Genomic DNA, 59,866 nt, shown 5'->3' on the forward strand with positions numbered 1-59,866 from the left:
TAATAAGGTGCATCAGATCTCGGATGTAGTTGCTGAGTCTGCGTCTCTGCTTTCTCTTGCCATCTGTATTGAGACCGAGAGCTGTTGTGTCGCAGGTATGGCCTGCCCCTTTAAGGAAAGTTTGTAGTGTGTGACGTAGTGCACCAGGGTATTGTGGGTAAAGACGCTAAAAGTGTGTGTATATTATAACGAGAAGAGACGGACCAACTGGAGGTGATGAGAGTGTTGCCCCTGCTGTATATCCGAGAAATAGAGTGGCCGCATTCCAAGTAAAGAAACATCCTCCTCCTTAAGCCTGAAACATGCTTCTGCGTTTTCACGGGCCCGTAAGCGCAAGAGCCCTTCCGGGTCCCTTACGTGCTTATGAAACCGGAAATGCAGCTCCAGAAGGGATGTAGAGCAGACCAATCACAGCCATGCGGGCTGAGTGAGCTTGCGGAGCTTTGCCGTAAATTTTAGAAAAGGGGGTCGACACCCGTCAGCACGTAAGGAGGGATACATAAGCACGTAAGGGACCCGGAAGGGCTCTTGCGCTTACGGGCCCGTGAAAACGCAGAAGCATGTTTCAGGCTTTACGTGCTGACGGGTGTCGACCCCCTTTTCTAAAATTTACGGCAAAGCTCCGCAAGCTCACTCAGCCCGCAAGGCTGTGATTGGTCTGCTCTACATCCCTTCTTTAGCTGCATTTTCGGTTTCATGCCCCATAATACCGGCAGAAATCACGGAAGATTTAGAAGAACGAATATGGACCAAATAGAAGAGCACTTGGCAGAAGAGATCCGATAGTATGATCACTTGTATAACCTGTCACTGACTGGCGGATTTGTCCGCCAGAAAAAGGCTACGAGGAGCCGCAGTGGCTATGTAAATAAACAATCGACGAAGAAGAAAGAAGGCGTCTCTAAGGTCGTCTCGACAAAAAGCATTACTCCGCCTAGTGTTCTGGCGCGGAATTGTTTTGTAAGACGCCCCTTATCCATTGCGCACATTCTGCGCAGAAGTCTATTGCGCAGAAATTGCGAGTGCAGTTTTTTTTTTTGTTTTTTTTTTTCAAATAAATGTTTTACCTTTTTTTATATTTAATTAAGTTAAATTTACATAGTGTAAGATATTTTTCAATTAATAAGTGATATCCCACCAATTTTGAGAGTTCAATATACTTCCAGCCTAAAGATGGGAAGGAGTAGGATTTGAACCCAGGTCCTTCTTGTTGGAGAACAGACGCATTACCAACTAGGCAACAATACCTGATGATTGCTGTGAAGAACTAAACACAACAAATTATCATGTGTGTGTGTCCGTGTCATGTTATGCTGCTTTTGATATACACTTCAGAGAAAATATTTTGTACTTTACAACATATATTTGACAGCCTAACTTAAAAGTTATTTTTAGATTTTTGTCTTTTAGATTACTTGATGATTGTTAGAGAATAACCCAGTACGTTTTCCAACCTTGTCTTTGAACGCCTTACAAGAATCACAGTCTGCTGTGATGTCCTGAGGCTGCCCCCTGCTGGCTGCTGGGTTCCTCTGCTGCTCTAGCTTGGTTTGTGCAGTTTGTGATTAACTAAAGTTGTCCATAAAAGAAAATCTTTAATATCCTTCAAGGGCAATTTGATGTACAACCAGCAATCAGTGCACGACAAAAATAAACAAATATAAACAATGTAAATAAAACACAATTTAAAAACCCTATAGACTAAGTAGCAGGGGAAAATTAGCTTTTAATAAATGAATTGATAAGTCGACCAACAGAAAATTACCCGTCAACTATGTAGATATTCTCGAAACATTTCATTCTACTTTTAATTTCCTGTTGTGTTTCTAATAATTATTAATGTTGGTGACATTTCCTTGATAAATGGGTTGAGGTTTTATTACCTCTGCTAATGTGGTTATGTTTTCATCTCTGATTTGTCAGTCAACAGGTTTATGTAATAAACTATTGGACCAATAACCACACAACTTGTTAGAAGGAAGCTGCATGGATCAGAGATGAACCTATACGGCTCTGTTGAGCTCTACTGAGTGCCAGTTTAGTGAATGAATCTGGAACCGCTATCTCAAAAAACATTTCCCCAGCCCCATAGGTTTTGTAGTGTGAAGCTAGTGAGGTGTTTTATAAAGATGTGATCGAAAACGTCAGAACAAGTGAATCCACTTTATTTCAGCATGAACAGAAAAAAAAGGAGTTTCATTTCACTTCACAACAGTTCCTCATAGCAGCATGATGCTACAAAGAGATGTATAAAAACCTACTCATTTTGGCAGCATAGTAGGGACATTATAGACTGCGGTTAGAGTCAAAGATGAATCAAACAAAGTGCACAATTCAGAAAGCACTGCAAAGTAGAGGAGGAGAAGAAAGAACAATATAGATGTAAGAACACCCCGATTGTGAACATCATTAATGTTTATTTGTGTCGACATGACATGATATGCTATCAGTACAGGACTCTTTTGATATATTTTATTAAATATTTGTATTGTTTTTTATAGCTTACAAATTTGTCTGCCTGTGTGTGCATCTGTTTACAGTTCAAAAGTTCTTGGGGATGCATGACAGTTTGCGTGTGTTTGTTGGGGGGGGCGCCAATTTTAAATCTCGCCTAGGGCGCAAACATTACCAGGGCTGGCCCTGACCAGTGAGCTGAGCTCCCAACTACGGTTCGGAGCCGAGACACTGGCCAGAGAAGAAAACACTTTTGCTTGATTGGTCTGCATATGTGTGCCATGAGTGATTGGTAATGTAGTGCGAAGTCGAGTTAGTTGGTTTCGGTCAGGCTAAATCGCGGACATTTTACGGGCACTGAGCAACGACATGGTGAAAGCATTCGATTTAGACAGCGTCTCTCCTGAGGAGAAAGTATTGAAATGTCCAAAGCGTTAGTGAACAGGTAGGGGTGGGGCACGTGACAATTCTAGGCCAATGGCTGTAGGGTTTTGTGGGATGGCAGGCTCTCATTGGCTGATGAGTTGGCGTATCAAGGGTGATCGAGGAAGGGGAGTGAGGAATACAGTGGTGGATGATAGGAGTGTCGGAGTTACGAACAAGAAGTGTGTCGTGTTCGCTGGACTTTAATAAAGTTACACAAAAGGGAGAAGTTTCCTGACGTCTATACGCGAGGACGCTACAATATGAACGTGTTCACCGTTCAAATGCATTATTTGTCATTGAGGTGCGTTCAGTTCATCGTTCTCATAAAGGTGAACGTGTTCAATGAACGCGTTCTTTTGCGTTCGTTCATGCACAACACTGCATTTGATTCCCTCACATTTCCCCAGTTTGCATCGTTTTTCATTGTAAACCTGTGTATTTGGTCAAGTGACGCCCTCGGGAATCAGTCTGACTACACATCTACATATGTTGTCTTTCTAATGTTCATCCTCTTCAAGCCCACAAATGTGTTCATTGTCCAGTATGTGCGGTGCAATGTGGATCCCAAAAAAGCCCCTGGCATGGCAGCGTGAGCAGAAGATGCTCCGACAAGGCACCCGAGAGGACAGGGCTCGCTGTAATGTGACACACACTGAAGGATCGCAGAAATCTACATAGTGACTGTGTTCCAGTTGGCTGGACTGAGCTGGGCCTGAGCCTCCCTGTGCTGCCACTGGCTCCCGTCCCGAAGCTGGCCTCAGCGTGCTCAGGGAGCTGGAGGGGGCCCGGTCAGAGAGTTCATTATGGCGAGCTGCCACCTCTCTCTACTCAGCCTACAGCACCGTAAACACTGACATGCTTACGCACTCGGCAGAGAAATTGGGGCCGTCCTCCCCGTGTGTCTTTCTATGTTTGCAGCCTCTTTAGTTGGACTTCTAGATTTAAATTCTCTGGGTTTCAGCAGTGAAAGAGGAGAGGGGTTTGCTTGTTTTTAGATTTTCTGCTAACACACCAGGTCACTGCTTTAATGTGAACATGTAGGCCATGGGTGACACAAAGGTCAATCAATAATTTGACCAGTCTGGTTGGTGTGTTAGACATGAGTTTGTTTCATAATAGATTAAAGTACAATAGTTCATTCTGAAGTTCATACCCACTGCTGTCTAATCCTCACATCACTGCATACAACTGCAATACTGGAGTCATTCTGTCCATGTAGGTTACTGAGAGGGAAATATTTAAGACTTTATTCAGACCTCTACAGAACAAACAAGGTCACATGAAAAAAACTTTATACGTTCGCAATTTAAAGAAATGTGATCATGGCCTGACGTGTCATTGTCAGTTGGAGAATCACATCCCTTCATCACATGATCACACGTGATCCCACATACAGTATGTTCTGTATTCATAAAATACAGTATTTAAAAATGAGATAATAAAATACAAGCGTTTTCTAAGAGATTATTCAAAGTTTTAAATGTTGCTATTTGATCCAACTGTTGGAAAATATGAAGAAAAAAACGATACGTCTAATAATGACTAGATGGAAATTTTCTTATGAAAGAGTCAGAAACACAGGGCAGAGCAGCAGCCTGAACTTTCTCAACAGGGACTTTAACAGTTTCCATGTTTTCCACAAAGTTCCATCATCTCCACATATTCACTTCACAAATTCAGGTCCTGTGTTGATCATGATGGGGAATAAAGTTTGAGTCGACTGTGTTTTTCTATGACAAAATATATACATCTTCCATCTAAAAGGTCCAAACACCAATTTTCCCTTTAATTCACATTATGTGCTGTTGGATCTGAAACCCCTCTTTCCAATAACACACTTTACACACTGTACCCCCCCCCCCCCCCCCCCCCCCATCTGTCATGGACGTCTCAGGATCCACTTTGATATGCAGTCACCATCTGTACCTCTGTAGCTGAGACAAGGAACTTCTCATTTACACACGTGTGGTGTCAGCAGGCACGTGCACAGACATTTTTCGGGGTCAGGTGCTAAAACCAAAAAAAGGGCACCCATCGACAAAATTATTTATGAAATTAAAAATAATAAATAAATAAAAAACACAGGATATATTCAACTTATATATTTATTTTTGTTAACAAACTAACTCAATTATCAATTTGAATAAATAAATGAGTAACACGCAAAAACAGACAAAACAATATTGAATAACCAAATAATATGTTATGGTTAGGGTTAGTGATGTGGCTCCTCTGGACCACGTAGGGTTACTGATTCTCCCTCATCTGTTTTACAAGTTGATGGCCTGATCCAAGATAAAAGAGAGCTGCTAGCCTGAGCTGCTTGCTGCAGTTCCCTGTCCTTCTGCTTTTGGAGTCTCTCTTTTCTTGGCATTATGCTGCAACTTTTGTAAATGAGATAAATCAATGTTGTGCATAATTATCAAGAGTGACTTACATAATCTCTATAAAGCTGACAACACAGTACACACACATTTTTTTTTTACAGTTTTCTGACAGAGTTGAAGCATAAGCAGCATTACATTAGTAATATACCACAATATACCACTGCCTGTCTGTCTGTCCATCTGTCTGTCCCTCTCTCTCTTCACTAAACATAACAAACGTCAGTAAACAGCTGGACAAGGCTTTGAAATCACAGAGTTTCTTGTTTGTTTATTTCTTAGGAAACGTCGGACCAGTTGCGACGTAATGTTTTCGGCGGCGCTAATGTTGTGGTTCATTTATCACCAAACAACGTCGGGGGATTGCACAAACACCGCCATTACCTGTTTGTCTGATGCCTCGGGCAGTGTTGTGCAAGTTCACACCTCTCATGAACTAGTTTATAGTTCAGTTCATGTCATAGTTTTAAGGTGGAAAGTGATGTACACTTTGCGTGTGTATGTTGGGGCGCGCAAATTTGAAATTTCGCCTAGGTGGCCAACATTGCCAGGCCAGACCAGTGAGCTGAGCTCCAAACTACGGTTCGGAGCCGAGACACTGGCCAGAGAAGAAAACACTTGGAAAACGTTGCTTGATTGGTCTGCATATGTGTGCCATGAGTGATGGGTAATGTAGTGCGAAGTCGAGTTAGTTGGTTTAGGTTAAGCTACATCGTGGACATTTTACGGGCACTGAGCAACGACATGGTGAAAGCATTCGATTTAGACAGCGTCTCTCCTGAGGAGAAAGTATTGAAATGTCCTGAGGGTCAGTGAACAGGTAGGGGTGGGGCATGTGACAGTTCTAGGCTAATGGCTGTATGGTTTTCTGGGATGCAGCCGTTTGGCGCTCAGCTGCATGAGCACGAAGTGGAGGAGGAGGGAGGGGCGCAGGGGGGGCTTGTGAGCGCCGCGGAGCATGTCGGGGCGACATTCTCACAAGAACTCAAATAAATGCCCTGTCAGATATCAAATCACATTTGGGGGGAAATGATGACAGAGAGAGTAATTTTTATTCTTAAATATCGATGAATGAAGAAAAAATTGGGCTCCAGAAGAAGGGCACTTTTCTCATCCAGGGCAAAAGGGCCAGTGCTTGAGCACCACTAGGGGTCTGTCTGTGCACGTGCCTGGGTGTCAGAGTCGTTGCTCTGCAGTTTCCAGTTTAATCTTAATTTCTCCAGTCTTAGCTTTTAACAATGAGCCGTCCACTTCACATTTACAATCCACATTCCACGACTGACTAAAGTTGTTCTTCTTTCATCATCTGGATCCCCACATGTTATTTTTTGCTGCCCCTCCTGTGTCCTGTCCTCCCTTGTTGTGGAGCCTGTGTCTCACCATCTCAGTGGATGATTCCACAGCTCAGCTGGTATTGACTCCCCTTCGCTGAAACAGCCAACTTTTTCATGAATGAGCTGTGGAGGTTACTCTTTTCCACTCATCCTCACATTCAATTTCCTGTCGTTACAGTTGCAATTGAACAATAGCCAGGCTCAGATATTGTCAAAAAGCAGCAGATTAGAAGGTTCTACTTGTCGGTTGTTGCATAAGCTTGTTTTGCATCAAACATATAATTACATTTAAACTGTTCGATTCAAGAGAATGGGAAAAACTATGTTAGTTTGAAAATGTGACTGTGACACCGATTTCTTAATTTAGGACTTTGATCAGTCCTGGACTATTGATCCAATTTCAGGTCTGACAACATCACACATGTTTGTTATCCCTCTTCCTCTCTTTGTGTGCGTAAATGTGGTTTTTGTAAGGGTTGTCGCGTTTATATATCAAAGGTCAGCTACATGTCAATATTGTCATAAGCTTGATAAGATCATGCTGAATTCAGTATTCATAACCACGCCTTTTTCTGATAAAAGATTATAAAAGTAATGTCTACTTAATTAAACATGTGTTATTAACTGATACCAAAGTCCAGGGAGTCAACTTTTGCTGAAGGGGGGGGGGGGGGGGGGGGGGGGGGGGGGCGGAGATACAAACACACTAACTCTTGTTAAATGTTTATTTTTCATAATTCATTTTAGCCACTGATTCTTAATAGGTTTCTCTGTATGCTCTTTGTTTTAAATGGGTTTTTGTATGTTTGTGTGTGAGAGTGTGTGTAATTTGTCCCTGCTTGTGTTTATATATGAAGTGTTTCCATTTCATTTCTTGCTAATCTTACCAGGACTCCCCCGAAGAGGTGATATTCTATATATATATATATGTATGTATAAATGTGTTTGTGTGTGTGTGTGTGAGAGAGATTTGTCCCTGCTTTTATCTATATATGAAACGGTTTCACTTCATCGCTGCTCATTTTACCAGGACTCCCCCGTAGCACTGATATTGTATATGTGGGTATGCGTGTACATGTGTGTGTGTGTGTTTGTGTGTGTGTGTGTGTCTGAGCTGTGGTTACGCCGTCACGCGTCGTGGGACGTGCGCTCGCTCGTGCTCACGCTCGCTGACATCACAGTCCCCCTGGTGACGTCTGCGTCTCCTCCGCTGCCACTGGCCCACTGCCATATTTATTCATGCCGGGCAAGATGGCGGCGATACGGACGAGGTGTTATTGCCAGTGGACATGAGAAAGAATTTTATTCACACCGTTAAACCGAGTCGGACACGTTTCTACACTCGGCCGCGTATTGCGTTCTCTCCAAGTAACCAGCGTCGACGTCGGTTTTTTTATTTCACGCCTTCCAACGTCTGGGTGCCACGAAATGTTCACGTTGTAGCTCGCTCGCTAACCGACCAGCTGGCTAACCGAGAGCAGCGCCTAGCTAGCTAGCCATCCATCACAGCCAAGCCGCCGTGAAGTGTAGAATGGGAGAAAAGCTGGAGCTCAAGCTCAAATCGCCGGTCGGAGCAGAACCCGCTGGCTACCCGTGGCCTTTACCAGTATATGTAAGTGTTACCCCTCCAGAACCCACCCGTAACCCACCCACATTTACTCTCTGTTTTGGTCTTTGTTAGCTAGCTCTTTGCTAATAGTTGCTAGCAGAGGGAGCCACGGCACGCTCGTCCGGGGAACCAGGTCATACTGGTCCAGGCGGTGACAGCCGCCGTGTTTCAGCCTGTTACACTGACATATTGAGCTCGTTTCCCAGACCAATAAGTCCCGGACATTGAAAACATACAGTGGTTGACTTATTGTATCTAAGCAAAGTAGCCACAAGTATAACAGAGCCAGACGTTAACACTCATTTACAACAAGGTGTGTTGTAACTGCAGCAACATAAACACACAACGTTCAACCCCCACCCCCCAGCCACCGTGTCCTTACATTACTTGTTCCGTATTGTGTCTCAGTTCTAAACCTTACTGTCTTTGCTGTGACACATGGTGTAAGGACACACAAGTTGTAACAATGCTGCGTTATACCGGTTTTCTATGCTTGGATCCACAACGTGATCATAGTAAACAATCGAACAACACAAAACCATATACAAATATGTACTGTTTATGTGTGTGTGTGTTCGTGTCCCTTGAAGTCAGTGCTGCACTTGTGTGGAGCATTATTGTATTCCTCGAGTGCCCTTTTTAGTTTTTTTTCTTTTTTTTTTATCTCTTGACATCTCTACGACTGAGACCAGCTGGGTATGTTTGGTAGTTTGAACTCTCAAACCTCCACCGAGCCCCTGATCGGTCTGTGCACGAGCCAGTTATAGTCACACTGGTCTAATTAGGGACTTATTTTCTCCTCTAGTTGTGTTTCCATGCAGCAGGCTGTCAGCTCCTCGGTGTCTGGTTGCAGTTGACTCATTGGAGATCAGCGGAAAAGGAAGCGGTGGCAGGCACTGTGGTGCTTTTTAGTCTAAACAGAGCTTCTCCTTTATAGTAATTGCGGTGAGACAGACAGCACAGACTGAATTTCTCAGAATGTTTGTGAGGTCTTTCATACATCTCCTCTCCACCCACGCAAACTTATCTGGTGGTGTAGTTACTTCATTTCCACCATCTAGTGTGTAAATCCCATTATTCCAGTAATGGTACCAGAATGGTTTCAAGTCATTGAGTCAGAGTTAGAAGTTCCTCTCCGCTTTGGCTAGCAGAGTTCACTCTCCCGGTACATCACGCCAGAGTGTGATATTTGTAGCCTCGCCCATTTCCTTATGTTATGGTTGCGTGAAGATAAACGTAAGAACAAATATGTGTGGAATTTAATAAACTTTTGACTTGCATGATCTCTTTTATACTGGGCCATGTGCTGAATTAGAAACAGCTGATGGGATTGCATGTGGAGCTCTGCAATATGGAGCTTATTTATGCCCAGCTCTCCTCCTGTTTTCAAAGGGGAAAGACTTCCTCTCTTCGTCCCTCCTCTCATGTCCATATGGTCAGCTCTACAGGGAGGAGGGTGGAAGTGACTGCTCCTTTTCAACAATGCTATAATAAAATAAAAATAATTCACAAACGCTTGCCAGAGGGTGGCCTTTAAGGGATAGTTCACCCAGAAATGATCTGTTATCTGAAGTGTTTGGGTCCACAAAACCCTTTTGGGGTTTCAGGGGTTAACAGTGTAGCTGACTAGTGACCTATCTTCAGATGTACTAAACAACAGAAAATACCCCAAAATGCCTCCATTCTGCCTCCATGACATTGTGATGTCATCCAAGTGTCCAGAAGCCGCAAGATTCCGATTCGACTCAAAACTAGCTCCTTTCTTTATTTACTTCTATCTGTAAATATGATTGTTCAATCATTTTATTCTTGAAAATTTATTTTTTTTACACATTATTCTAAGAGTGTTGTCCATTTAAACTGCTCGATTCAAGAGAATGGGAAAAACTATGTTAGTTTGAAGACGCAAGATTCTACTTGACTCAAAACTAGGTTATTTCCACCATGTTTCAAGCCTAAACGTCCACCAGAAGTGGCTAAGCTGGAGGACGTTAGCAATGCACCTCATCAGTAGTGATTAGCTAAAAATGTAGTTTCCTTCGAAATTGAAAGTCGTGGCGTCAGGACACTTAGTTGACTCCACAGGAGCAGTATGGAGGCTTGTTGTGGTTTTTCTGCTGTTTTATTACATCTGAATATGGAGGACTTGACTTCAATTGTTTTGGATTCTGCTCTAACAAAGTTTACCCACGAGACTCCAGAAGTGTTTTGTGGAGTCATATTTGTGAATTTCCATTTTTGGGGGGAACTATCTCTTTCAATGTGTTTTTCCAGTCATGTTTCATGATCAGTTGCTAGCCTCGTTGAACCGCCCCCTGGCAGCAACAGATCCCACTCCGTGTAGATTCATACTTCTCTCCCACAGAGTATTAAGATTGCTTATCTCACCAACAGAGCATGGACAATGTGCTGTCTGTGTTTTGACACACACACAACATGGATATTGTACCGGCTGTTGGAGAATAAGGCAGGCTGTCAGAACCCAGCCCATGCAAATAGGCTTTCTTTCTCTTTGGTTTTGTGTTTCGTCTGTTTCACCCCGTCTCACTAAGTGACCACATCTGTGCATCTATAAATGCTTCCATATGAAGTACACCTCTGGTGTGGTGCAGCCCTTTGTCCATTTGGTTGTGGGTGTGGGCATTAACCAGCCCTACATAGCATTTCAAACGCACACCACTGCTAGATAAGTGCTGCGGAGTGTGTTTGGGTTTGATCCTTACCTGTGGACATCACATATTATTTAAAGGCTGCACTTACTGTAGTAAAATCGGAGGCTTAACATGTATAATAACATTTAGTATGCTGTGGTTGCCGCACTGAAATGTGAAAAACCATAATAATGGCTGTCCTGTCAGTGTGGCTAGTGAAGTGATTTTATTGTACAGTGTTTCTAAAGGCCTAATTATAGTCCTGCGACTGCAACCTCGGAAGGCCACGCAGCTGCATCGACTGATCCGTTTTGGTTTATGCTTCCTAAACGTGTTGTGCGTGTTGCAACGCAATTCACCGCCAGAACACTAGGCGGAGTAACTTTTTTTTCGAAAACAAAACACACAAAGAAGAGACGTCTTCTTCTTCGTCGAATGTTTATTTACATCGCCACTCCGGCTCCTCATAGCCTATTTCTGGCGGACAAATCGGCCAGTCAGTGACGGGTTATATAAGTGGTCATACTTTCGGATCTCTTCTGCCAAGTGCTCTTCTATTTGGTCCATATTCGTTCTTCTAAATCTTCCGTGATTTCCGCGTATTGTGGGGCATGAAACCGGAAACTAGACTCCGGACAGGATGTAGTCAGCCGACCAATCACAAGCCTTGCGGGCTGCGTGAGGCTCGCGTCGTTTTGTCGTATAGTTAGAAAAATTGGCGGACGCACGCAAGCCACCAGAGGGCTCGAAAGGGGCGTGTTGCGTGTCTTGCGTGCATGCGTGCGTCCATGCAACACAAGTATAATTTGGCCTTAAGTTGGAGCCAGGCAGCCTGCCAATGTAGGTCAGCTGTGTTGCAGTCTCTGTGTCATCATCATGTGACCTGCTGTGCTCATCTGTCAAGTGACATCCCCCACGGAGCAATATGTTTGTGACCATCTGATGATGGACACAAAATAATTTTCCACATATCTTTGCTTAAAAGTCAGAAAGAAAAACAAGCCCAAGTAATTTGTTTCATATAGCGATTCACTGTGTGAGCTGTATTTCATGGTAGGAGTTGTACAAGTGTAGGAGTGGCACGCCTGCCTTAGTCATTTGTTCTCGAGGGCTGATGAGGTATACAGTACGTACTGGAGCAGTGCGTGGTGTAAAACCCCAGACAACCACGACACAGAGCACTGATGTAAGGAGGGACTGAATGTGGTTTCCATGGGAGGAGTCACAAGTGCATCAGTCGTACGCGTAGCAGGCAGAGAGGAGAGTCTCCAGTTTTTTGTGTGTGACGCTCTCTTTCAAATCGTGTTTATTTTTAGCAACAGCCCTGTGCTGGTGTTGCTGTGTGCCGTCTTTGTGCGAGCAGGTGACCCCCCCCCCCCTTCAACATCTCACTGTCTTCAATACACTCGCACACATCGAACACCTTCCCTCTCTAGTATGACAGTGTTTTAAATCTGTTGTGCCTGCTGTTTGTTCAAGAAGATTTGTAGCTCCTTCCGTTTATTAGCAGCACTGCTAGCTTTAGGCTTGATAATGAAGTTAGAACCGGAACTCTGTGCTGACTGAAATAGTACACGATTTCCTGTGTTGTCATACATCTTTGAGCGTGTGTGCGCATTCATGTTTGAGCTTTGGCGGAAGTTTGCAGAGTAGTGGCGGGCAGTGTTGAGCGGGAAGCTGCGAGGCTGTGAGCTCTGAGCCGTTAGCTGGGGCTGCTGTGCCAGTCCTCTAACAGCTGACAAATGCCAGACCCCCTCCCCCCCACCACCACCACTCTTTCCAGCTCTTCTCACTTTCACTTTCTTTCCTTTTACCCTCTTTTTCTTTTACCCTCTGATTTCTCCTCCTCCCTTTCATTTCCCCATTTCTTCCCCTCCACCAGAGGCTCTCCTTGGCACTGCACTGAGGAAGGAGACTGAAAGTGGGTCAGTGGGTCAGCTCCGGCAACAGGCTCAGGCTGGCTGCACTCTGGGTGTAACTTGAGCCCTATTACTGCCACAGAATTGTGCATTCCAGCTAATATTTGTAACTATAGGTTCCCTACTTGTGATCAATAAAATGTATATTATCTAATTTTATGAAGATTTATCTAGACTTTAGTGACTTTTAAACCAGTGTAACTTAAAATGGTTTCCTCAGAAAGGGTTTAAATTGGTATGGGTCTTGAATTTCACCTGCGCTACTCCAGGTGAAATTTAGTTTAATTAAGATTTACAAAGGTTTAACCTCAGATACATGGTGTCTGCATTGAAAACTACTGCAAAAAGTGATTTGGATTATGAGTTGCTCTATAATTTGTGTCCAAGGCAATTTTTTCAAAGAAAAAAATAAATATTATTTAACACTGCTTGAGCTCAAGTTTGCATTAATGGCAAAGGGAAGAAAGTATATACCACCCTTGTCTAAGCCCTCATACAGTTTTTGTACAATGTTTTTATATCTTTTAGCTTCTCTGTAAAAGGTCTGGGCCAAGTTGTCTGGACATTTTCTCGACTTTGTGTCTCATAAAGCCACTTTTAAACCATGCTGACTATTTTTGACAAAGCCATTAAATTAAGGCTAATCCGAATGACGTGACAACACTGAACATACATGCTTGTGTAATAGTGTGTTGTAATCGCTGACAGAGTTTCTGAGCAGTTGTGTGTGCAGTAGATATTATGTCTGTCAGATGTTGATGCAGTGAGAGGATGAACAGCTATTTGTGGGCGTTGCATTGTTGTAATGTGTAGCTTCAATTAAGTCATTTCAGTGTGCCTGTATATTTTTTTTTCTTCACCAGCCCGGGACCCTCCCATTTTTTATTTGATGATTGGTGATCAGTGTTTTATGAAAATTTACAATGAAACTGTTGCATGATAAGTTTAAGTCGGCAAACAAGGGAAACAAAAGAAATCTGGAGTCAGGAGTCTAGTCAGTGTCTTGCAAAAGAGTGTGAGCAAAAGACTTCACATCAATAATTGTTTATTTGCATGAAGATGGAAATGGGTTTGGAAGGGATTTCAAAGAGTTTGAATATTCATCAGTCAACAAACTCTATAAATGGACATGAATCCCAGCTAAGATGACTCTAAGGGCACAAAACAGAATGATCAGAAATGTAAAAATGGAGCCCAGAGTATCAGCTAAGGCTTAATGATTGCAGCTGGTTAATATCTCATGGTTATATAATGGTAAATCGTTGTTCGTGGTTTCATTAAGTAACGTGTCCATGGAAGGACATTACTGTGGAAGCTGCTTCTCTCCTAAAAACTGCACATGCATGCCTTAAGTTTGCCAAAGAAATTCCACAGTGCTCCCGCGAGAATGTTTTCCAGGCTGATGAAACTAAGGTTGAATTGTTTTGGAGGAGCACTCCGAACTACACATGTTGTAAACAGGCAACCGCATACCAGCGTGAAAACATCATTCCAGAGAGGAGATTGGGTGGAGATAGAATCATGATTAAGGGTTGCTCTGCTGCCTCCAGGCCTGAAGGACTCAACAACATGGAGGGGAATTCAATTCCCAGGTTTAGCAAGGTATTTTACAGGATAATGTCATAGTGGCAATTTGCCAGGTGACGCTTGGTAGAAGCTAGGTGACTGAAGTAAATAGAGAATGACTTGTGGAATTGACTGAGCTGAGGCAGTTCTTTTTGGACAATGGTCAGAATGTCTCCTCAAGAATATTCCATTCATATTCTCATTTACATGTAGAGGGCATCGTCTACATGTAAATGAGTCTAATCACGGCGTCAAGAAGTTGCTTACTGACATATATGTTACATATATGCTGTAAAACTCATAGGACTTTAATGCTATTTAAGACCTATACATGTCTACATAATGCGACTAAGATTGGAATACTCCACCTCTTAAGTTGATTATTACTTTAATCTGGTTAATATCTGAAGACTGGTGACTATGTTAAAAATATCCACTGTGCAATTAATACTCAGCCAATAGAAGCTTGTTAAAGTGTATTGCTGTTATTGAGATTCTGTGTTTTCTGTATTGTGCCACCTGGCCTGTAGATTTCTTTCGATAATTCAAGGGAATTGTTGAACAGACTGTTTTATGCTTTCTACACCCACCTGCTACTTTATTAAGTAAATTTTAAAGGTTCAATGTGTAGATTTTAGTGACATCTATTGGTGAAGTTGCATGCTGCAGATGAACGACCCACACCTCACCCTCTCCTCCCCTCCCAAACATGAAAGGGAACCTGTTATAGCCTTCAGTTGTCATAAAACTCAAAAGGTTTGTCCAGTTTGGGCTACTGTAAAAAAAACATGGCAGCCTCCATAGAGAAGACCCGCTCCACATGTTTGTTTTTTTAGATATTAAGTGTCCATTCTAGGTAAAGACACAACAGTTCATAGATAATAGATGTAACACACAAGTGAAAGATTATTTTATAATTAATTTCTGACAATAGATCCCTTTCACCTAAATCTTACACACTGAACTTGTAAACCAGTGCAGTAAAAAATCAAAATTCAATTTCAGCTTCTGGCAATGACCATAATTTGTAGTTGTTTTGAATTTGATGATAATGGTGTCCCTCTTTTCTGTTTTCAGGATAAACATCATGATGCTGCTCATGAAATCATTGAGACCATACGGTTAGTATATCTAGTCTCTGACTCATGTACTCTGTGCCCACATTCACATGTACTGTAAGTGAAAGTGACAAGTACATGATGAACTTATGGTATAATGTGTGTACTTTCTGTAGGTGGGTGTGTGAGGAGATCCCAGACCTCAAACTGGCAATGGAAAATTATGTTCTCATTGACTACGACACAAAATGGTGAGCCGCGGGTAACGTGACAATGACCATAATGCACTTTATATTATGATTAAATGTTTTTGTGAAATCACGCCTGAAAATATGTTGTATTGGCAAGTTAGATTTGATCTTATACAAAATGATTTCATTTAATTTTGTGTCTTATGATTTTCACAGCTTCGAGAGTATGCAGAGACTGTGCGACAAGTACAACAGGGCCATCGACAGCATTCATCAGCTAGTGAGTCTATTTGTGTGAAGGGTTTTCAGTGTTGTGTAGCTTATATGAAACTTAAAACACTAAAAGGGGAAAATACTATATCTGTCTACATTGAACTCTGGCCATTTGTGACTTAAATTTATGACACATGCCATCCTGTACAGTATGTATACAGGAATTTAGGGATTTAGGGTATAGTTGTTAATCAAGATTTTCATCAGAGCAGATGATCTCTGGTATATTGAAATAGGTGTCCAGACAAAACATTCATCGAATTTATCTTTTTTTTTTCAGAGAGCATCCTGTGTAAAGTTTTTCCTTTTATCTTCTCCAATAGTGGTTGAAATGAATGCTGATTTAGGCGTATGTTTGAAAGCCAATTGTATGTTAATGCATAAGCAAAATGCATCCATGACTTACTTGCAATGTTTTTGTTTGTGAATAAGTATAGTAATGAATGTGAATCCCTCCTTATAGTGGAAGGGGACCACCCAGCCCATGAAGCTGAACAAGCGTCCATCCAACGGACTGCTAAGACACATCTTACAGCAGGTGTACAACCACTCAGTGACTGACCCGGAGAAGCTGAACAACTATGAGCCTTTCTCCCCTGAGGTGTACGGAGAGACGTCTTTTGACCTGGTGGCTCAGATCATTGACGAGATGGAAATGATGGAAGATGACACCTTTGTTGACCTCGGAAGTGGTTAGTCTGCTGTTATTTTGGGACACCCAGGTTTCGGGAGAATACGGTTTCGTGGAGTGGATAAAAAAAGACACCACAAGGTGTTGATTCTTTAAAAAGACAAGATGGGTAAAGTTGCAAGAATTGGTCAGGATGTTGGTGTTGACAGGCTGGTTATATAACTTTAGTATAAGATAAGAATCTATAACTTTTAAATTGTTTCGTGTTTGCAGGAGTAGGACAGGTAGTGCTGCAGGTTGCAGCAGCAACTAACTGTAAACACTACTATGGAGTGGAGAAAGCAGACATTCCAGCCACCTATGCAGAGGTAACTACGTTTAAAACTCAAAGGACCAGATGGTATTGCAGAAAGGAAGCAGAGAACATGAGACTTAAGCTGAATTCATTCTAAAAACACCACTCTGACAAAAATACATTCCTTAGTCGTTGTAGTAGAAATGATGTGTTGACGCAGTGCAATTACATCTGCAGAAAGATTTGGCAAATTAACAGCATGGTCTGACAAATAGTCTTTCCACTGTGGGACATCTTTGTCTGCTCAGCCTTCGTACAGGTTTCAACCTTAGTTTTCTTTTAATTTCTTTTGGCAACACACCCATGCCACTTTGGAATAAACATGTCTAAGAAGAGCCCGGCTGCAAACTAGTACAAGGACCTCTCTTAGTCTAAATGTGTCTATGTGCAAGAAGTCTCACTTCAATTAAACTAAACGGCTGCAAATACAACTTAAAAGCTCAGCATTAGTTTTGATTGTAAAACCCTCTAAATCTCTGGATAAGTACATCGTCCTTCTCTCTTGCAATCACCTCTAGTACACACACAGCACTTTATTTTTTTATTACTTGTATTATCATATGTTAAATTCTTTCTTTTAGTCCATGGATAAAGAATTTAAAAAGTGGATGAAATGGTATGGGAAGAAACATGGGGAATACACAGTAAGTTGACTCAATGTCGCGTTTACACACTTATACTCACCAAATATTTCATAGTAGGTAAGAAGGTATTCAGCATCTTTACCATAAGTCTTTTTTTTCAGCTGGAGAGAGGGGATTTTCTCTCTGAGGAATGGAAAGAAAGAATTGCCAACACAAGGTGGTAATCCAATCTTTGTCACAGGAACGGTCTGATGGACACAATCTCCATACATTTCACACCATTAAACATTTAACTAAGTTTAGACTGATACATGGAATTAGGAAATGCTGTCCATGGTATGATTGGAAAACTTTTTAAACTAAAAAAGTTTGTTCAATGGCAAAAAGTATTTAGAATATTTTGATGTTTGGTATTAAGTCTCTAGCACCATGTTAAGTGAACAAGTTCAACTCGGGTCACCCAGATAAAGATCATTCTGTGCAGCACTCCCATTACAAATGTTTACAAGAAATGTAATTAACTTTTTTGTCCCATGGCGATGTGGCTACAACATCTTCCTCTTTCAAAATGTACTATTTGCTTGGTGAACAAATGTTTTACTGTTGACTGTAGATCTTTAACATATCCCTTTTGTCTGTTTTGCAGTATTATTTTTGTGAATAACTTTGCCTTTGGTCCAGAGGTAGATCACCAGCTGAAGGAGCGCTTTGCAAACATGAAGGAAGGTTAGTATTTTGAAGCTAAACACTGAATTATGATTGTGGTTACTCCTTGTGGATTATAGCCATGGGTTATTTAGATGAGCTTCAAAACAGCAGCATTATATCAAGTTCAAAGTTCGAGGAAAAAAAAAAAACTTTTCTTTTTAAGAAGTAACAATATTTGACTGCACAGTGTCAAAAATTTACTACAATGGAAATAAATCTTTATTTTTTTTTCTGCTTTTTATTTCGCAGGTGGAAAAATAGTTTCCTCCAAACCTTTTGCACCTTTAAATTTTAGAATAAACAGTCGAAACTTGAGTGGTAAGTATTGCGATCGGTTAAAAAAAATCAGATTTGATTGTTTAAGGCTTCTTTTGTATAGTATATAACGTGTATGCATTTCTGTCTGTATTGCAGATATTGGCACAATAATGCGTGTGGTGGAGCTTTCTCCACTGAGGGGCTCTGTGTCCTGGACTGGCAAACCAGTTTCCTATTACTTGCACACCATAGACCGCACCATAGTAAGTCCTAAAACTTTTTTTCATCACTGCTCGTGTAACTGGTGATTAGAGGTGGACACAAATGCAGAGACTAGAACTACTAGCAGAAAAAATGTTGTGTATAATAAAACACTACAATGCACCAATACATAATAGATTAGACACCAACAGTAACCTCAGCTCAAGAGGCAGGCTTCCGTAACAGCAGCTGTTATTTTCTTAATGAGTCAGTCTCAGGAGTTATCAATCTGAGGAGAGAACACAAAGGGTTATGCATGGTGAAACAAGCCAATATATAATACTGAAGTGTGTGTGTCACTCTGGCAGTAGGTTAAAGTAATACCCGGTAACCAGTGGGAAGCCCAGTGAGACAGCTGCAAGGCTGCCTAAAAGGTGCTTGTAACAAAACACATGTGTTGATGTGTTTTGTGTTACCACTTGACATAGACAGCTGTACAATCTGTACTCGCTCTTTATAATAGTGTCTGTGGTGGAACTTCTTGAAATGCAACTGAAGCAGTAACAGTGTCACAGTAGGGATGTGGCTGTACTTTTTGTCCCTCAGAGAATGGCATTTGCTCAAACTGAACATAGTTAGGCCACATGCAGACTTGCACAGACTGGTCTATCAGAATATGCAGCCCACTCATTCACTTCAATGAGGCCATTCTGGCAGTGCAGCAGGGTGGCCACAAAATGCAGCGTTATTCCAAGGAAAGTTCAACCACGTCACAACTTGAATGCCACAATGCAATGTTTTGTGGCAAGACCCTGTGGTAGCAGTTCAAATACACAGAAGCATTAATTTGTAGTGTTTTTGTTTGTTGCAAGAATCATCTTTACACTGTTTATCTTTATTTCCACAGTTTTATTGTCGAAGTAAAGGAGAAAATGGTTTGCACTGTGATAACCGTTTGTATTTCATGGGTCACCAGTACCTAAAGCAACACATCAGCGCAGCCTTTAAACACAAGGCTGAAATTGTCACCACCATTTTGATAAAATGTCACTTTTGAGTCTTTTGTGTTGTGTGGACAGTGAAAAAGCTGCCAAAATTTATTAAATTCAAAATCACGTCACAGGTAAATTGCATCCTTTAGTTTAAAAATAGTCCTGAATTAGTTTGACTTTACACATTCATTTTAAATTTAATGGGAGAGATATTAAGTAAAAGAATATAATATTTGTTTGCTTTGTGATTAAACAAAGATTATTGTAGTTAAAGGGACATTTGAAATCAGGTTCCAGACAAAAGAATAATCAGTATGTATAAGTGTTAACACCATGATTAGTTGAACTTGGGTGGAATAATCACTAAAAATAATATCTAAAAGTTTTCTATAATTATATCAATAGACATAACTAACCCTAACCCAAATATCTAATCTTCTTCTCGTTTTTTTCAGCTTGAAAACTATTTTCATACTCTCAAAAATCCTAAACTCAGGGTAAGTCTTGCTCTTCCTCCTCAGTTTAAACACAGTGTTCCTCAATGTATGTATTAAAATGAAAACAACTAAAATGGTTCATCTTGTATCAGGAGGAGCAAGAGGTTGCTCGGCGACGTCAGCAGAAAGACACAAAGGACAATAAAAGCAATAGTACCACGCCCACAAAACCGAAAGAACAAAACAAGGTAGGACATGATTTACACAACATGTTTTCAATTTTGCTCTATTATGAGTAATTTAACACCTCTGTCTGTTTAACTCTGCAAGGAGAGGTTCCTGTCCTCTTTGTGTAAATATGTGTGTGATTATACGTTCTACAGCAACAGGACTCCTGTGGGGAGGAAGAGCGTCCTAGCCTGGTGACAGTGGTCAAGCCCCCCGCCAAACCCAGGAGAACCCGGCTCTTGTCCAAAGGTCGAAAGTTGAACAACAAGAAGCGTGGCCGACCCAAGAAAGCTGCCCCGGCTGCCGAGAAGAAAAACAAGAAGAATCAGAGCGCGCTGGACTTGCTGCACGCCAAGACCCTTTCTGCAGCACCCCCCCAGGGTCAGAGCTCACACACATTCACACATAATGAGATATGCCTCTTATCACAGAAGAGACAAAAGTCCTCTTAACCACATCACTGTCTCATTTGACTTAAACTTCAACATGCTTACTGTGTGTGCAGATGCATACCGGCCACCTCAGAGTCCCTTCTATCAGCTACCTCCCAAGGTCCAGCACTATCCCTCTAGTCAACTGCTGCTGAGCCCGACTCCACCTGGTCTGCAACAACTGCTAGGTAAGCCTACGAATATGCACCAGACCTTGATCAACTCTATGTCAACTAAATGCAGTCTGTGAAATCCATTTGATTAACATTGAACCGTTAAAACAACTTGGAAAAGGGGATCTGTTTATGATAAGTTAACACAACAGTTTACAGTCTACTCGCTTACAAATGATTTCAGAGGTGAGTTACAAAGCCTAGTGAGATAAAACTCGTTACCTTGACTGAATCAAAAATACTTTAAGAATATGTACACAATAATCCATTTTTTATTAAAATATTCCCCATTGAAATGAATGTTTTAGGTGGGAATCAGAAAAAGTCATTTATGTACACTTGCACTTTCCTATGGGGATTGCAACAATAATCCATCCTTATACGTCCTGCACATGTTGGCAGTTGCAGTATTTTTTTAAATGCTAACAGCTGCTATCAAAGACAGCCAGGTCAGCAGTGTTTGTCATTCATTATCCATGTTGCATTCACTGTTGGTAGTCGAGGCTGATTCCTTTTGTTTCGTTCCTGAAAGGATCATAAAATAGTAGTGTTATGTATCAGGGAAAGATAAGGATTGACTGATAAGACCCATTCAGGAAGAAATCGTGGGTGTCTGCTTCACCTTCTCTAAAGGTGTCTGTTTCTGCCCCACCTGACTGAAAAACAATCCCAGAGTATTCATAAATAGTAGAGTGGATGTCAGCTGTAAATGTAGAAAACATTAGAAACATCACTCTAGATGTGGCTTTCTGTCTAACTAATGATGTATTTGTGTTTTCTCGTTTCTCCCCATGTGTCTTGAATCCTTTTCGCAGATAACATCAAAGTTCAGTACATCCAGTTTATGGCCTACATGAAGACTCCTCAGTACCGCACCAACCTGCAGCAGCTTTTAGAACAGGAGAAGGTATTAAGATTTGTCATTACATACGCTACAGATTGGCTACTCCTGCAATTTTTATTAAATATATTCTAGGTTTCATGTAGTCAAGAACATTTTATATATCTGCAAGAGTAAAATTGCTGATTGCTCTGCTTTGGTCCATCCACTTAACTGTATTCTTGTTTATGTCTCTGCAGCAAAAACACAGGGATCTATCGGGACAGGCAGAGCAACTCCACTCTGTCTGTCACTCTCACAAGGACAGAATCAAAGGTCTCTTTCAGACTAAACTAGATGAGGTAGGAACTACGACTGTGTTGTCCTTTTAACACAACATTCCTATAAACTATCTTATACCGACATCCAGGAATTTGCACTTGTTTTCTTTCTCCTGTCAAGTCCTTGATCCATCCTAACGTTCTTTTATTATAAAACAATTCCGTCCAATGATACACAGAAGCATTAATGCCCAAATTCTATCATTACATAATAATGACATTACTTTGGTTACAGTGATCATACCCTGAATACACTTAGCAGGCTGATAACAAAAGCATCAGCAAAGTTGTTGCTGTGTCGTCCCTATGTGAAAAGCAAATTGCGGGTGAAGTCTGTACCCAATTCTCTGGACCTTACGGGCAGGTCTTGTCTGAAAAAAGCTTATGTGTGTGTCTGTGCTGTGATTGTATGAGCAGCTGGGAGTGAAAGCCCTGACTGCGGAAGACCTGCTGCAGGCCCAGAAGGAGATATCGGCTCACAACCGTCAGCTGAAAGAGCAGACCAAACAGCTTGAGAGAGACATGGCCTTACTGAGAGACCACAGCCTGCTACTGGTGAGACCTCAGAGCCTTTTAGTGTTGTAACCCAAACCTAGTTGTTCCAGCATCATCTCCAGTAATTCAGACCTGAAACCATTCCTGCTCTAGGTTTTACGATTATGGCCGGCATTATTAATGATTACTTTTCCTTGAGTATTCTTGAAAAGCAAATAAATAACTGCAGATTTGTTTGTTTTTTCAGTTGAAATCTCGATGTGAGGAGCTGAATCTGGATTGGGGCTCTTTGTGTTTAGAGAGTCTGTTGAAGGAGAAGCAAGCACTGCGCAGACAAATATCTGAGAAACAGAGACACTGTCTGGAGCTGCAGGTACAAAGTCTACCTCCTGAGTCTGTCAGATCTCTTTCAAAATGCTTGAATTTCTCTTTTATTCTACTGTAATACTCCACATTTGCGGTTTTCTCTTTTATCCCCTCCCTCCTTCAACTGTCGCTCTGTCTCTTCAGAGATATTTATGGGCATTAAGCTTATCACCTGAGAGAGAAATGAATTGAAGATTTATTGAATCACTTTTTTTCCTAGACATGTCAAAATCATCACTGGATACCTGTTTTCCTGTGTAATGGCTCCCCCTGGTGTGTGTTTGTAGATCAGCATTGTGGAGCTTGAGAAAAGTCAGAGGCAACAGGAGCTGCTCCAGCTCAAGTCGTACAGCCCCTGTGATGGCTCCCCATACAGGAAGAGCCTGGAATCACGCTCTTCCACAGACTTGGACTCCTCAAAGCTCGGCCTGTCCTCTGGCCCAGCCCTCAATGGTGTCAGCCCAGAGCTTTCAATTAATGGCAGCAGCTCATGTTTCGACCGCGCCAGCTCAAAGGGAGAGCTTCTTTCGCGCTACCTGCCCATCTCTCCCGAACACGAGATCGTACCCGCTGCCCCTGACGCTCGGCAGAGGCAGCAAAGCTCCTTTCACACTCTTCCTGACTACACACGCTTCTCCCCGGCCAAGATTGCCTTGCGGCGGCACCTTAACCAGGACCCCACAGCCTCAATATACCTAAGAGGTCCGGGTCTGACCATGCACAGGTTGGTAGGCGCTAGAATCTCCCAGTTCTCAAAGGTCTTCAAGTTTCTCCCTAAAGAAACAAATTGCTAACTAGTGGAAGTAAAACTTACCCATTTGTGTATTGTTTGAATTTTTTCCAGGGAATTTGTTGGTGTTAACTCACCACTTGGAGCCAAACAGAACTGCCTCTCTCCCAATGCATTGGATACACAGAAGAGTTCAGACAGGGTAAACATTGATCTCTCTTTTACTGTCCGTTCAATTTCCTAACTTCCCTGTGATCTTCAGTTCTCTCACCGTCAACACATTTTCCCTTGGTCTCTTTTTAAAGGGTTGTAAAGAGAGGAGTCCATCTGTTCAGGTTGATAACAGCATCACAAGCCTTCCAATTAGCATCCCCCTGAGCACTGTCCACCCAAGTAAACTACCTGTCAGCATTCCACTGGCCAGCGTGGTGCTACCCAGCCGAGTTGAGAGACTGGTGAGTACCCTCACGACAGTTTCACCTTGGCACAGTCACCATTTTTTTGTTATCTCTATTAATTAATGAGCTTGAAAATGACTGAAAGTGTTCGTGTTCAATTTTTTTGTCGTGGGACAAAGGTTTTGACAGGACCCCCTCTCGTACCTTAGTTTTGGCCACTAACATTGGTGCCCTGCTGTAGGTATAATGATATGAAATTAGATTGATGTACACACATGGTTTGTACGAACAGCTATTTACTCACATTTTACATGGTTTTTACTTATGATTTCATGTCATAATCTATTTTTTGGGTCCATAATTTTTAGAGAAGCACTCCCAGTCCCGTCTCCCAGTCAGGCCAGACTAATGGTAAGGATTACCTCTTTACAACTCAATGTTTTCATACATTCACACTTGATAATAATGACTAAGATATTATTAATTCCTTCTGTTCTGCATTTGATAACTGCCTTTCTTCTCCCCCTGTGTATCTTAATCCATTTCTTAGGATATTCTTCCAGCTCAGGGATGATGAATGGAGTTCCCCACCCTGAGGACCATAATGGTGCTTCTTCATCACCTCTTCCACACAGCAATGCTTCTCTGACGGGATCCATAGGTCGAGGAGGTCCCATCCAAAGCCCCCCACTCAGTACTGGAGGGGTTCTCCAATATGCAGACGGACCACCAAGGATTCTTCCAGAAGACGGACAAGACCGCCAGGGAGGTGAATCTGACACTGAGCCCCAGGATAGTGAACTGCGGAGGAGAATCTTCTTCTCCTCGTCCTCCTCATCCACGTCTTCCACTTCGTCAGGCAGTGGAGGCAGCATGGCCGGAGGATCACGCCTCCATCATCACACTGGCAACTCAGCCAAGCAGGGATACCACAGTAACCATGGAAACCACCATCACCAGTCGCCTGGCACACAGTACACACAAAACCCAACACATATGCTGTCGTCACATTCCTCTCACGGCCTCGGCTCTCAGGAGGGACGCAAGCGTGGGAGACGAAAACGCAGCTCTGCGGGGCCTGTGACGGCCAGCGGATCCCCAAAGAGGAGGTCGTTCCCTGGTCTCAGCTCCAACAACCACTCCTCAGGATCACCACTCAATATTAACACCATGGTGAGTCACCAGAGGCATTTGAGATTGAAACCAGCAGGGAGCAATATGAAACTATTTGTGCCGATTTATATATTAGGATTCTATAAAGTTGTATAATGATGACAATAATACTATCAGTCATAGTCACTAATATAAGGCAGGTGGTTATTCTCAACCTATTTTCATCCATGAGTGTCATCTAGGTGTGATCATCATGTCCTCATCCCAACAGGTCAACAACATCAACCAGCCTCTGGAGATCTCTGCCATCTCCTCACCAGAACAATCAAGCCGTAGCCCCAGTGGGCCTGACATGGACCAGCCTCCCATCTTGAAGAGAGAGCGGCCCTTGGAGCTCAATGGCACAAGTCGTTACTCCTCGCCCCCCAGCTCAGATGACGATGACTCAGGATACCCAGCTGACAGCTCTAGTTCTCGGTAATAGTCATTGTGATAATAACAGTATACCTGCTGAGCTTGCCTTGTTGTGAGGTTTCATCTATAGCTGCAGGATATTTGCCTCTGCTCCAAAGTTTTATTAGTTGTTGTGTCATATCCAGATGCCAACTGCAACATGTCCCATTACTTTTATTGCAAATCGATTATCTAATTTGATGTTTTAATAAAATAATATGACTTTGTGTCATTTGATTGCATCAAATCTTGCAGTTTTTATTATGTTCACACACATTTTGAAGCCTCCTGTGACTGAGTTTGTCTTTGTCCTCCAGAATTGAAAGAAAAATTGCTACTATATCCTTGGAGAGCAGGGATGGACCAAGTAGATTAGGGGATAATGAAAGAGGTATGCTGATGAAAATGTTTGAATTCACGTTAAAATAAAAGCTTCTTGATGTCAACTGTTCTTTTTATCTTCCACCACCAGGCAGAAAATCTGGTAGCAGCAGTGGAAACAGCACAGGTAGTGATGGCTCCTCTTCATCCTCCTTGTCCTCTACCAGCAAATGGAAATCGACTTTTTCACCTATATCAGACCTAAAGCAACCCAACTCTGACCTTAGACAGGGGGGCTCCCCTTTCGGCATGGGGGGGTCAAGCCGGGGGACAGACTCAGATTCTGACCACAAACAACAACATCAGCAAGTGAGAAAAGGGAGTGACGGAGAGTCGTCCAGCTACATGACCCCCAATCCCTTCCTCAGTCAGGAGGCAGGGACCCGAAGTGGAGGCAGCGGAGCTCAAGGAGGTGGCAGCTCAGAACAGCGCCAGGCCATCCAGAAGCAGAAGACCCCCCGTGACTGGGATCTGAAGACGAGCAGCAGCAGCCCGGCCAGTCAGAACCTCTTCATCTCTGCAGCTGCTAACAGTGGAGGGGGAATTCTGAGTGGGAAGGTGGGCGGCAGCCCTGTAGCAGTTTCCTCAACCACGGGGTCGTCTGTGGGACAGTACCTGGGGTCTCAGTTCCCGCTTGGCGGGGCATCAGTGTTACAATCCTTGTTCGGGGCCCAGACTGGCGGGTCAACAGTGTCTGGGACCGCGCGGCTCATCAATGGACACTCTGCCATGGGAAGCTTCTCCAGTGCAGGGCTGGCAGGGGGAGCGGCTGGAGGTGAGCATCGCTGATTAAATTATAACGTATAGTTTTGTCTATGTATTGTTGATCAGTCAGAGTGAGGGTCAACTTTATTAACCAGGGGTCAACTTGATTAGTCTGAGGTCACAGACCTGGTAAGTGGAGGCCTACTGCTGCTGTCGTTATGTCGGACTCAGTCTGACAGTTTGATTGAGTCTGTGCTGCTTTGCTTTGACATGGACTGGCTGCTTGAGTGCTGCAATTGGAAACACCCATGGAAAATGTTGCACTTTGTCAAATTGAAGTTGAAATCTGTAATTGGCCATGAATCATAACATGTTTTACCCAAGTCATACTTTACTCCTTTGTCATTTTCTATGGGTGTTTCTCTAGGAGTTGTATGTCAGAGTCAGTTCACCTGTAAGTTAAAATATACCCAGAAAATCTACACTGTTGTGATTAAGTTTGATAAGATCCTTAATTGGCCCTCTGGATTTGGTTTTTCCGACCACAGCCCCAGTGGACTGACTCAGTTTGCTTTGTGTGTGCTTGTCTAAAGACTCACTTGGCGCTATGCACAACCTGGCTCAGCCCTGCTTCTCTCTTTGTCCCCCCCTCCTTCTCGCTCTCTTTGCTACTATTATCTGCCCCCCACTCCCCACTCCCCACTCTCCACTCTCTCGCCCTGCCTTCCCCCCTCCATTTTCTACTGTATGATTTGCAGGTATATTTCACCACGTGCTTCCAACAATGTCCTCCCATCAGTTTGGGGCAGCGCTGCCCGCTTCTGGAGGCCTCAGCTCTCTGCTCAGTCTCTCCTCCTCTTCCTCTACCTCCTCCCAAACCCAGCAGCACACCTCCCCCCAGCCACTCTCCACACGCCTGACATCCTTGTCTTCACCTCTCCCGCTCTCACAGGCTCAGCACGGCCGCACTCAGTCAGTGCTGCACAGCCCCTCTCCTCCCACGCTTTCCCTGCCCCCTCCACCGCCCCTGCACAGCGTCCCCTCCTCCTCAGCACCCATGCACTCTGATGCCCCACCATCGTCCCGGTCAGACCCCCTCTACTCCTCCCGTCTATCCCATTCTTCTCTCCATCACCAGAGATCACAGTCATCCCTCTCTCACTCCATCTCCTCCTCCACCTCTGCTTCTGTCTCTGCTGCCGCCGCCGCTGCCTCCCTCTCCTCTTCCTCCCTGTCCACCTCGTCCTCGTCTCGTCCATTCACAGTGCACTACTCCCCTCGGCTGCCCCCTCCACCGCCAGCCACAAGCTCAGGTGGTGGCGGAAGCATGTGGAGGACTCAGGGTATGCATGTAAACTACATCACCTCCCAGCTCCCCGGCTCCCGACCTAGATAGGGTTTTGGGGAGGGAAGGGGAGGTGGGAGAATGCAGAGGGGGGAGGGAAAGGGGCAAACAGAAGGTGGAGAGAGGCAGAGAAAGAGAGAGACTGGTAGGGAGTGAGAGACAGGATACCTGTTTTTCCCGTGATCCTACAAGCTGTTGTTCTGATTGAACAAGGTAAGACAGATCTAAGGTTTAAAAAATGTGTTGAACAATCAAAGAACAAAAGTTGGTAAACCACAAATGAAATATGTTAGTTCAAATTAAAATGAACAAGTTATATTAACCCAACTTATTATTATGAACAAATTAGGGATGCAAAGATGGAGAACTTCACCCAGTGGATAATAAACTTGTGTTGGATCAGTTTTCATAATGACATAAAAGGACTATTAGAAGTTTGAAGCTGTCAGTGTGAAGATTGAGCTCTGCCCCGCTTGCTCGTTTTAATTATCATTTAACTCAAAATGCTGATCATCCATGACAATAAAATCTCCTCTCATCATTCGATAAGACTCTGTCTAACTCCAGTATCAGACTCGATATTGATCATTTGTGACGTTAGCGCCACCACTGATACAAATAAATGAGCCAAAGTCTTGTGTCTATAAAAAGAAAATAAACTGTGTACAACCGACAACCACGGCAACTCTAGAACAAATTAAATACATTTTTCTAACACTGTTTTTATGTGTGTGCTGGGTGGTCCATTAGGATTTTGACAGTGTCATGATTTGGTTCTGTTGTAACTCATTTGTTTTTTTACTCTGCTCCACCAGGTAACTGATGAAAACTACCTCAACAAAAAATGAACTATGCAAATGTCCTTGTGCGGACCAAGGCACTCTCCTCACTCACTGGTGCTTCAAATTATCTGCACTACCCAACAGCCTGCAAGACCGGCCTCTTAAGTGGGATCTCTGATACACATTCTCACACACACACACACACACACTAACCACCACCACCACCACCACTATGGTTAGCTTGAGCAGAATTCATTGGTACTGGTCATGTAAATGTGAGTGTTGTTGGCAGATTATGGTGGTTTGAGCTCAGTACTGGCTGCTGCCCAGCACTGACTGACCTGAATGATTCATTTGTTTAACCTTAAAGCCCTCAACCTTATGATAGGTTGTCATTTATTTGTCCAAGTCACGACTATAGCAACTAGTGTTCGGCTAAATAATCAGTTCTGATCGATTTCATGTAACAATTAACAACCGATAAAAGCACACAGTCCAACTTTCTAGCGCTGAATCTAATCTGGTGTCATCCTCTGTCCAAATTTCAATTTGTGTGTGTGCACACATTAAAACAAACACAGGCCAGTTCACTGAACTCTGCTCACATGTCATGCAGCCTTTCCTCTCTGCATGCATGCTCTATTGCTTGTTTTCTTCCTTCAGTAAAATTCAGTGTTTGTTGAAGCATATTTGACGAACTGAGGAACTTTATATTTCGGTCTAACTTCACACTGGATGGTAAGATAGTTACTCGTGTAGCAAAAACACTCTGGCTGGATTATTGACACCCCATAAACTCTGATTATGTGAATGATTTTCTCTATTTTTTTTCTATTCACTTTAAGGTCTGCCAAACCATTTAATTCACATTGTTAGTAATGGAAACTGTTTCAGTGTTTTATCTTCTAACATCAGATATTTAACATATCAATGAAAGTTTCTCTAGTGACAATAATCAGGTGCATTTCACATTCTCTAACGGACACATGAAGAGTTTGAGGGAACATCTGTGTGTAAATGAACCTTTCACAGAAAATGATCTGACGTCAAACTCACTTTTGGTGAATTATTTCCAGGGGTGAAAACAACACTGAGTCGGTCTCATTACCACAGTACATTTTAATGCTTTTTTTAATAAGACCAATGGAATTTGATTTAATGAGATGGTGCTCTGTGTTTTTTGTGTATTGTCAGCCACACTTATGGAATCCCAGGTCAGGGGGGCGTGGCTGCAAGTAAAACTGAATCCAGGTGTAAAAGATAAAATAGTAAAACCACAGACGATTGAACTTATTGTATTTGTGAATATTTCCTCCTCTGGTCAGTTTGATAAGTCACACTAATCTGTGGAACCACAGCAGGAATTTTTTAACTTTTCTCATCCTAAACTTATTCATATTTATCTCTGCTGTCGCAGGTTTAAGCAAAATGTTGGTTTATACATTTTACAACACACAAAAGACAGATACACACTCGCGCAAGCAAACCCTCACACACTGGGAAACACATAACCACAACAAACTACTGGACTCTTTTCACACCTTTTTGTTTGTTTTTTATTGTGTAATTTGTTATTTTTGTAAACAATGTTTGTACTGTGAACGTGATACATGCTCCAGCTGTATAGTTGTGTATAATTTAGATGATTATATTTATGCCATCAGTCTCTTCTTTTGCCTTGGTATTTGTTTCTCTTTATTTTTTCTTTAATCCTGAATTGTGTCGACAGTGTAGAATGCAATAGTGTGTGTACTTGACTCAGTCTGAAAACCATGGTGCTAAATTTGGACTGTGCCTGATTTTATTTATTTTCTATTAATGAAAACATAAAAATAATTCGAACACTTGGTGCTGTACACAGGGACATTTATAAAAGCCTTTTTTTAGGCATTTCCTTTTCTCCTATTTAATGTGCTTTTGTCTTTGAACGCCTCGTGTACAAGTGTAGACGCCATCTTGAGATGGATACTGTGTAAACAGGGGCCTCTCTTCATGTTACTCACACAGCTGTTTTAACATGTGTCCGGCCAATTTCTCAATAGTAAGTCACATATCTGTAGGTTAACTAGACACACTGATTTTGTACATACGTTTTTCTTTTTTTTATCCCCTTGTTTGTCTCCAGCATAAAACAGAAAGCTATATAAGATAAGTCTCTATATACAGTCTATATGTATAAATGAGTAAATATATATATAAGTGAATAGGGGTATTTTGGTGCTGGCATTGCAACCCCTTAAATATAACCTGTTAAACAGGAGGCTTGAAGCCGGGGAAGAGCGAAGCTTTGCCATTGCACAACCTTAATGGAGGGCGTCTTAAAAACACACGCCAGAGAACTAGAAAATCACAAACTGTGTAATCAACACACAAAGGTGCTTTGACTGGAACATAACTAGATTCCAGCTCTAGAACTGTTATCTTGATTTTTACCAGAAGTTTTCATGTCTGTTTTTATTTCCTTTTTTATATATATATATATATATATATATATATACCAATCCAGATTCTGCAGGAAAAATGGTGCTTCTGTTTCCAGACAATGAAATCTTTACTGGTGCTTAAAGTGACTGTCTTACTGACAAGGCCCTCCCATATAGTGTAAGCATACTGTGAGACATGCTGATGTAAAACACTTGTGTTAGCGTGTGTGTGAGCAGCAAAGCTTCTTTTTCTGATAGTGGGATACACTTACGCTCATTGTGTGTGGTTTTCTGTTCCCACTTGATGGTGCATATCTAAGGGAGCTTAGACTAATAATAATCAAAGCTTTATAGTAAACTCCTGTCCTGTGCACTCACTGCGCGAGCACGAGCGTGTTTTCAGAGAGACGTTTTAGAACATAACTAGAGACAATAGAGTCCGTTTGTTACCAGCACTGAGAACTCATTTGTAATTATTGTCTGACGCTATGATTTTTCATATTCTTGATGTTTGATACGATTACAATTTCATGTTCTGCTTCTAACTGTGTCTTCAGATTCCTGTCGGTTTTTTAATACTACTTGTCAGAACAGACAGCACGGTGCTCTCCTTCACTTAAAACAAGGAAACTGCAGCTATTCATACGAAAACATTGCTCGTCCCCTGTTGTGCTGCAGGGTTTCATGGGTAACGATAGTCAACACGAGCTCGCCTGGCGGCTTTCTGGATAATACAGTCTAACCTAGAGACGTTTCTCTCACGTCGAGTGGGGGGGGTGGGTTGTGATGTGTGTGACGGTGAGAATAGTTCATGGACACACTTATTTTACACAGATTTGAACCCGCCTCTTGTATAATCACTGAAAGGGGTGAGGTGATGTGATCGAAGTCCTTTGGTGCATGAGCATGATTGGACCTTAAAGCCTAGATGCAGTTCTCCAGCTTCATCCCCCTCCTGGGACATGAACGCACGATAACCTTGGAGAGCTGTAGAGCCGAGGCTGTTTACTCTAAATCCTGCCAAAGGTCTGAAACTCAGGAACTTCCCAGGATGCTTGTAATGATTCAAAAGATTTAAACTACAGCACGCCACAAGCTTATTCACCATCTCGTGGCGTGATTAAGTCCCTCAGTACTCTTCCCCCAAACTCAGGACCAGGACAAGCTCCTCATTAAGTGTATGTCGGGGTAACAATTAAGTCAGGTCTCCTCAGATTTATTCTCACTGTCACAGACATGCAGCCTCTCCGCTGAAACGCAGCTTTAATTGGCTTTAGAGAGTCGTTCAGATCTGGAGAAACTGTGACTTTCAGCCACGACTTTCAGCATCTTCCTCATCTCACAAAGCCTCTGTCTGATATGTGTCTCTAAAGAAGGAGGTCCACCGTCCTCTGTTGAGTTGAACTGATGTTAAAAGAGCCGAGCGTGAACCGCAGTCTGTGTATCGTGAACCGCAGTCCGTGTATCGTGATCTCTGATTGGTGAAGCCAGGGCAGGTTTGAGGTGCAATAACGGCAAACCTATTTCCCAAAAGGCCCCGGGTTTTCATGGAAAACTTGTTACTGTTCGATGTCGGTGCTTTTATCCTAAGATGTTATATTGAAACAAATGGAATTAATGGGTTTTTTTCTGCGTTTTATGATTATTAATAAAAATGTTTCTTAAAATATTTGAATTCATTTTGTTGTGCTGTGGCTTTTATGTGTGATTCTGTTTTCCCTCATGTATGATGTGTTCACTTAGCAGTAATAGCACCACAATAGCATTAGACAATGGCAATAGACAAATAAACAAAAAAAATCTTTGCACATTCAAAACAATGTAATGTCACTTCCTCGCTGGTGTGTTTTGATTATCAACATCAAACTTAATTGAAACTCAGACCCTCAGCATATACCTCCACCAAGGTCCAGCAGTTGCCTTCTTAAAACACATTTAAATTCGCTTGCTCCTTATTTTTATATGGGTCTGCACCAAATTGCACATAACTCATAAAACATCAACAACAAAAATTTAAGAACCATGAATAATTCTCTAAGAAATCAAGGGACATTTTTGTAAAGACTTAAATAAACATTTTGCATTCGCCTACTGATCTGGATCCACACCAACATTTTGAAATGGGTTCTTTCCTGACCCGTACTGCAGCTTCCTACCAAGTTTCATGGTCATCTGCCGTGCAGTTGTTGTGTAATGCTGCCAGTTATCTGACCTACAAGGGTTATAAACATCTTGACTAGTTTCTGGTGTAGTGCTGCTGCATTTCTCCTTCACAAATACCCACAAATACCTCCCAGCTCCACAAGTCACAGAACATTGTACTTGTGTTTCATGACATGTCTGTAATGTCTCAGAGAAAACCTCCCAAAGAGTCTGGAGAGTGAATCTTCTCACCTGGACGCAGCAGTGGAGAGACAGATGGGGTCCAGATAGCCCAGCACAGTGTGTGCATGACTTCTTCATTCTCTGAGTCTGACCCATGTGGATTTTCGGACACAGAAACGTATATAAGGGAGTAAAAGCAAATGCTTTGTTTAGCCTGTAAAATAAGTGTTCATGGCAAACATCGCTAATATCGGTATATCTGTGAATGGCTCATATCGGCTGTCATCGGTCGAGCTCTGATTCTCATAAGTAGTGATTTGTAGAGACATTCATAGACATGCCACACTGTGGGAATCAAAGCAGGTATTCAAAAGCCTGTTCATCATTAGGACATGTCGTTATAATGATGGGGTACAGCTACAGAGAAACGATCCTTTGAAAACACGAAAGATTAATGACTGATTCTTGTCATTCCTCGCCGAAGATTTGTAACAAACAACACTGAACCTTGACTTTATCTCTCGAGACACGTGACCACAGATCAGCCCCGAGACCTTGAGAGGCTGCAAAACAAGGCTGCAGCTGTGAGACTGCCGATGGGAGTACCGGCTCTTTGAAACCTATCGCATAGCATGTGTCCATTCCTCCATTCCTCTCCGGCTGCAAAAACAACAGATACCGTTATACACCACCATCGAGTCCTGCTCTGAGTGATACGGTCACACGCGGCTCTATCATCAACTCACAATTTCTTTGACTTCACTCTAGTTCCTCTCCGACAAGAAGGATCTGATTGTTTAATGAAACTCAGCCACTGTCAGATGACCAATAACAAGTCAACAGTGACATCAGAACACACTCACACACACACACACCATGAACAATACACTGGTTCAACTGACCTATCACTGGGGACTGACTGGGAGATTTTTACCAAAGGAACAGGGAGCTTCTTTCCTCTCTTACTGAGGCATATATGAGAATATTAATACCACTCTTATATCTGTCTCCATTAAATATGAACCTACTTTACCAAACTAACCGATGGATGTATAGACCGGTATAGAGCAAGCAGTAGCCGTAAAGTAAATTATATAAGTATCAGTAGTCTTTCTTGACAATAACGTGTATATAATGTGTATTTCCTGAAACAGGCAACATTCCAGTACTTTCTGACAGAGGCATTGATGCAAGGGTCATTTCGAACTGTATTTTTTTAAAGCAATGTAAATCACACCACTCAAAACTCACCTGCGTCTGAGAATATTTGCTCTGCACCTATAAAGCATTCATTTCATACTCCTCCTTTTCCAGCCTGGGGGGGCTCATCAGAAAGTTTAAACTGGGAACCCTCCCTGATGTGTGTCCTCACACACCTCCTCCTCCTCCTCCTCCTCATTAACCAAGATTAAGTGTGTAAGAGCTTAACCTGCTTCCTGAAGGTGGTGAAAAAACACATCTCAAACACAACCCACACGTCTGAAATCACCAAGGACACACGATGTTCCTATTTTGACCGCGTGTTCCCCAGTTAGTGAGATAAAAAAGGGGGGAGTGCACACCTCCCATACTCCGGAGCTGGACCCATTCAGAAGAAAGAGTTGAAAAAAGGACCGACAGCACGGACACACCAACAGACAGTGAAGCATGCCAGTGGTGAACGTCTTCTGCTGTGGAGCCCTGGTGCTCTGCTGGACCTGTGCGGCACTGACAGGTCAGAACCCACGCAGTTCCAACTGTGATTTTATTCATGCGTTGTTTGTGAAATGCATTTACAGTTCGTGTTACGGTGCTGCAGGCTTACCAATGAGGGTGTTTGCATGGGGTTTATATTCTTGTCTTTTGAAGCTCTGATTCAGTGTCTCATGTAAATGGTTCCTTTCCCCCAAATCTCATTGGCCTCCGCAGTTTCTGATCCCACCCCTCGCCATGCACCGTGCTATGTGGAGGACATATTTGCGGCGCTGCGTGAAAGTGTGGGGGACGACGGTGAACTCATAAGCAGCAGTTTCCCTCTGTTCGGAGTCTGCCCAGTAACCAACAGTCCATCGGGATCCGTCTTACTGGACCTCGCCCAGGAAACGAGCAGAAACCAGAGAAGAGGATTGGAGGTTTTGCATCCAACTGGAGGTGAGGGGTCGTCATTTTAGTTGAAATGTTTTTTGTTCTTTTTTAAGTCTCAGGTCATGCATTGTTTTCTCCATCAGTGCTTGTGACTGAGGAAGAGGAAAGAGGAGCCCTGGAGTTGACCTTTGACCTCCCCCAGTCTCCTCTGCTCAGGCTGAGCCACGTGCTGCTCCTGGTGTTTCAAAGTCCACCTAAAGGGGAAGACCTGGAAGTGACCTTCTCTAGTGCGTCTTTGCAGCCTCACACGCAGGTAACAAAAGGTCACCGGGGAATAATGCACAAAGTCCACCCTATGACCTGTGTGGATTGTTTTAGGTATACTAGTGATGTGGCAGTGCAGAATATGGCAGATGATGTTGTTGATGAGCAGCACTTGCAAACATTTCCAACCCCAAATGTTTCTCTTTTGGTTTCCAGTCTGTGTGCATTTCAGCAGAAACAGAGTACACACTGTTGACAGGAAACACATCAGACGCCAGCTCTGGTCAGAAATGGAGGATTTCCGTCGAGGCCAAATCCCCTGATCAGAGTACGATCCCAGTTCCTTGTGTTTTCTCCTTTTCTGGTTTCACCTGAACTCTCCTCACATTTACTCACTCACTCTTGCAGAGCAGAACCTTAAAGACATCCTCATTGGTGAGAAATCAGGAAGTAGTATCAACATAACTCCACTTCTGCTTTTCTCTGGGGGAACTGAGACAAGGTTGTTTTAGCTTTCGTGTTCCATGTCAAAGTTTTTACCACAGTGACGTCAGGGCGGGGCCTCATGAACTTCTGTTTTTATCTGCTTCGATGTAGTCGTGTTTCAGGATCGACCCCGTCCCCGTCACAGACCTTCTCCTTCCTGTGTGAGCTGAGGCGCTTCCTGTGTGAGGTCCTGCCTCAGAACCGCCCCGAGTCCCCTCAGCTCCAGCTGGGCTCGCTACAGTCCGAGCCCTACCTGTCGCTGGGCTTGTCCTCCAGCGAGACCCTGCTGGCGGGGCTGATCAACTCCTCGTCCACCACCGTCTTCTCCTTCTCTCGATGGGGCTCCATGCATCAGGTGCATCACGGACAGTTGGCTCTGTCTCCTTCTCTGTTGGAGGAGCTCAGGCAGAGGGTGGAGCAGCTTGGGATGCAGATAACGGAGGTGATAGGAGGAAAGGAGGTGGGTAGCAGGGCCAAAGAGAGGCTGGGGAGGCTCAAAGAACTCAGTGCTTTACCAAAGACAGAACCAGGAGCAGGTGATGTAGTGTCTTATTGTCTTTAGCAGTGTCAGGCATCTCCTCCCAATCCTGTTGGATGCACTCATTTGACCGTTTTCTTCCTCTGCATGTACCAGGAGAGAACCAGTACCGCGCCTTTCTTCTCCTGAAGGCCCTGCAGACGGTGGCCCGTTCCCACGAGCTGCAGATAGGACAGCGGACCCCCAGAGCCGGCTCCACTAACCCGGCGAGGGGCAACGTCTGCAGCCTGAGGAGTCTCACCGTCTCCCTCGAGAAGCACCTCATGGGGCCCAACACGGCGGTCATCAACAACTGCCGAGGCTCGTGCGCGTTCCCCATGTTGAACACCAACAACCATGCCGTGCTGCTCAACTCCCACATCGAGAGCGGGAACGTGGAGGAGCGCGCCCCGTGCTGCGTGCCCGTGGCCTACGAGGCCCTGGAGGTGGTGGACCTGAATGAACACGGCACTTATCTCTCCATTAAACCAGATGTCGTGGCGAGGGAGTGTGGATGCCGCTGAAGCCGCGTTCAAGACACTGGAGAGATTTCACTTGTTCCATCGTCGCTGTAGCCTGTTAGATGAAGCAAGTGTTTTGTCATGCGCACTATTATTAATAATAATAATAATAATAATAATAATATAAATACACACATATTTATTCAGGGATGTATTCTTCGTACGTTGGCGTAAATGCAAACAACTAAATGTTCCCCCCATTCACAAATGTATTGAAAACAAAAATATACATGTTAAAAGATATTTGATGTTATAATTCATGTATCAGTATTATCATCACTGTTTGTTCATCCATCTGAGAAGTTCTCTGCATAATAAGAAGACATTTTATCTAATTAAAATGGACATTTAGTCTTTTAATGAATATTGTCATAATCTTTGAAAATATGTCCAATCATTATTCAAAAAGGGTGTGGAAATGTTGATTTAATATGATAAATATTTCTGAATAAAACTTTTATTGTCTAACATACAAAGATATTTTAAATGTAAAAGTTTTTTATTACTAAATTCAAAGTATAAGACTGTGGTGTCTTCTTTCAGCAGCTCGACATCCTTTATTCCTTCGTTTTGGGTTTCAGGATGGCTTTGTTGCCGATCGGCTTCTTTCTTCTTCTTATCGCTCCCACTTCTTCTGATCCCCACCACCACATGACACTGTCCCATAGGTTGATCTGGAGGAAGACAGCAGCAGATAACACACATAATATGGGGGCTGCTGTGGCCGAGGGTAGGATGGCTGTGATTGGGATGGCAGCTCGAATCCAAGCTGAAGTGTCCTTGGGCAAAATGCTGAACCCCGAACGGCCCCTAGATATCGAATGCACTAATAGGAAGTTGCTTTGGATAAAAGTTTAAGCTAAATTACATGTTATGTAACATACCACCACATAAAAATACTTTATAAATCCACCTAATCATTATGTTGTGTCTACAAGGGTCAGATTTGACAGGTTTCACTTGTATGGTGTAGTGTTGTTGTAGTTAATGTCAAATCCACCCTAAAGTGTGAATGATTGTGTGGTTTATCCTACTCAACGTTTCAGGTTTAATTTGTGAAAGCCGTCAAACATTTAACCGAACACAGACACGTCCTGTAACTGCTCCACAGGCCAACTTTCATTTCCATTTAAAGAGTCACTGGGAATACGCTGTTAAAGTGCTCAGACATCATCGTACAGTGCACTGGCAGCTCTGCTCAGGTAAAGACAGTATTTCACGTTTTACCCCGTTCAGCCTCATGCTCACATGCTACAATCAGTCTGCACTTTTATCAGCTGGGTAAAAGCATTCATTCAAGCATTTCAAAGTTCACAATAGCAGTAAAGTACTGGCTGTCCTTCAATACAAAAAATGCACACGTTAATCTGGACCTTAGCATTAGTGAGTGAATAGTTTTTAAACCATTTTTGCTTTTTGCCACATACATATCTACTGACCTGATGAGACCAATTATTTCATATTTCAGAATTCTACTAAAACTATGATTTAATATTTATATATAATTTACCCTCAAATTACATATAGAAACACAAATGAGGGCATATTCTGTGTTAACTACTCTGGATGAGTAAAAGAAAGCTCCTCAATCCAAGCATTGCTAGGACTCTGAACAGAACAAGTGGGACTTTGACAGACAGTGAATAATAACAGTGGGGACAGTACCTGAGGTATTGAACCATCCTGCAGACTTTCAATGAAAGACCGAATTCCTGTGTCCTCAACAAAAGAGTCCAAAGCATCTACGACCCGAAATAAAACAGAGGACACTGAAGAGAATGAATTTAGGATACACAGAAGCTAGCAGTCAACAAGTGTAGAATTGAAAAAGCTCAAATAAACGATTAAAGGAAAAGAAGGCAATGCGGTACATTGATCACCATGCATGCCGTATATTGTTGATAACAGTACTCACCGTGCACCTCACTCACCCCTGAGGTCACCAGCAGAACAACCAGGGCCAACACTAAGCAGCGGTTCATAGTGAGTCCTTTCCATGGATTTGGAACATCACTCAGATTTTCGATGGACAGAATCCGCTCATAAGACACTTTATAAAAAAACCAAACAGGTCAGATCCACGTACACGAGTTGCAGTAAAATTCTGTTTGTTGTTTGAAGTGGACTCATTTCTTACTTGTGTTGTTTTCAAATGATCCAACTCACTCCTTGAGGTTAAGGTTTTCGAATTGCATCCCAAATAAAACTGTAAATGAAGATGGAGAACAGCTTACGGATAATTCAAAATCACAGCTTTTCTTGTTCATGCACCTGCACTGAAACGTGCACAGTCTTTTTAGCTGCACTCTGTGTCATAGACTCACATACGGTAGCTTAAAATAGGCCCCCTGCAGCCAGTTGAACGAGGCAAACAACATTCGAGGGTTTGATTATTTATAAACTTCTAACGAGGGAAAAACAAACGTACCTGATTGGCCCGTTCGGTTGTGTCTCACTCCTGAAGTGAAGTCCCAGTCGTCGTGATGGTGATTTCTGAGCTGCTGGCACCGGAGTCTGCCTTATACAAACCCTGAACCATGTTCCCCCGCTCCTTGATTGACAGGCACAGATGAGGGTTGTTGAAAAAAGGAAAATGACATTGGTTGTTTGCGCTGATACTGTTGATACTGAAGTCTTAGAACAGTATCTGACACAAAGAAATATCAGATGCCAGGAGGAAATTCAACCTGTGACTAATTTACTGTTAAACTCGCCCGGTGAGAAAGTAGAAGAGAAAGTATTTATACTTGTTAAAAGTGTAATTTTGGACTGAGGGCCACTGAAATGTACCAGTTGAAGGTAAAGACTGCATTTTTGCTCACAAATACTTTACATATTCGCCTGTTGTGGGGGGGTTTTATGATGCAAAGTAACTTAGTAGAGTATATTTACCTCCACCAAGGAGTTAACGATTTCCTTGGTAATCATTTATGATCAGGCAGGTTGAGGGGACTGATATTTAGGAGTGTGTGCAATTTGGGGCAGATCTAAATTAAGATCCAGATCGATTAAATTTAAATGTGGTTTCATGAGGGGAGTGTTGGGCATTGGTGATGGTGTGTGCTCTACTGAGTCCCCTTCTAGTTGTACTTGTGGCTGGAAAGTATCCAAGCTTAGTACATAGAAACTTATGTCAGGTATCTTTCAGATACTGCACCAGATCTTAGTATATATTGACTGTTCTTGAAGCTCCAGTTACTAATTTACAATGACAAAATATTATGACTATCTGAGAGAATGACAAGCACCACGTCCAGCAGCTACAACAGAAAAATACTGCATACATCTGTTATAATAAGAGGGGTGGTGCAGTTTTTTAGATTTTGATCCTATTTTTCAGTGTATTTTTTGTCCAAGCTTTTACTTGTATTTGCATATGTATGTATATATGAGTGTGTAAAAATACCGTATAGTCTTATTTGTGTGCTTTAATCATGTGCATGTATAAAGATCTATTGAATCTGTATCAAACACACCGTTTTTAAACGTGCACAGAAGTACACAGTGTTGATATTAGACGTTGTACCTGTGCTGGATCCTGACTCGCTGCGGCTCCGGTGACAGCAGCGCGTCAGGACGGACGCGTCCCTCCCATCATGAGTACCTAAGCCCGCGGAGCCGCTCGCCCACAGTAGGAGACGAGGAGAGGGCAGAGCGAGTATCTGGAGCGGACGCTGGCCGGATGGTTAAATCTAACCTTCAGACGATTTTGAATAGCCATTGTTTTGTTAGAGAAAAAGAGAGACACTTAATCGAGATGCCTGTCAACGAGCAGTCCAGTAATAAAACTGAAAGCGAGAGGTATGTGATGTCGCAGTCTCAGTGGATTGGGACGCTAGCTAAGCTAAGCTACGTTTAAAAACCGTGGCCTAGCTTAGATATGCGGGCATTTCCTAGAGCGAACTCAGTGCCCCATATTGTTTTGTTTACATAACAAGCAATTTTATCCTGTTTGTTTTTTAAATCATATGGTCAGATTCTTGAGTTTACTCGATGCTCAATGCAGGTTTTCTAAAAGGACAATAAACGATTGAGCCTTATCTCGTCTCTACAGCATTTACTGAAAACTGGTTTTCAGCAAGTACACAAACTCATAGTTAGCCAGCTCTAGCTAGCGAAGCTAATGCTAACGCCGCAGAAATGTATCAGTAAAACCCCGAGGAGTTTGCTAGTCTGCTAACGTCGAACTGTCGAGGTAGTTCTCGATAACGACATTTAATCTAGTCCATGTCCCTTGTCATAGCACAACACGTATGAAGACTGGACAACTCTGTGGTTGAACGAGTCATTTATCGTGTGTTTGCTTTGCTTCACGCTAATGTCAACCTAGATGAATTGCTAATTGTTACAGCTAACGCTACATTAGCAGTATAACCAGTGTTTACATATATCAGGGGCAGCAGTGGAAATGATACATCCAGAGTGTGATCACGTGTTCTACCTTGACCTCACTGTGATCTTGTAAGAATACACGGATCAGTCAATATATTTATATAACGGTTATGTAAAAATGTGCATGTAGCGGACGAACCTAGTGGAATAATGGCTGAGTTGACCAATAGGGATTTCATTTTCCCCATTTTGATTCAGAGGTGAACAGTGAGGCATCCATGGACATCTCGATAGAGATCACATGGAAATGTTGTTTTTGTACGGATCAGTCATCAACCCTCCTTATAACACGATCTCTGCTGTGGGCTTTAATCAGACCCGGTGTTGTGTTAACCATTGTTGTGTTATAAGTCAGCGAGTTTGAATCCTGGAGATGTGTCTGACAGATTGAAACAAGTGAGCGATCGGTCGAGGTGTGTGTTGGTGTGTTTCTGAATCTTGGTCGTGTCCTGACAGGATTTTGGCCCGAGGCTTCTTCTGGTTCTTTATTACTGTGAAAGACTCGTCGGAAATTTCCACTGCACTGCGAAGGAGGGGGTGGTATAATGGGCATGTTTGAGTCAAGAGATGATACATAAACACACACCGAAATCTACTCCTTATCTTACACAATCCCTAAAATAATAAATGATCTATTACATCCAGCTTTTTCCCCCTGGTTCCCTCGTGACTTTTAGCATTTATGTTAACAGCATCGCAGCTGTTATGTAATAATCCAGTGACCAGGTCGTTGAAGATTATAAAACATGTAGTTCTCTCAATCACCAGTAGTTTTTTCTCGACACAGGCAGGTCCCCTTTTAACCCAGTGGCTCGCAACTACTGATCCTGTTCGATATTTTGACGAGAGGCTGGTGCAGCAGTGTGTCGTCCGTCTGACCGACACTTCCCTGTAACATGACACAACAACCTCCTAGAGATGAGTGCTCCTCTTTGTGATATTAATGCATGGCAGCGGCTCCAGAGAAGCGTTCCTTATGTGACCAGAGCAGCCGACTTTACCAGAGCGACCCTGGCTGGGAGTGTGTTGTGGCCGCCTGCAGTGAACAAGAGGATTTCAGAGGTTGCTGAATGGTGCAAATCGATTTGAACCCCCTGTGCTTCAGTTTACATGTTAGGAAAAAAAGAGGCATCGGAGGTTTTGTGTTCAGATACTAACTGGCTGTGTGAGCGTGGATCTCTTTTAGTTTGCATGATCGGGTAATAGGTTAGATACCACAGATTGACATGGTTAGACTGAGCCATTGACCACTGTTCTCAATTGGTTTTCACACATCTGCTCCACATATAGCACAACAGTGGCATTTGCGTAAGAGAACATCTGTGTGTGTGTGTGTGTGTGAGAGAGCGTTCTTGCTGTGCTGCAACAGTGCAGCTGCAGCAGCTAATGGGTTTGTTCCAGACCCGGTCTCTGAAAGTAGGCCCCCTCTTGACACTGCAAACGCAGCTACACACACACGGACTGCACAGGCAAGCTGAGACAATTCGGTCGAGCATTTGGATTAATGGCTGATCTCTCTGTGTGAGATGGTGCTTGTCCTTGTCTGTTGTAAACTGGAGCAATGCGGTTAGTGTTGGATGAAAGGAGGCTAGACAAACAGGGCCTGTTAATCTGGCCTTGTTCCCCTCAGAATCACGTGACTGGATTAGAATATTGTTCTGAGAAACCGAGGCACACAGCTCTGTTCATCTTAAGAAGTGATGTTTGACTCTTCTGTGTGAACAATGAATCAGGGAACGTGACAAGGATGATGTGGAAGAGATGTGCAGTGGTCAAATGTTCCTTATCAATAACCTCATATCAATATCTGTCTCTGAATCAGGGACAGTTACTGATTGAACTATGCCCACAGCTATCTGTTATGTGGCGAAAAACTCGCCCAGGTTTAGCGAATGTTTTACCACGTCTTAGTTGAATCATTCAACACTGAATTTGTTCCACGCCTGATGTTCATATTTAGAGTTTAGTTCGGATTTGTTAGCACAACCTCCGGTGAATATTCCTCTCTAAATGGCTCCATCTGCATTTGTTTCTCCCCCCAGTATCTCCAGTCCCAGGAGGTGCTCTCACTGCTGCAGTTACCCGTGTCCAGGGCCTCTGTGGTGCTCCTGATGCCCCTCTCCCACCCCTGAAGATCCCAGGTGGGCGAGGGAATGACCAGCGGGATCTCAATCTTTCAGCTAAGCTATTCTATTCCGTAAGTTCCACCTCATGTTGAAGTCTCTTCTTACACACAGGATGTTTATATTTTGGGCAGGGGGGGGTGGACCTGCCTTGTGGTAACAGGGCAGTTAGAGAAGTCTATCTACCAGCAGAGATGCAATCACAAAGTTGGTTGTTTTTGCAATTCAGCTCTTTGGAATCGTATCTGTCTTTACACTCAGTGAGCCTCATGCTGTCATTGTTTTGTTAAGATGCTGTGGCTCTGTTTCTGTAATATTTGAATTTATCTCAAAGGCATCATTTGTTGCTAAATATAAAATGTGTGATAATAATCAGGATATTCCAGATGAGGTCAAGATCTTTGGACGTAGAAACGTAATGTGCTGAGTGGGTTTACTGCAAAACCAGCCGTTGTGTTTGTGCCCCTGAGCTAAAGCTGGTTTTCTATTTCAGGGCACACAAACTGTGTCAGTGGTGATGAACTTGTTACACCTGCTTTATTTATCCTTCCACATTTTACATGTTCAGTCATTTTTTCAGGTGAAGTTGTATTAACTGTCAAATAGCCAGGGTGAAATTAAAGGCACAACATCACATTCTTATCATAATTGAAAGCACTTTTCCCTCCGCTCTCCTTTAGGATGCTCAGCTACTGGTTCTGGAAGAGCCCCCCCCTGCCAACGGCAGGGTGCGCTTCTTGCACTTCGAGCCACGCCGCTCGGAAGGGAAGCTCTGTGTCTGGAGGGCGGCGCTGAAAGGAGGGAACCTTTACGTTGAAATCCCCCCTGGAGTTTTGCCCGAGGGCAGCAAAGACAGGTCAGTAAGCCTTTTTTTCTAGTCTTCACACATTGTACAAAATGTCTAAACAATTCAGAAAGTCTAAACAGGCTTTTCTTTATGCATGGTGATTGAAAGGGCTTGGACTTTTTCATAGAAATGTACTTTTACAATCATGAATATTTATTTTCTTGTGAAATATATCAACATATTATCTATAGAACATTAACACTTTTGTTTGCTTGGACTTTTCACAGTTTCGCCCTCCTGCTGGAGTTTGCAGAAGAGCAGCTGCAGGCTGATTACGTCTTCATCTGCTTTCACAAGAGCCGTGATGATAGAGGTACGACTTATATTTGGTCTGCGTTTACTTATACAAAACTTTGATACAGTACCAGCACTATGAATAATTGAGCCTACAGTTAATCATATATGAAATATACAGTGAGTTAATTGAGTGCATGTAGTTTGTACCCTCTAGAGAAATTTGATGATTTCTTTCAAAGTTAATACGTTTGAACATCTGAGACGAGGGAGACTTTACAACAAAGAACAAACTTATTATTCGTAACAATTAGTTAAGTGTATGTTGTTTCACTATTTGTATATTTTCCCCAATTCCTCAGAACCTTCTTTCATAAATTCAGTCTTCATCAAAAATTGGTTTAAAACTAGAATGTAGAGCCGATACCTCTGCTTTGGCAAAACAGACCGCTTTCTTTTTGGTCATGTTTGTTTGGACATGGTTCTAAAACTATTTAGATTACATACTAATATAGTTTTAATAGGAATCTTGAATTAAATTATAAATGAGTCACCACACATGTTTTATGTATTTAAATTGAATCACATCATCTTGGAGATTTACACGTGTTTCCGTCTTGTCCCTCCTCAGCATCCCTCCTGCGTACATTCAGTTTCCTGGGCTTTGAGATTGTGAGACCGGGTCATCCCCTCGTCCCCCCCCGCCCTGACGCTTTCTTCATGGCTTACAGCATCGAACGAGACTCCTCCGATGATGACTAGAAAAACGCTGAGCAGTTACAAACGTTTGTTGTACTTCTTTTGGTCCCTACCCACACATCTTTATCATTTTTTGGGAGATGAAAATATTATTCCAGCTCAGTATGGTTGAGGTGTCCTGCTCCTCCGTGTTTGACCTATACCTCCCACATGCTGTGTTTCAATGATTTTGCACTAGGGTAAGATGTTAATATACCAGGAATGTAAAGCAAGCGCCCACACATAATATCAGGGCATTGTGTCCTCACCACTGTATGACCCTTTGTGACGTGTAGTTCTCATTCCCCTTCAGCACCCCTGCCCCCCCTCCTCAGAATAAACCCTGATCGTCTCCACAGTGTGATATTTATGATAAATTCAAATTTATCTTACTCATGTAAGTAGACATGTCTTCATAGCAAGTATCAGTTGATTCTCCAGTTTGTATTGATTTTTTTTTAATGTGTGCATGATTTTCATTTGTGATTTTAATTCACTTGATAGGAATCTGCATGTTGTAACTGTACTAAATAAAAGTGCTCACCTAGAAAGTGGCATCTGTGTTCCTGTGAGTTCATGCAGACGTGAAACATGTGAGAGCGCTGTGTTTTGAAGTGACAAAATCACACAGTGTCATTCGACCACATCGAAAGGAAGAAGGGTTAACGCCTTTCACCAATCATCATATTGAACAGCTGATCCATTCTGCTGCTGGAAATGGATTTTCCGATGCTGGTGGTTTGTGTGACGATCTTCTCCTTTGAAGCTTACTAAGGCTCTAAAATGTCACATTGCTTTAATCATATTATTGAGTTACGAAAGAAAAGTGTGGACAAACATAAGAACCGTATAGCAAGACTTTAGAAAGGCAAGTTTATCAAAGCCCTTATGTATTATTTATAAAACTGCCATAACAGTTCTTTTTTAGGGGTTTGGGACAATACATCTCTGTATTGGTAAAGCACTTCTCAAGAAACGAATGAAAAACTAGTAAAAGTATAAAAAATACAATAATCAAAACACTAAATGTATGAACATGACACTAGAGTTAGGTCAAATCAAGTAATGCAGTATCACAGAAGAACGTGTTAAGCTTTGATTTCAAAATGCCTCTGACTCAGCCTGTACGTGTATATCCTCAGGCAGTGTTGAACAGTCACATTCAAAATTAAATCATTGTGGGGATTTATTTTTCGAGAGTTCTTAATTTCCAGTCTTTGCAAACAGCACAAAAAAAATGCAGTTATCTTGTGAAATAACCAAAACTGATTGAAAGCAGAGAAAGACATTTCATTATTCATATTACAGTCCAGGCTAAAAAAGGGTTGTAACCCTATCTCTTAAGAGAGGCGGTGGTCTAGTGGCTAGACTTGGACTATGGGCAGAGAAGGTCTCTGGTTGGACTCCACGGAGAGACAACAAAAGATGAACCTGGATTGATCTTTCCAAAAATCCAAGAGTCTCCCTACCCTGTCTAGTGCCCCTGGGCAAGGCACCTTACTCCCCCAACATCTGCTCCCCAAGCGCCGTACATGGTCGCTCACTGCTCTGTGTGTCCTGCACCAGATGGGATTCCCTACCTGCATGAGTGTGCCTTTGCATGTCTGTAAATGTGTTTGGGACTAATATATGCATCCCATTTACTTCTTCTTTGTGTCATGGCCCGACCTTCCACAGAATTTCATGGAAATCTGATTTGTTCTTGAGAAATCTGGCCTCCTTGGTGGAGGTAAACATTCAAAGTGAAGCACTTTTCAATGAATATCGATAATGGAAGGAATTGGCTTTTCCTTTGGTAATATAGAAATAATACTCTCGAAAAAATTAAATAATACCCAGGAGTGATTTAAGGAACAATCTCATTTGAACATGGAGTGCCTGTACATGTCAGTCCATCGTCAAAGTGAGCCCCAGCTGACTGGTCACACTCACAACTGTCTCAGGGTCTGTGAATGACAGGTACTGCAGACACATGCACTCCTCCCAGTCCAGCGCGGACTGATCCTGGATCAACCCTCTCTCCGCCAGCCTCATCACCTGCAGCGCCCGTTTGATCGTCAGCCAGTTGTGTACAGCTCCTGCTGTGGTGGGGCCGCTGTGATTGAGGAGTGGGACCTGGGGCCCCCAGAGGAGCACCTGAAGCAGGGCCACCATGTCGGCTAGCTGAGGCCCGCTGGTCCCATTCTGGAGCAGAGAGGACAGATGAAGAAGAGCCCGTCTGTATGAGGACGTGGAGAGACTTGATGCCGAGTTCTCTTGTGAGGACAAGCAGAACTGCAACAGGGCACCAATCTGTGAGTTTATGGAGGAAACAGAGTGAGACACAGAGTGCGGGTTTAACACCACTCGAGGGGAACCTTGTCTCCTCCATAACATCTGGATCCTGCCCTTTTCCTCCAGGGTTTCCCACTCCCTCTCTTCTTTCAACCTGCTGGTCTTCAAACTTCTCTTGGCTTCGGAAGAACCATCGAGCTTGTTTTCTGTCTCGTCCCTCGCCCCGCAGGGCCACACCAGAAAGATCTCCTGGGGTCTGAGCTCGGCTGCCGTGGCCCCAATGTTGTAGAGATGCTTTGCACCTGTTATTATCTGCAGCAACAGGACACACACCTGTCTGTCATAGAGCAGACTCTCTGTGCTCTGCAGGCAGCGGCTCTCCTGGACAAAGTCCTCCAGAGTGACGTGTGGCAGATCCCTCTCAACGCTCACCGATTGTCCTCTCTGCAGGAAACACTGAACTGAGCCAACATTCATCATTATGGGATCTGTGGAATACTCAGTGCTGCCTCCGCCTGGTGTTTCAGCAGCAGTGCATTCTGATATAGAAGGAGTGGAGGGATCTTGAGGTTGTTGGGTGCTGGAGTCGTTCTTCAGGATGCTGCTGGGTGTGAAACGAGCGACCACACTCTGCACGTTGACATGTGACGGTTGCTGCTGGGTGGGTGCTGCGTGTGCGTGTTTGTGCACCTGCGGAGAAAGAGAGAAAACTCATGAAACAAAAGTTATAACCAGGAAATTCTTGCACTGCAAAAATATTTAGTGTTTGAAACAGAAAAGGAGATATGAGCTGTTTCAGTAGAGACACCTGATGACAGTTCAGAGGAAGTGTTCTAGCACCGCAAGTCATTTGCCAGTGGTGATAAAGATCATGTTTGCTGTGAGCAACATGCAAACCACTTATACAAATCCAAGACTATCATTACTGCAAGACATCATTTCAGAGTACGTGCAAAAACTCAACACAGAAAAATATATTTTGCATCAGAGTATATCAAAGTGAAACAAATAGCTGATACCTTTAAACCGAGCTCCCTCCCTGGAAACCTGGGGCTGTGCAGTCTGTAATAAACACACTCTCCTATCTGCTTTGGCTGGCTGTCCTCAACAAGCAGGAAATCCTGAGGCTGGTATGAGCTGACGTCCTTCTCTGAGGCCTCTACTCGCAGCAGGATGCCGGCCTCTACGCTCTGCGCCATGCTTCTCAGAAAGAGAAGATGGCGATGCAGGATCCCCTGAGAGACAACCCTCTGGTCATCAAGGCTGCTGTAGAGGTTTGGCAGATGTTCGTCCGGGGAGTCAAAGGACAGCTGGGAGAAGGAGAGCAAAGGAGCCACACTCCCTCTGACCTTTGTGACCTCCTCTGTCTCCTGATGGAAGTAGCGGAGAGGTGCGGGAGCCAGCATGTACAAGGGGTTGTCAAAGTTTTGAGGGTGTCTTTGCAGGGGAGACATAGGAGACCAGGGACACAGCGGGGTCGTGTTGGTTCCAGGGAGGGAGAGGGTGCGATTTAGCCTCTTCTTTGGAACAGGCGGGGGGTGGACGTCTGAGAAAAATCTCTCCTGGTGGCGAAAGGGATCTGAGCAGAGAGAGAGATTTCAGACGCGAACAGTGAGCAACAGAGATACGACATTTCGGACACAGTATTTGGAGAAACCTGCCTGTTTGGACTCCTGTGTTAACGCAATGGAGCTACTATAAAAACAATACAAATATTCCTTGTTTTCAGTGAGTGTTTCAATGTTTGTGGGCAGAGCTTTTTATAAACCGTCTATGGTGCAGAGTGAAGATAGAAAACTTTGAGTTCATCCTACTGGTTTATCTGCAGAGATGATTTTTTAGTCAATATATTTCATAAGGTGAAAATGAATTTGATTTATTACTGTTCATGTGTGTGGTTTATGTATAAGTTTGAAGGATTTACTCAGCTGCTGTTGTTTATCATACACTACATGTCGGCTTTTGCAGAGGTCTGTTAACCAACACAATGTTGCTTATTCACACCTTGACTGGTACCTGTCATGTGACAGGTACCAGTCAATCATCAGTGCTGCTTGCATTTCAACACGGAGCGGGTCACGCCAATTCTCCTCTCTCTTCATTGGCTGACAGTTCAACGTTGGATTGATTTTAATTGATTTTTTCATTGCTCAGCCCAGTCAGGGCCCCGGTTTCACTATGGAGCTACTAACTCCTGATGCGCCAATTCATAATCTGAGATCTTCCAACCAAGACTTGATGTAAATCAAGGTTGCTAATTCAAGGGGACCAGGCTTTTGACATTAGGACATCGAATCACTGGAGTTAGAGACGGATGTTTTTTGTTTTAAATATTTTACTTACCCTGATGTTATTTTCTTATTCTTGTTTTGTTCTGTGTAGTTAAACTATTTTTGTAAACAAGGGTCTGCGTAGACAGTGGAGTTACGCATTCAGAAAAAGTATTTTTTTGTTGAATACTCTGCAAATCATAGCAACCTCTCTAAGTATCACATGCATTTTAATGAAACTAATAGTTTCAAGATGGGTACTTCCTCTGTTTCAGTTCTCACATGCAGCCTGTGAGATGAACTGAGAGGGCTAAACCACAGGGTAACACGCTTTCTGTTCCCATCACACTTGGTTGTATAAGTTGATTCTTCCCAGACCTTGAGAACCAAACAACAGCAGGGGATGCACTAAGTTATCTGATCCTACCTGGTTCAGTTTTTACAGTTGCATTTACTCTATATTTTGTTTGCACTAAACCTCCACTGTGTCGTACCGTAGCGCTGGTGTATGGGGCACTGATCTGCATGACAGTCAGTGGGCTCGGAGAAGACCTCGTCGTAGTTCTGATGCTGCAGTCCCACGGGGCTGAAGAGGGAAGAGTCCGTGCTGGAGCGACTCCGACTCCTGTGGAGGGAACAGCACAGAATGAAAAAATCATGAATATAAACCCTGTGCAAGAGCAGAGTGCAACTGTTCGCATATCAAGAACTTTGTATCTGCATAAAGAATAACAAAGAATTCTGTCTGTGGTGCATCCACTTCATCAAATGAGCTGAAATCAACCTGTATCCCAGACATGTTTTTAAATAGGAATATGTGATCAGGATTAACCATAATTTAAAGCCAATGTAAACACAAAATTGGGATATGGTCGGTCCTACCTGTTCTGTTTGACAGGCAGAGCTGGTGGCAGCTCCTCGGCTCTGCCCCCTGAACTGTACGCCATCTGGACTCTGCAGAGTTCCAACAGCTTCAACCTCCACGTCCTCTGTCACTGAGCACTGTTCATGTGAGGCTCACAGGTGGCTAACTCACTTCTCACTCAGACTTCCTGTCTAACCTCGGCTACTCCCTCTCCCTCTGTGTCACTGCATGTGTTTAACTCAGCTTATTTAAACAGGTCTGCTCTGCTGCTCTGCTAATTTTGTTTGGCTCTTATCTTTCTTTTGGGCTCTGAGCTTGAGGTTGGCACCGGAAAACTCAAGTGTCTGCTCTCAGGGCAAAACGTTTGTGTAGCTAACCTCAACTTGACAGAACAGGGCAGAGCAGTTACAGCCGAGACACTCCATGTTGCAAACTTTCAACCCTCTCTCTCTCTCTCTCTCTCTCTCACTGTAGCTGACGCTGTCGATGTGCTTTTCGCCCCAGGAAACCTCAGCATGAACTTCTCTATCCTTGATGATGCAGTTTGAGCTTTTACATTTGCAACAGCTACTCCGGGGATTCACTGCTTCAACCCAGTAGCTTTGGCTTTCACTGACTGTAGATGAAAGGTGAAACATTCAAGCAGAAAAACACAGAGGTTGAGTTTTATTTTGTCCATATTGCTCAACTGAGATGTTTTGGAAAAATATCTTCATTGAGTGAAATATATACTAAATATAGCATGACCTACATAAACATGCAGAGAATAGTTCTGAGCTGTCAAATTTTAGCAAATGCCTTCCAAATCATTTTCTATCAGAAACAAGGTTTGCCCTAAAAATATCATGGATTGTTCCAAAAACTCAGTAAATGAAATGAACGACCACTACCTTCATTGAATTGTGGGCGTTTTATTCAAATGTATAGCATCTGTGGTCTCCCTGGGTCAAATTTGAAATAAGGCAATGTGCACAATGTTGTGGTTTTCAGCAGAGATAAATTTAGTCAATTTTGAACCTGGAAAACAACTTACATAACACATGTCTCCGCCAAAGCCCAACAGCCCCTTTTCAATCTGCACTAAGTTTCACATGCTCATCAGTTCCTTAAATATGTCTGATTTCTTTTCATCAACCTATGAAGGATTCTCTAGGATATGTTAAAGACAGTGAAAAAGAATCCTGCGTCCGCCCCCTCATCCGGATCCACACTGAACATTTTTTTCAGACCTATACCACAACCCTCCAACACGTATTGAGGAAATCCTCCAGTAGATTGTGTGTAATCTTGCCGACCTGAAGATTAAGATATCACCTCCTTGGTTGAGGTAATTGTGCAATATCCTGACTAAACAGGACCTTTACTAGTCTAGTTTACGACTTGATTAAATTTGATAACTGCGTCTAATAATTCGGACTAGAATAACCTCTGTCCATTTGTTTGGTTAGTTTCTTGTTGGTTTGAATAATTCATGTGTCTTGATTAAATAAAAGGTGACATGTTTAGGGAAAGGACATTTGTGTGTAGTGTGTGCAATATGGGGCAGATCCAAATAAACATTTGGAATATAGTGAATTTAAATGTAAGAAGTGCCATTCTGGTTGATGTTTTCTTCCTGCACATAAATAATTAGGATTTAACGGAACAAAGGCTGTTATGAAAGCAAGTAGCTGTGACTCATGTTTAGCTATATACAACTTAACATGACTAAGAACATTCTACAGAATTCTAGACCTCTGTCTGATGGTTGCATCATTAGAGGACAGTTCAGGGGAACTCAAGGATCATGAATCAGAAATGGTTTGTACAAGATTCTGATCATGTGTTTCATGGTTGTTGAGCTACAGCAAACAACCTGAAGCTGCCATTGGCTTTTGTGTTACAATAGGTTATACAAAGGGTCATGTTAGTGTAAGTGGGCCTAACAATAGGGAGGGATATTCATATTTATCATTAATAAACTAATCAGGGGCCTTTACATTACATTTCATTTAGCTAAGGCTTTTATGCAAAGCCACTTACAATAAGTGCATTCAAACATGAGGGTACAAACCCAGAACAACAAGAATCAAGAAATTAAAATTTTCTTCAAGAAAGCCAAACTACATAGACCTATAAGTAATTGCCAGATAAGTGCTACTAAATCGCAGTTGTTTTTTAAAATTGTTTAATTTGGTATTTGTATTCAATGTATAATCGGAAGAGGTGTGTTTTTAGTTTGCGGTGGAAGGTGTGTAGACTTTCTGCTGTCCTGATGTCGAAAGGGGAGCAAACTGTCATGGTTTTGTTGAGTGTTTAGCTCACAGGGATATAGATCAAGAGTGTAGGTAACCTACAAAAGAATTAACATCTCAATTCTGGAAATCCTGAATCTGTCATGTTTGTGACACACAAACACGTAGGACATGATATTCCTATATGTGATCGTTGTTATTATTTGTGCTGTTGTGCTGTCTGCAGCTGAAGTGCCCCCACCCCACAGTGACTCACTCGTCCGTTGTGTTAAAGGGCCATGGTCTCTTTTCCTTTAATGATCAGGTATGTGTTACATTTACACCATCACAGTCACCAAGGTACCGGTGGTTCTACTGTGTGAATGGCTGTTTGTCTCTATATGCTGCCCCTGTGATAAACTGGCAAACTCCACCTCTTCCCCAATGTAAACTGGGATTGGCTTCAGCACCTTCTGCAACCCTCAAAGGATGAGAGGTTCAGAAAACGGATGGATGGATATTCTGTATGACTGATATGTGCTGTTCATCTGCAGAATTCGAAGACACAGCTTCCTGTTTTGGAGGCCTCAGAATTTCCTCTTGGCTGTTTGCAGAAGTGGCTCTGTTGGTTTCATCAGACGGTGACCTTCAGTTTAAACAGAGACAGTTTGCAGCTCAGTGTGAAGAGATCGGGATGAGGGCTAGCACCTCCAGGTCAGAGGCTATGATTCTCTGTCGGAGAGGGGAGGGCAAATTTACCATTTAATCTCTGATACGACCCTCAACTGTGCTCATTAACTTCGGATGGTGACTGAAAAACCAGGATCACAGAAACAAGTGCATCTGTCAATCTTTGGCTTATGTTGAAACTGTTATCGAGTGTCATTGACTTAACTGTATGCTCACTGTGGTTGTAATTTGTGTGGCTGTTGAATTTGCTTGGGTAACACTCACAAGAGTTTCTAATGTTTCGTTCACCTCATTCATATCAGTGGGTAAATGTAACAGTATAACATGATGCAGCTAAAATCTGGGACAAATCAAAGACGCTGCTGCACTGTGAGTGAACTTAATGAAAAGCTGAAAGCCTTATTCGCCCTGAAGTGTTCATGTAAAACCAGTGACGTCATGCACATAAACAGACAACATGGAGAGTGATTTTTACATTTAGATTGCCTTAATCTATTCCTGTTTGCAGGGGCTCTTCTTGCATTTGTGTCGTCCTCCACTTCGAGTCGGAGCGCTCTGCGTCATAATGATATTTACCCGGTACATTTTCTGTGCGTGGGAGAGCTCAGGGCACACGGGCTGATGACAAATATAAATTAGGCAGCCATCACTAAGGGCCTCTCCACTGAACCTCTTCATATGCTAACTAAAGAGCAAGGAGGACGACTTGGGTTCTCTGTGTGGAGGACGCACCAACACAATTCAAGCTGCAGAAACTATAAACACATTCAACAGGAAGTGTAAATAGGCCTCCCTGAGAGGGGCTGACATTTTAGTTTGATGAAAGCGGCGGAGGAACTCATTAACCTTCACCACATGGCTGATGTACGGAACTCACTCTCCATGACCCTCAACAGAGGAGTTTGCTTGCCTGAAAAGAAAAGGGAACTGTGCAATAACATATGAAAGACTCAAACGTCATAAACACACAATAACTTTGGTAGTCGGTTTATGTTGTTTTATTTTGTTGAGGTCACAACTGATACATTTTTCATGTGTTTTTACAGCAAAGTCAGTTTTAACTGGTGACATGAGGCAATACTGGACTCAGAAGGACATTTACGTCAACCAGCGCATTTTTATAGAGAAGTAGATGCATAATGCAAACCAAGTTGAGTTCTGCTAAAACACTTCTGCAGTCCCGTATGTTTTCAATGTCGGGTGGTGAGGTGTTTCTTTATGACGTTGTAGAAGCGGTGTTTCAGTTTGCCGTCTGGGTGTCTGGCTGCAGAAGCTGTTGTGTTGGAGGAAGAGGCAGGAGAAGATTTCAACTCCGTGTTTACTGATTGTCCTTTTGTCCTTGAGTCAGTTGAGTCTTTGGAAAGTCTCTTTTTTGCTCCAGGAATGTGAGAGGAGTTGACTTTCATGTCTACTTTCTTTTTCTCTGGAGCTTTCCCCACACATCCTGGGGCCCCCTCATCCCTGGTTAGGCGGCGTGGCCCGGCTTGGCACAGAAGCGCCTCCTCGTTCGCCATCTGAGGGCTCTGGCTCAAGCTGATGAAGCCGTACGGTGTGGTGACCTTGGCCAGGTGTGGCAGGGAGAGGGCGGCTCTGCTGGCCGGGTCCAGGCTGTGCTGGGCCTCGGGCAATGGATAGGAGCCCTCCCTGAGGAGGAGAGACCTTCTCTGTATGAAAGGGTCTGAGATGCTGCGCTCAGCTTTGCGTACCGACAGAGCTGAACTGGAACCTGAAGAAGACGTGGTTGATGAGAGGCCGAAGGAGGAGGCAGAGACAGATTCACATGTCTCCCGCTCGGTCCCAGAACTTCCCACACCTTCTCCTGACTCGCCCTCTTCCTCCTTGTTCACAGATCTCAAGTCGCTCTGCACAGACAGACTCGGTATAGTGAACTGCGGGATGCTGCCAGGTGTGAGGATATTCGGAAAAATGTTCTCCCGGCTCGTCTGAGAGTCTGATCCCAGGGAACAACCGAAGGACTTTGCACTGCTGGTGGCCCACAGCAGTGCCCGGACCCCTGCGCTGCTGTGCCTGCGCTCTGTGAACAGATAATCTGAAGATTTGTTTCCACTGATAGCTCCAATGCTGAACGTCCGAGTGACTGTGTCCTTCTCCATGTCTGACTAGTCTACCGCCGTCCTCACACACAGGTTTGGAGAGTAGATATGGATGAGGGTTGATGAACGGCAGCTTTTATACTCCTCTTCCCACATCTTGTCCTCCAACAAATACATCAACAGATACGTAAATGTGACGAAGGCCAGAGCCGGAAGAGGTTTCCTTCTAGGGAGCTTGTCAAGTACTTCAGCATAAAGACTTGGCCTCATTATTAAACCTCTTCTCATGCTAAAGAGCAGACAGAGCAGCAGCAGCTCCCGGCCTCTCACAGCCTCTGGTACCTCTCCATGCAGACAGAGGATATTTTAAGATAAACCATAACATGGAAACTCATTTTAGGGAACTAATCGTGTGACTTCTCATCGTTAAATAGTTTCAGGATGTTTTTTATGTGCAGTATGAATGCAACCATTGAGCAATTCATTTCATTTCTGTTTTTTTTTTTACCTCATTGTTGTTTTTCTCATACTGTAATGTAATACTGCCAACGTTTAAGCCTTATAGGGCTTCACCTTTCGTTTATATTCAATTTTATTTTCTGCTTTTGTTTTGTCAAAATTTGATTGTGTTGCTTTTTATTTAAAGCACTTTGTGTTGAACTGCGCTTTATAATTAAAGTTTATTATTATCATGGTCAATGCATTTGAACGTTTCCCTCGTCTGAACAACCACTCAGGCCTACTTACATTTCACACCTGATCCATTTTCTTTGCTCTTTGTTATTATACAACATATTTAAGATTTGTGAATGTGTCAACAATCTAAACACATGAATACAACACATTTCATTCATAACAACAAAACACTGACGCACACTGAGCCCACACTGGTCACGTGATCACCATCCTCGGCCCTTTCCCGGTTAATTGATGGGAGTCTCTCATTGGTCCTTGCCGATTGCACCAGGTGTATGTGCTCACAGCGATTGGCTCCCCAGCAGTGACCTCGGGGTACATGACCCTCCCCCTCAGGCTGCTGTCAGTGCAACCCTCCATCTTGTCCTCGGTGCAACTCGGCAGCGCCACCAGGCTTCAGACCCGCAGCAGGATGACGACGAGTGAAGTCCGCAGAGACACCGTGGAGCAGGAGCAGGAGCAGGCCCAGGCCCAACACTCTGAGGTAAACATGGGCTCAATGTGTCTGAGGTGCTCCGGTCCTCTGAAGTCACCATGGAGTGAGTGAGTGAGTGTGTGTCTGTGTCGTGACCGGTGTCCTCTCTTCACCTGCAGGACAGAGTTGTGCGCAAAGACGGTGCGCTCCGCTCCATTCTGCGCGGTCTCTTCTGGCCCTTCGGCATCATGGTACGTGCGCTAGCTAATGTTAACATGACCCCTTTTATTGTTTGTCACATTTAATAAAAAAAAAAAAAAAAAAAAAATATATATATATATATATATATATCCTAACTTTAGCTCTGATTTCAAGGTGCGTGCGTACCGCGGGGTTTGGTGGGTGCTGGGCTTCCGGCAGCCACAGGAAGTGGCCATCGTCACCTCCGAGGCCCCCAGTCCCGCGCGCCAGAGCCTCGCCGGCCGCAAGCGCCTGCGCCGGGTCACACGGCTGCTGCTGTCCATCCTGCCCCGCATGGTGCAGGGCGCCCTGGGCTACCCGGTGTCCAGCAGCATCGGTCGCTCCCTCTCTCCAGGTGAGCTTCTTTCAGTCACTCTGCAGCACGGTGCTGTAGGTCATGGCCACTTCTTGGTTTGAGTCCTGCTGAAACGTGGTATACTAACTGTTTTGGAATGTGATCGGTGCAATTACTCGCTTTAATTTGACGCCGCTCGGCTGTGGCTCAGTAAAACTTAAATGTCATTTCCTTTTACTAGACAACTTGATGTAAATACTCAACTAGAATGGAAGTCTCCACGGGAACATAACTCAAATGCTTTGTCCTGCATGTTTCTCATATCAACTGAAGATTAATTCGATTTAGACTATTCTTAGCTTTAATTTCTGATAAATGGTTTTCCTCTTGTTAAAGCCTGATCCTCATGCAAGATAACAAAATGCTCACTGTCTGTTTTTCTCATCCTTATTTCCACACTAACTTTCACACTTCTAGATTAGTCTTGTACATATGCATCTTTTGCAATCGATATACATGACTTATTCAGTGGTAAGCCTAGAGTGTTATTTGGGAAAACCTTTCAGGATCTGAACCAAATTAACATCTTCTGCCCTCACTTATCCTTCAAAGTATTATCTCTATTCCTTATCTAACAAACTTCAAGAAGTGCGCTTTTGGAAACCTCAACTTCAGTCTTAAGTTGCACTTGAAACTCTAGATGGCCATGAAAGATATTTCTATACACTATCCTATTTTTCTTTCCCGACAGAAATCAGAGTCTCTCCTACTAAACCTTGTGGAAAGGGCAGCAAGAGAAAGCAGGATGAGTTGGACGAGGATGAGGAAGAAGAGCATCCGACCTGGGTGGAGGCGCTCAATCAGGAGCTCGCCGATGATGAGGACGCCGAGGAGGATCCAGACTATGAGGTTGGTGCAATAGCCCAAAACATCTCTTCCTAATTTAAGGGCAAGGTCACGCAAATGTACAAGTTGACTTCAAATTTGTGCATTTGATGAAGCGAATAAAACTTCTGCATTGACATTCTCACATAGCTGTGTCCTCAACCTGCTGTAGACTGAAAATGTTAAAAGAACACCGAACTCTTTAAATCCTTATCTGAAGTAATGGAGACTGCAGTGCCTTGAAGTATTGCAAGAACTGTTTTAGTGTCATTAATGGCTTGTTAAACTCCATACCTTCAAGCTCTGACCATTGTATAAAGTTGTCTTGGCTTCGAACAACGTGTATTGACACCGACCATTTTTCAGCCTACTACTGTCGACACGGAGAGTGAGGAATACTGCTCACACAACAATACAGAAAGTGACATTGAGGTTTCGGCGCATGGCGTGGTCATTGAGGACGTGAATGTGGTAAGATTATGTCTGAAATATGAATCGGCCAGTGATCAGATTGTGCACTAACACGATTTTGTGTTTACAGGATATTGATCCATCCTCTCCAGTCGCTTGTCCTGTTTAATGCATCATGTTGACTGTTTTCATCGTTTTTGTACATTTATTAATATCAATAAAACTTTGTCCTTTGCCTTGACATTGCTGTGTTCTCCCACTAGATGGCAATAGCAACATGTTTGTTCAACAGGGGATATGTGTTAAAATGCTCTTGGTACTTCACTTCAAGGTTCTCTAAATGTGGTTGCAATGTTCAGTTCTAAACTAGGTGTATATAAAGTAGCAGGGTTCAGGCTTTATCTGGTGATCACCTCCACTTTTATATTTACTTTGTTTGGATGATTTACTTCCAAGAGTAAAAAATTAAGAAATGGATGCTTTGAAAGATGAGGAAGCCCCTTATTAAGCAGCCTTAAATTAATTGGTGCTGATTTGCTAATATGACTAAAAAGCTGAAGTATCCAGAGCACTTGATCAATACTTGATGTGCTGCGCTTTAGACAAAGCTTGTGTCCTAAATAATCATAACCTGATTACAACTAAGGTAGTGTTAATGACTTCGAGAGGTTCTTATATTCCAAAGTCTCTGAATTGGCAAAGCTGAAGTAAAACTTCACTTAAATCAAAATGGTACAAAATTGTCTGTCATAAGCACTTTTTGTATTTTATTTAATTACTATGCATCATTTTAATATAAGAAGCCTTGTGACATTCAAGGACATGTTTTAAA

At 43.0% G+C, this 59,866-nt stretch overlaps 5 protein-coding genes across 6 annotated transcripts; 4 read left to right on the forward strand and 1 right to left on the reverse strand.

Moving 5' to 3' along the window:
- The first annotated feature begins 7,852 nt into the window (after positions 1–7,852).
- On the forward strand, positions 7,853–32,894 carry dot1l (DOT1-like histone H3K79 methyltransferase). 2 transcript variants are annotated; one of them, XM_062394798.1, is made up of 29 exons: positions 7,853–8,210; positions 15,421–15,464; positions 15,578–15,652; positions 15,809–15,872; positions 16,329–16,557; positions 16,770–16,864; positions 17,433–17,495; positions 17,597–17,652; positions 18,082–18,161; positions 18,393–18,461; positions 18,558–18,664; positions 20,050–20,091; positions 20,184–20,279; positions 20,415–20,640; positions 20,765–20,878; positions 21,679–21,770; positions 21,944–22,045; positions 22,442–22,579; positions 22,767–22,892; positions 23,173–23,609; positions 23,730–23,817; positions 23,921–24,070; positions 24,382–24,424; positions 24,564–25,186; positions 25,398–25,603; positions 25,897–25,970; positions 26,052–26,735; positions 27,424–28,223; positions 28,826–32,894. In XM_062394798.1, exons 1-28 carry the CDS (start codon positions 8,130–8,132, stop codon positions 28,059–28,061), a joined length of 4,842 nt encoding a protein of 1,613 aa, XP_062250782.1. In that variant the 5' UTR covers positions 7,853–8,129; the 3' UTR covers positions 28,062–28,223; positions 28,826–32,894. The 2 variants fall into 2 exon arrangements, with proteins under 2 accessions (XP_062250782.1, XP_062250784.1); XM_062394800.1 differs by lacking the exon at positions 27,424–28,223.
- Positions 32,895–35,139: 2,245 nt separating this feature from the next.
- amh (anti-Mullerian hormone) lies at positions 35,140–37,525 on the forward strand. Its single transcript, XM_062396437.1, has 7 exons — positions 35,140–35,254; positions 35,449–35,670; positions 35,748–35,917; positions 36,085–36,196; positions 36,277–36,370; positions 36,466–36,890; positions 36,989–37,525. Exons 1-7 carry the CDS (start codon positions 35,188–35,190, stop codon positions 37,393–37,395), a joined length of 1,497 nt encoding a protein of 498 aa, XP_062252421.1. The 5' UTR covers positions 35,140–35,187; the 3' UTR covers positions 37,396–37,525.
- A 3,474-nt stretch (positions 37,526–40,999) lies between these two features.
- On the forward strand, positions 41,000–46,281 carry oaz1a (ornithine decarboxylase antizyme 1a). Its single transcript, XM_062395508.1, is given in 6 exon segments — positions 41,000–41,193; positions 43,827–43,893; positions 43,895–43,981; positions 44,588–44,763; positions 44,982–45,067; positions 45,620–46,281. Coding segments are annotated over 6 exon segments (666 nt in total). The 5' UTR covers positions 41,000–41,074; the 3' UTR covers positions 45,751–46,281.
- A 40-nt stretch (positions 46,282–46,321) lies between these two features.
- peak3 (PEAK family member 3) lies at positions 46,322–51,347 on the reverse strand. The gene is made up of 4 exons (XM_062395507.1): positions 51,153–51,347; positions 50,765–50,895; positions 49,020–49,579; positions 46,322–48,690 (listed from the first exon to the last, which is right to left on the reverse strand). The coding sequence occupies exons 1-4, from the start codon at positions 51,215–51,217 to the stop codon at positions 47,614–47,616; spliced, it is 1,833 nt and encodes a 610-aa protein (XP_062251491.1). The 5' UTR covers positions 51,218–51,347; the 3' UTR covers positions 46,322–47,613.
- Positions 51,348–57,074: 5,727 nt separating this feature from the next.
- On the forward strand, positions 57,075–59,275 carry org (oogenesis-related gene). Its single transcript, XM_062396000.1, has 6 exons — positions 57,075–57,272; positions 57,383–57,454; positions 57,579–57,798; positions 58,490–58,647; positions 58,990–59,094; positions 59,165–59,275. The coding sequence occupies exons 1-6, from the start codon at positions 57,108–57,110 to the stop codon at positions 59,201–59,203; spliced, it is 759 nt and encodes a 252-aa protein (XP_062251984.1). The 5' UTR covers positions 57,075–57,107; the 3' UTR covers positions 59,204–59,275.
- Positions 59,276–59,866: the final 591 nt, after the last annotated feature.

Source organism: Platichthys flesus, chromosome 9, assembly GCF_949316205.1.
Source record: "Platichthys flesus chromosome 9, fPlaFle2.1, whole genome shotgun sequence".
In the NCBI taxonomy this organism is placed as follows: Eukaryota; Metazoa; Chordata; class Actinopteri; order Pleuronectiformes; family Pleuronectidae; genus Platichthys; species Platichthys flesus.

Coding starts and splice junctions, on each gene's coding strand:
- dot1l (XM_062394798.1), top strand. CDS start 8,130: ATGGGAGAAAAGCTGGAGCTCAAGCTCAAATCGCCGGTCGGAGCAGAA. Junction 22,893..23,172: donor GACACTGTCTGGAGCTGCAG/GTACAAAGTCTA, acceptor GTGTGTTTGTAG/ATCAGCATTGTGGAGCTTGA. Junction 23,610..23,729: donor CCGGGTCTGACCATGCACAG/GTTGGTAGGCGC, acceptor AATTTTTTCCAG/GGAATTTGTTGGTGTTAACT.
- org (XM_062396000.1), top strand. CDS start 57,108: ATGACCCTCCCCCTCAGGCTGCTGTCAGTGCAACCCTCCATCTTGTCC. Junction 57,455..57,578: donor TCTGGCCCTTCGGCATCATG/GTACGTGCGCTA, acceptor TCTGATTTCAAG/GTGCGTGCGTACCGCGGGGT. Junction 58,648..58,989: donor AGGAGGATCCAGACTATGAG/GTTGGTGCAATA, acceptor ACCATTTTTCAG/CCTACTACTGTCGACACGGA.
- amh (XM_062396437.1), top strand. CDS start 35,188: ATGCCAGTGGTGAACGTCTTCTGCTGTGGAGCCCTGGTGCTCTGCTGG. Junction 35,918..36,084: donor CTTTGCAGCCTCACACGCAG/GTAACAAAAGGT, acceptor TTTGGTTTCCAG/TCTGTGTGCATTTCAGCAGA. Junction 36,371..36,465: donor TCTGGGGGAACTGAGACAAG/GTTGTTTTAGCT, acceptor GCTTCGATGTAG/TCGTGTTTCAGGATCGACCC.
- peak3 (XM_062395507.1), bottom strand. CDS start 51,217: ATGGCGTACAGTTCAGGGGGCAGAGCCGAGGAGCTGCCACCAGCTCTG. Junction 50,896..51,152: donor CTGCCTGTCAAACAGAACAG/GTAGGACCGACC, acceptor TTCCCTCCACAG/GAGTCGGAGTCGCTCCAGCA. Junction 48,691..49,019: donor GGAGGGAGCTCGGTTTAAAG/GTATCAGCTATT, acceptor CTTTCTCCGCAG/GTGCACAAACACGCACACGC.